The sequence below is a fragment of the Schistocerca americana genome, chromosome 6 (assembly GCF_021461395.2).
Source record: "Schistocerca americana isolate TAMUIC-IGC-003095 chromosome 6, iqSchAmer2.1, whole genome shotgun sequence".
In the NCBI taxonomy this organism is placed as follows: Eukaryota; Metazoa; Arthropoda; class Insecta; order Orthoptera; family Acrididae; genus Schistocerca; species Schistocerca americana.
This window is the reverse complement of record NC_060124.1, coordinates 388,537,059-388,609,147: the sequence shown is the minus strand read 5'-3', so window position 1 is coordinate 388,609,147 and position 72,089 is coordinate 388,537,059. Positions and strand designations below refer to the sequence as shown.

At 39.2% G+C, this 72,089-nt stretch overlaps 1 protein-coding gene across 1 annotated transcript; it reads left to right on the top strand.

Moving 5' to 3' along the window:
* Window positions 1-40,463: 40,463 nt before the first annotated feature.
* Window positions 40,464-66,210, top strand: LOC124619755 (succinate dehydrogenase [ubiquinone] iron-sulfur subunit, mitochondrial). The gene is made up of 7 exons (XM_047146334.1): window positions 40,464-40,617; window positions 41,666-41,832; window positions 43,262-43,405; window positions 54,885-55,080; window positions 58,937-59,038; window positions 64,889-65,011; window positions 65,437-66,210. The coding sequence occupies exons 1-7, from the start codon at window positions 40,567-40,569 to the stop codon at window positions 65,536-65,538; spliced, it is 885 nt and encodes a 294-aa protein (XP_047002290.1). The 5' UTR covers window positions 40,464-40,566; the 3' UTR covers window positions 65,539-66,210.
* Window positions 66,211-72,089: the final 5,879 nt, after the last annotated feature.

The window sequence follows — 72,089 nt, the reverse complement described above, 5'->3', positions numbered from 1 at the left end:
AATGGTACCCAAGACTGGTGTGGTTTCTAGATTTGATTATGTCTATTATGTCATAGTCTGCTAAATAAAACGAAATAGGCCTTTCTAATATTGTAGTAATTGTAAGAGATGCCAAATAAGCGAGACTGTGTTGGCACAAATGGTCATTTTTGTGTACCTCATTTACATAAATAACACGATGGAACACAGTTCACGAAATGCCAATATCAAACGCCTATTAGGCCTACTACAAGTAAAATGTTTTATGTTAGGAAATAGTTTCACATTTCATTCATATGCTCCAGTTTCTAAAGCGTGAGATGGAAAAGTAGTAGTACAAAAATTTTTACATAAATTTGGAACCGTCGTGTTCTTCCACATAATTTGTGTGATGTCACCGTTTCTTCTCCTTCCTCGTTTTAACAACCAATCTTGTCGTCACTAATTCTGTAACTCTTCCTGCCATTGTCAAAACTTATTCTCTGGCTAACTTCACTAACCCTGCCAGAATCACAGGCTCAGTTATCCCGCGTTTATTCTCTGGTTAGCGCTATTACGTGTTCGTACGACGCCTTTTCCGCGCTGATCATGGACTAGAATTTAAAGCCGCTGCTAACTGGGCACTGTACAACCGGTGGTGTAGCGATCTGACAAGAATTTTCTGACAAAAATTCATTTTCTTGGATACATTGAGAAGATAACAAGTAATCTTTCTTACCTGTTTATTTCCACTCTGGTAATCTGAATCTATAGATTCCGCAATTAATTATAATAACATTGATCATTCGCTCACCCAATCAACCCCAAAAACAAACAGGAATTCGCATTCACTCGTTCGGGTTAATCTGGCTCAGCTCGTATGCCACCGACCCCTTTTGTCTGCGGGAAAGTTTTTTATATCTAGATGCGACGAAGATTCCCCTGGCAGAGACATCTCGTATGCTATGCTTGCATCCAAAAATCAACTTATGGCTGGTTCAGAAATCGACTTAGAATTTGCTCAAAATTATTCAAAAACCAACTGGGATGTGTGTCAAAATCATATGAATAATCGTTAGAGCAACGAGCACTGGATGACAGGCACTTTGTGAAACAAGGTTTTTGTCTTCAAGAATATGTGCAGATGCCCCGGTTTGCCGCCTGCCCCCCCCCCCCAGATCCGGGCCTGTTGTTTAGTTTTCACTAGTCTTTGAGAGTAATGGAGAGAGAACTGTCACAACGCGTCAGATGTTGAACTCCCATCATGTAAGATGGAATGAAGTATTATTTTATGAACTGATTACTGTGAACAGTGTGTCTAACAAAAATATCAGTTTTTATAATTCGCGAACGATGAAAAGAAATGCAACATTATCAATTAAGAAATAAGTGATTCTTTAAAAGTGACTCTCTGTAACAAGATATATTTGACTGTACATGAGAAGTGAATTGTTGGATAAATTGACCTTGGTAATAAACCATGGTCCTTTATCATCTAAAAATTAATATCTTCTCTGAAACATTCAAAATGTGGGCCTCATGAAGAAACATACCCCATAATAACTGTCGGGTCATCACGAGGGAGCAATCTCTCTGATGATCGTCGTTGTGAAGGGGATCTTTGGTTGTAAAAGACAGTTTGCTCTTTGGCTGTCCAGTTGTATGACATATGTGCATCATGAAAGAAATAAACTGCATTATCACTTGCACAGTGTCGTATTCAACTGTCACATTTATCTCATTCTGGGGGAGAATTCTACATTACTGAAACCATCTGCACGGGACACAAATTAATTTGCGAAATACTGGTGTGTCATGTTATTGATCATTAACAATGGACACAAAATTTACTATGTTCGCTGTTTCTCGCAGCTCTACTGCTCCAAATTCATCGACTTCGATGACAATGCAGTGTTCCCATTGCTTTCATTAGCAAACACTGTTGAATGCAGAGTATCGGCTCGCACCTCCAAGGCATAGTGACTGTGATTCATGAACGGCCGCCATCAGGGTCTCTATTAGTGAACTTACATGCTGACCAAACGCCGATCAATTTGTATTCTGTTTTCGTGTGAACAGATGTAATGCCAAGAGTGCTTGCTGCATCTTCCATGTCACTATCGCCGACGTTTAGTAAAATCGTTTCACATGCACAATCACCGCCAATCAATTTGTATTCTGTTTTCGTGTGACGAGATGTGATGCCTGCATCTCCCATGTCACGATCACTGATATTTGGTACAATCGTTTCACATGCACAACCACTGTGTGACATTGTCGGCATGTTTCCAGCTCCACCCGCACTACGAACAATGGTTTCAGCACTGGTCATCCCTTACTATTTGACTCAGGTGGTACATTCGTTATTAGGCTTCAAAAGAGAGTGTAGAGCTACACCACATCCTAGACTCCCACTTTCCTGACCCAATGTAATGTCATTACCGTTCACAACAGATGAGCGTGTATTTGCTTCACTATGCATCGTACAAGACAGCTCAAATTTTGTGATGTTTATGTGTCACATCACAGAACACATTTAATTAATCAGCGACATTATCCCATCCCCTCTGGCACACTATAAGTATGACACAGCAAAACTGCATTGATACAACAGCTTGCACACACCCCTGAGCAATAGGTGTGACAGGTGATTTACAAATAACAGCTTGCCGAGGGATGTTCTTCAAATTACAGCACCGTTTAGATTCACTCGACGACCCCACATTAACGCCAGATCTAACTCTATGGACATTATGGATCATCAAACTTCCACTTGAGCTCGCAATGATGATGCACAAGGTGGGACTTGCAGATAAAAAAACTTGCCCTGATGGACAGATTACAATCAGTTGTACAGCAAAGGCAGCTCATCAATTTGATCATCACTCATTCCACCACCCAATCACCCAGCAAGCAAGTTTTGACACTGTCCGACCTCACGGGTAGCTGACATCGTGGGTCTCTCTCCAAGTTATGAGTCACAGATTACACATGGCACAAAATCACTGGCAGAAAACGCTGCACCAGCTGACAATGCCCCAACTCAACTGCAACATTACTTGTATCGTGCAGTACAGTGCAGCTGCTCGCAACTGCCGTCAGCCCTGCTTGTACCCAAACGACAACTGCATGTCGTGACAGGTGCACTGACTCACGCCATAACACCAATCGCCTCTCTTCTACCATATGCCGTGGGGGTGCATAGACTGAGATTGTCTCGTGGGTACTCATTGGTGTCCGCATGGTTTGGAAGGACGATCTACACGTCTTGCTAGTGGAAATACTTTATGACAAGACAGAAACATTTTCAGCAGATTTTGTGTTATCAATCTCCACACCAGACCCATGGAGCTCCCTGTTATAGTGCAGTGAGTTAAAGATCACATCTGCAATTTATTGGTGCATTCTCTCTGCACACTCGGCCCCAAAGCCATTCATACATAGAGTACTCACTTACTGTGCATATGTAATGCTCCATGATGATGCCATATGGCCAGCCTTACAGCTTCCTGCAGTGGACCTTTGTGAGTGTTACATTACTGCAGCCACATATTAGATATTGACATCAATGGCAACCCTATGATGGTCTCAGTCAACAGATGAAACCACATCCGACACTCTTCACTGGAAAGAATTCGAAGGACTTTCAGGATGACTACACTCCATCCATGTTTCATGTGACTGACTGCTACCTCTCGAGCCAGTGATGCACATTATAGACGTCTGTGACTTCCAACCGGAAGACGTTGCAATCAAACTCGTAGACACCGACTTGTTGGTGGGAGCCATTCGCATAGTTCCACACCGTGTAACTGAACAGCCCACTACCAGACCCTTACAAACGTATCATCTACCAACAACAGTGGATTTCGTGCTGATGTCCTCCTGAATCTTCTTGGAAGGTGAGCTCATGATCAGCCTGCCGAATAGTCCTCCAAGTAATTGGCTCACCACAACCATGCTGTCAAACATACGGCCACTCACAGACGAACCAGCACTGTCAACAGAAAAACCAGAATCAACTGAGGCCCTCACAGCTTCTCACCATAGATAGCCACATCATCTCCTGCTATGACTCACGCTGTGCCACCTGTGTGTGGCATAGACTGACAGCCCTCACTACTCATCAACACTACATTACACAGCACCCTCCAGTGCTCCACTCTCCATGGGGTGGTCTCTGTGGGACACTGCAGTGTAGCAACCTCTTTGACAGTCAACTGGATCCCCAGGAAGGGGATCGTCAGTTGTAGAAGACAGTTCACTCTCTGGCTACCAAGATGTGTGATGCATTTTGTATGTGCTTCACAAGAGTAATAAATTACGTTGCTACTTGCACAGTGTTGTACTCAATTGTCATCTTTATGTCATTCCAAGATGGAATTCCACATATATTTTAACGATGAGTTGAGCCACAAATTACTTCGATTAATCAAGATAATTATTATTACTGTTACTTGGTTTATGCAACAAACATCAGTGGAGCTGCTATTCTACAATACTGTTTCCCTTCATATATTCTTATACACTTACATGCCTAATAGTTCAGATGAAGAAATGTTATTGTTTAAATAATATCATTACAGTAATTTTTAGCTGACTAATCTATGTGAATGGGACTGTTAACTCACGACAGATGCTGCCTGACGTCCTGGCAGCTTTTACCAAGAATTGTGCCTTCAGGCAATGGCAGCTGACGAAACAATGAAGAGACTGATAACCTGCCTTCATCATGAAATATAGACAGCTGTGGAAGTGCACAGACACAGAGAGCGAGTTTATGAAGTCGCTTGTCTCCAACTTCCAAATCAGTCTGCAGGAAGACAACAGAAATGTTCCTGCAGTGCACCCAACGAAAACAACCACTCTAGCATGACCACCATGTTATTTGCAGTCCCAATAAGAAGGCTAGCATCCCAGCAGACTGGTCTTATGGACCACAGAACCATCACCACAATAGATGAACAGGTGCCTATATATGTTGCAGCCACTAATGAGTGCAACAACGTTTCACCTGTTTCAACTGAAGAGGTTGTAACTTAGGTCCGCAAACACAAAGAAGGTGGTAGGACCAGATGGCATTGCTAACACTGTCCTGAAGTAGCGACCACTTATTGCCATTGCCCAGCCGGGGGATATTATTACTGAAATTTTCAGGTCTGGTTGCTATCCCGCAGTATGGAAGCACGCTGAAACAAAAGCCATACCCAAGGTTTCCAAGAATCTTTGGGTGGCAAACTGTTACAGACTTGTTAGGCATTATCGATAGAATAAAAAACATCTCAAGGGCCACGGCCATCTTGGCTGCATTTATTCTTATCTTGTCCTGGCTTAGTCCTTGCTTTGATGTTAGTATCCCACGTGATCTGACAATAAAGGTTCAGTTTATTTCTAAATGGCGATATGGAAGTTCCATTTTGGTGAAAATACATTTGATTACGTTGCCAACTTTTCACTCCAAAAGCACTGCCATTGGTAACTGCTTCTTCCATATTGAGAAGCTTGCTTTTAATTACATCTGTCGTAATAGGAATTCATGAATGTTCAGTAGCATGAACATTGGAGAGTATTTATCCTGTAATCCTGCTAACAGTAATAAAGAACTACATTCATCAGTAATCGCAAAAGCAGTTCCACATAGTTTTCGACCATTTTTTACTACCTGATTTACATATTTTGTCATTGAATAACATTTTTCTAGGTGTACTGATATAAATGTTCTCATCAAATTTATACTTCAAGCAAAACAAGAGTCATTAATGACTTCAGTTTCTTGGCACAAGTCCACTATCATGACGGCTTCTTTTACATGCACACACAAAGACCGGTCAGTAGTGAGAACTATTTTCGCCTTGGCATTTTCGGATACAACTACTTCTGACATAAATTTTGCCAATCCTTTGAGAATAAGCTCGTTCTGCATTGCGAAAGCCCAATCTCTATAGTTTTCGTTTTCTTTCGGCTTCATCATATCAACCAAGTAATTCGTCACAATCTTTGTTGAGTAAAACAATTCTTCTATTGAACAACAGTACCCTGGACTGGGTACATAATGTACTGAGATTTCTAACGCTTGTTGATATACATGTGGATACAACCAGTAAATTACTTCTGTAGTTTTGTGGACTTGCCTGATGCTTACGATACAGTGTGGAAAGGAGGGTTCTTACATAAGCTGATCAGTCATCCCCTACCAAACCACGTTGAGACTAATCAATAACGTGCTCTCAGACAGGCACTTATGAGTAGTACAGGGTAATGTCAGAAGCAAAGACCTCAGGGATCAGTATTATCCACTATACTTTTCATCCTTTATATTTGTTACATAGGTGACGATCTAACACTTGTGGTTCAGCACAAAGAGTTCAAAAGTGCTGAAAGCACTCTAACTGATTATCTCAACATAATACATAAATATTTCATCATGTAGAGACTCATACCCAATTTTTCAAAACATGAAGTCAGCAGTTTCCACTTAAATAACAAATCGGCAGATTATAAACTGGAGGTCATATGAATGACACAGTGCTTCCCTACTAGTCACCCAAATTGTCTTGAAATGACTTTTGATAGGACGCTATCTTTCAGGACGTAACTAGCAAAAGCTTCTTGGAAACTGAGCACATGAGACAACCTTATCCAGAAATTCTGCAGTACTAAATGTGGAACATTAGCAGAATCACTTCGATCTACAGCTACACTTCAAGCTTCGTCACTCTGTTTAGTGTGCTACAGTGTGTTTGAACAGTCCTCAGATGAATAAGATACTCATAGACACTCAGCTCAACACACAAACATAAGCATCATTTCTGGATGCATAAAAACGACTTCCTTAAGCTGCCTTCCAACATTTAGACACATAGCTCGTCCTTTGTTAAGAAGATAAGAAGCCCTGCTGAACGACAATGAATGATCTTCAACTTCCCATCAATGAGGATATTTATGTGTTGAGAACAAACCGATTTCATTCCAGAAATCCGTCCCTGCGACTGGCCCAGCAGATTGCTGGTAGTGACTTCGCCATTGACAGAAAATGGCACGAAATCGGACCATGAATACTCCACCTGGAGCGTGATATCTTATTGACCCTCTATAGAGACCCAAGGGCTTTGAACCCCACAGCATGAGTGAAGAAATATAAATCGCATCCGAACAGGAGACGGAGTGTGTGCTTACAGCCTGTACAGCAGTGTAAAAAATACGCCCCAAGCTCTGAAGTACCGAACCAGACCATCCAGCACATTGTTAACGAGTGTAAACTGCGAGCTTATCTGGGTGACCCAAACGACCTTCATGACCACAGCATCAAGCACTGACGGGATAAGGAAACTGGACGTTAGAATATAGCACCTGCTTTGATTTATTATCTGTATTTATATTTATTTATGGACTTTTATTTGTTCTTAACTGTATTTAATGTGTAATGCCATATGCTAAATAAATAAATAAATAAATCATTTATTTTGAGAACACTTATGCTCGTAATCTAAGCAGATTCAGAAGGATGTCGGTTGCAGTAAGTACGGGGAGATGAAGAAGCTTGCACAGGATAGAGTAGCATGGAGAGCTGCATCAAACCAGTCTCAGGACTGAAGACTACAACAACAACAACAACAACAACAACAACAACATGGTCGTAATACTATATACTTTATTATACCACTTCAGATTAAAACAAACTCGCATGTTATACTGTTCTGACATGAGAGCTATATGACATAGTGCATGAGAAACATAACGTGATACATGACAAGACACAACAAAAGATACTGGCAAGTAGACAGACAGTCAAGTAGGCATTTACAGAGACGAAAGCCGCTGGCACAGGGGACACGGCAGCTGACGTTGATGTGCATGCAGACGGGATATCCCATGTGACGAGACACAGCGCCGTCAGCACATGGCACAAGCAGGTTGAGGTGATTTTGCGCTCTTAGCGCACTCCAGCGACGGTTGTTGGATTTATTTCGCTCGCAAACCATACAGTTTGTTCACAAAAATGGACCCTTGTAGAATTCCTGCATTACCTCTATTAACACGAACATTTCCTTTCCAGACCATGTGCTAGTCATGTTCTCTCTATGGTGTACATAATTAAAACTTTAATGTCTGTGAACGTGTAGTACAACATAAATGGGAGGTATAGTCCACTCAGGAAAGACATCTGCTTATAAAACTTCACCAAATCGAACTCACTCGCTCCTGACAGAGAGCGCGTTCATATTTACACAACATCAAATATTACAGAAATTATTTCCACTAATTTCTCATGAAACGCCCACAACCTTCTAGAAAACGCGAAGGAGGAAAAAATTGTTTTACCAGGATGCAAACCCCCATCCAATCTAAATCCAATTCTTTGGTGCAGTGCCTCAACCAACTACACTATTGATGACCCTCATTTCCGTTACTTGAGCTTCTGAAATGTCGTTGACATTAAATTATATAATAAATTATAATAATAACGACATGTTTTCATGAATTTTGAAAGGGTCGTTGCTTTAAAACGGCGTAGTCTCGTTGCATGCGAGTAATAACGCGAAAATAAATAAATACGAAAATTCTTTAACTACCAATATGACTTTTCTCCGTCGTTTTGTTAAAACAACTCGTACCAGTAACGATTTGTTCTCGAGATAGTCAACGTGGTGGTACTTAGATACAGCAAATATTCATAATGTGTAACATATAACATAAAACCCATCGAATATGGGCTTCTGCTGAACACGACAAATACTGTATGGTGTCTTGCTTTCTGCTTGTGACGTAGGGAGAGTTCTTGCTTCCTATGGGCTCTACTTCACATGGCACATTGTCGAAATATCGTAGTACTTATCATGTGTTTCACGTGACGAAATGGGTTTTCAACGAGAAATAGCTGGTAAGTGGCGTCACGAAACTCGCACTGCGCCATGTAAACGTTATCTAACTCGTCCCATGTGGCGACGGCAAAAGCAAAGTCACCGATTCATAAAAACAAAGACATACAACGATTATGACTCAGTGAAATCGCATTGCCAAGTGACAGTTTTTGCCAATATTACTGATGATGTGGGGTCGCTTCAATATATTGATCGTTTGCCAAACAACAGAGTCCGCCAGAAAAATGTATACACACTTTAAGGAACGAAAAGTATTACTTATGTGTTTGTTTCACATTTAATAATTGATCACACATGTTGTATAACCTGGCGCCCCATCTTGTTGGTGAGGACCTCTTCATCAGCTCCATGAAGTACACCACATATACCTGGCAAAATTGATGTGCGTAACATTTCCAGGTACACTTCTCCAGTGACAGTAGCATTACAGGAAGAGGGTCCTACTAAGCCCTTAGCTGATAGTCAACACCACATATAAACCCCTCGTAGATTGAGCACTTTATCCACATAAACATGCGGATTTTCCAGTGCCCAGTTATGCCTGTTATGCTGATTCATGGCTCCATTAATCTGAAATTGTGTCTCATCATCAGTTACCATTTGCTGCTACCATTTGCGAAATAACATTCAGCGATAAGGATCGTCATCATTAATCGTGTGCAGTTATCATGAAATGTAAACTTTCCACTTTGCAGCTATCAGAATTCTTCGTACAATTGTACTGCTAACCCCCACTTCAGATGCACTTTGTGTAGCAGACTTCTATGGAGAATTAACACACATTTCCAACACGAGAGCCAACGAAGCAGGACTTGTATCTGTACACTGTCTTCCTCATCTTCCTTCGTGGGTATCACAAATCGTTCCATGCAATTCAAACTTGTCAAAGATGCGTTTAATTGTTAGGCAGGTTGGTGGTTCTGTTTCAAACTCCCGCCTTCTCTGACGTAGCAATTCAACGGCATTATCAAAGTTGAAAGACCACTTCAGAATATAATTTCGTTGCTCGAATGTCAAGCGTGCTCCGGCCATCTCTTTTTCCAACACCACCTAGGTGGCGTTGCTTTTTCTCAATACCGCAATGAAAGTACTAACATCTGTGGAGCCAAAGAACGTACTAAAACACACTCATAGCTCAAATCGATCGACAGAGAGTGTATACATTTTTCTGGTGGACTCTGTAGTATTGTTAATACATACGGAACATGTGCAGACCCATTTAGATGCACTCCAGTCACTGAGCCGCCCGAACTCGAGAGGCGAGGTACAAACGTACAACTGACCTAACCGTGCTGTCCTCTAGGTGGGTGAATAGTGAACTAATACTCAGTATGTTTTTGGTAGCCTTCGTGATCGTGTGTGTTGTGAGTATTCTCCGATTTTTGTGGTAATTTGAGAAGATTCGATATGTCATGTATTTGCACTGGACAATTATTCCCTCCCCTGTAAATTGACGATTGGCTTCTTGTACTGCCATTCTACACATTTCTCGTCTTTATTTCATTGAGACATGATCAGTTGTGATGTGGGTTGTTGCATCTAGATGGTGAAAAACAGGTGGAAGAGACATTAGCTGGTTCGCTAGACCTGAGAAACACATACGATTATTTGTATTAAAACCTTAGATGACTTTGTAAAGTATAAGAATGGTCTGGAATCTATTATATCATTGACATCGGTATTCGTTAAAAAATATGTGTGGAACTACCAGTTTCCTCTATTTTCGAATTTTCACATAAAGATCTTAGACGAGAAATGTTTCTAGTTACTCAGTGGTTTGTAGCACGTCTCATATAATGATCTCGCTAATGTTTTGGGTTTCTAGAGATATGATTTAAACTCTCCATCTTTGGAATTATACTATGCAAGCGATCGGACGCATATTGCTATACGGCTAAAACCGAGAACAGCTGCGTAAATGGTACGATATTCTGGCAAACCATGTGAAAATACATGAAATTCCGGAAATTTTCATATGCTTCTCGATCATTTCAGCATGAAAGTGTCACAAGTACATTTTTTGGCGTGTAAAATCGGATATTGCAACTGATGTCGGTTAAGAGATCGATAAATTAATTCGTGATCGACGAAGCATTTCTCATCGACAGAGCTCCGAAAGTCAAATCTCTTCTAATCCCAGAATCTGGAGATGATCTCAGCTCGTCGCAGAAACAACGGCAGCAAGCACTCAGGGTCGGAAACAGTACCATTAGCAGGCGTCTTTGTGCCAGAGGAATGAGCCCAGTCTCTGCACATGACTGCTGTCCACAGAGGGCATCAGGCCAGCGTGTATGGGGGCAGTTGCCTCATGACCATTGGCCCTGGTGGATGGCCGACCGATCTCGCGAGAAATATCTGCTGCTGCGACTATATACACTACATGTGCTTATGGTTTTTCGGATCTGTCTGTTTTTGCAGTATATGTATGAGTGTCGGACGGTCGATAGTTATAAGCAGGATGCAGAAGTGATGATTTTGTGTGGTGCAAGATATGAATTGTGTTTACTTCATCGATGTGGTATGATGGTACAATCGTTTGCGGTAAAACAGCGTGACTGGAGATCGGTTTCACGCCGAAAAACTCAAGCTTCCCTCGACATTAGCAGAGCAGTGTAACTGAGAAACTGTCTTTGGCTATAGTCTCTGTATTTCTTAATCTGTAGACCACTTTTGCAGTGTTTAACTGCTGTATATTTTTCGATCTGTACAAAATAGTTTGCCCCTGAAATTCTAGTGATTTGTCTGCCAGCAGAAAATGGTGGACAGAACTCCCACCCAGCAGCAGCAATTTGGCTGGAAAATTCAGTAAGAACTAATCAGAAAGCAGCATTCATAGTAAGTTCCATGATGCCTGAGAGTCACAAGACTTTCTGCAGGATGTAGGAGCCTCTACAGACTGGCTCCAACAATATAGGGGCAAGGTATCAATGGAAAGTTTCATGATGTCTCAGAGCCGCATGATGTCTACTTTGTTCGAGTGTTCAGAGATGAGTCCAAGCAGATCAGCCTTCTCTGGTTCGGTCAGGTGGGATGCTGTTCCCCACCTGCCACTGTGACTTTAGAACATCTCTTGACCAGCAGTTGAAGGACATCGAAAATTCACCGAAAATTCCACTGTAGGACAGTGCTTCGAATTATGTTTCTGTGTTTCTTTTATGATCTCCTGTGGTTTTCGTAATATGTCATGAACTTTAAATATGTAATTTTTCTGCTTTTCCCATCTGTGCTTAGATACTAGTGTGCTTCTAAAAGTGATGAAAATAAAAATAAGAGCCTTAACATCCCTCACTCCAGCAACAAATATAAACTAAGCCCACTGAACGTTTCAGGCAAGTGATGAATGCCACAGCAGCTGTAAACCCAGAAATTTTTCTCTCGCTGGCAGTGCCTTCAAACAACCAGTTAAAACTCGAAAAGAGATGGACATCCTACTTAGAGTTACAGAGATATTTATTTCGACTTCCAGCTATTGGGGTTTAAAATCGTATATTGCAGTTTATATCGGTTTCGAGATCGGTGAATTAATTCTTAACTGACTAATCATTTCTCACTGATATGCATAGAAAGTAAATATTCATGTAATTCCAGAGTCTGGAGATGGTCGCAACTCCAACTACAGGTCTCGCAGTGTTTTGTGTGCAAGCACGTTTCGAGTAGTAGTTTTGTGAATATTCAATTTTTGAAGGGAATTAATTAATATTTCCTATTGCACAGCTTCTGAGGCAGTAGCATTTGCAGAGTTTTGTGATATCTTCAAGACACATACGTAACAATATTCCGCACTTTGCTTGGACACCAGATTTAATAACTCCTGAAGCAGTTTACATTCAACAACAAGGGGGATCTGTGTGCCACAAAGAAAGTGTGCAGGGAGGAGGAGGAAGGTTGGCGTAATTCCCATGCAACAGGAAGTGCTTAGCAAGGCCCTGTGGCTACCATGTGTTTGACCCTGGCCACTGCTGCGATCCCGGCACATGACTCCTTCCAGAGGGCAGGACTCTGGTGCATGGAATGTGCGAGAGAAAGTTTTTCAAATGTATTTAGCGCGATTTGTGACAGTGTAATTACGTGGTTCCTTTCGCTATTGGAAAAAAAGTACCGCAGTTGTTTAACATCATATAAATTGTTTAAATGCCAGTGTCAGTTTCGAGGTGTATTGCGATTTCAGAAATAAATAAACAATATTCTTTAAGCAGTGCCTTATGCACGTTATGTTAGCCTACTGTTGTGAGGTCCACCCAGTCCAGCAGTTTGACAAACAGTGAGTGAATTTCCCGCCATCTTGGGTTATGTCATGAGAGGGCTGGTGGAGTGGAGGGAAGGGGAAGGTGAGGGGAGGGGGCTGGGAGTTCCCAGAGAGGTACCCACATGCTGGGTGGGGAAAGCCCATGAATTCATCAGGGGTGGGGGTAATTAATTAATCAATTAAATAATTTGCACAGCTTCTGAGGCAGTAGCATTTGCAGAGTTTTGTGATATCTTCAAGACACATACGTAACAATATTCCGCACTTTGCTTGGACACCAGATTTAATAACTCCTGAAGCAGTTTACATTCAACAACAAGGGGGATCTGTGTGCCACAAAGAAAGTGTGCAGGGAGGAGGAGGAAGGTTGGCGTAATTCCCATGCAACAGGAAGTGCTTAGCAAGGCCCTGTGGCTACCATGTGTTTGACCCTGGCCACTGCTGCGATCCCGGCACATGACTCCTTCCAGAGGGCAGGACTCTGGTGCATGGAATGTGCGAGAGAAAGTTTTTCAAATGTATTTAGCGCGATTTGTGACAGTGTAATTACGTGGTTCCTTTCGCTATTGGAAAAAAAGTACCGCAGTTGTTTAACATCATATAAATTGTTTAAATGCCAGTGTCAGTTTCGAGGTGTATTGCGATTTCAGAAATAAATAAACAATATTCTTTAAGCAGTGCCTTATGCACGTTATGTTAGCCTACTGTTGTGAGGTCCACCCAGTCCAGCAGTTTGACAAACAGTGAGTGAATTTCCCGCCATCTTGGGTTATGTCATGAGAGGGCTGGTGGAGTGGAGGGAAGGGGAAGGTGAGGGGAGGGGGCTGGGAGTTCCCAGAGAGGTACCCACATGCTGGGTGGGGAAAGCCCATGAATTCATAAGGGGTGGGGGTAATTAATTAATCAATTAAATAATTTGTATAACTAATCTGATATCAATTTGTTGTTTGGCTTGGAGCCCCATTCCCCCACTACAAAAATGCGACAACGTACAGTACATTAAAAAACCACAGTAATTAACATACAGTTTTGAATATTGCAGAATGAATCAAATTACTCTGTGTCCAAGGTTAATAAGAAGAAGATGGAGCCTGAAGCGGAACAGACTGTGACTGGCTGGCGCAGTGACGCCACTATAAGAGGCAAAGCAAGACAGTGGTTGGCACAGCGAGCAGATCTTAGGCACAAATAACTACTTACAATGGCTATAAGTTCTCATTAAGTTACTTAAAGCAGTTGATTTACATGTTTAAATGTTGCTAGTGGATGAAGACGGCTACAGCTAGTATTTTCGCTTTTGTGCTGTTGCCGCTTTTTGCATCTTTAGCTTCGTATTGAGGAGGCGCATAGGAACGAAAAGTCTTGTTTTCACATATAGTTTGATTATTTGTGATGTAAAATCAACATATTTAGTTTGGAGGGCATCGCAGACTATTTCTACTTTACTTATTTTCCTTGAAAATAATTTCTAAATCTTTAAATTCATTAAAATGAGTTCAAACTGTGACACTTCATGTAGACAATCATCTGTCAGAAGTGTAAGCCCATCGCGAGATAGAACCTCAGTCCACCCAAAATATTCGACATCTGTAGCAGAAGGACTTAAAATGTCACTACATGGTGTTCCCAGTGTATCGTCATAATTCTTTGCATGATACGCGATGTAGCCGGCCAGGAATCAGAATCCTTCTGCAGAGTAGTCAGATCCCTCTCCGACGGCCGGTTATTCTCATGCAGGTTGAAGAGGAAAGTAAATATCTATCAGTTCATTTTCACCATTTACTAGTTACAGTGCTTCGCTCATGTAGGACAAAATTTCTCTGAACGACTGTGACATCAAAAGTTGATCACTGCCATCTGCCTCTACTGAAGTTTCGCCCTAAGAGTAGTAGCCGTTATCGATGTTTCACTGTTGTTGGAGAAGGATTCAAATGGAAATGACCAAGTCCTCTTATCTGTGAGAAAATTTTGCAGTGAGTCGCCGGCCTTGGTGGCCGAGCGGTTCTAGGCGCTACAGTGTGGAACCGCTAGACCGCTACGGTCGCAGGTTCGAATCCTGCCTCGGGTATGGATGTGTGTAATGTCCTTAGGTTAGTTCGGTTTAGGTAGTTCTAAGTTATAAGGGACTGATGACCTCAGAAGTTAAGTCCCATAGTGCTCAGAGCCATTTGAACCATTTTTTTGTGTGTGTGTCAACTTCTTTGACGACGATAGTGAAACTCTTGGTTCAATCGGGCAGTTAGAATATATTTCATTTGCGGTGTCTGAAGGGCTGAAAACAGTACAAATAACGAGCGAACAGTTGTCATCATGCCTTTCTGGAATGGGAGCAAACGATTTCTACGGATTAACGCATTTTTTCGGCACGCTTTAATCTTCTTTCCAGAAAATCCGTGTGCACCATATAATACAGGATATTCTTGTCGTTGAAACTTCGGCATTCAGGATGTCAAACACGTCGTCTGCAGGCGGAAAAAAGTTTGCTCCTACCTCTCCTTCGTGCAACAGGTACCTTATGGCTTTAGCTGTGGTACTCAAAACATGTTGCATTGCTAAATAAATCCTTTAACGTTCTCTGCCCATGATACTGAGGTAAATTTGTGGCTGTTTAGGACGCAACTTTATTTCACTCCTATTTAATGTGGGCAGTCTTTTTACAACAGATTTATTAACTGTTTTCCCACCTGGAAGTCTTATTCCATCGTCCAGAAAGTGGCTCCTCATTAATTTAAGTAAATTTGGCAGTTTGAAAACAACCAGATTCGTTTATTTTCATACCGCGGATCAGCTGTTATCTGCGTGGCAAAATCATAGTAGACTGGTTGCTTCCATTCTGAAACAAACTATGCACCATAACAAATCTATCTATGTAACACTGTATTGTCAGAAACGTATAGTGCTACTCTTTTATGACGATAAGAGCTGGAACACTTTTCTCATGAGAAACTACTTGCAGTTTGGAGAGAACTTACGTATGTTTTACTTGTAGAATATATTTTCGAGAAATTTTTTGGGAAGTCCTTCAGAACTGTAAACTGTAGCTCATAAAAATTGCATAAGCGGCCCCTGCACTTCGACACATTGCGGTGTGAAGAATGTGATAACGTACATGAGGTTAAAAACCTCAGTAATTAACGTACAGTTTTCGTGCGGAATTCATCAAACGGCTCCTTGTCCTACAGGCGAATGGAAGCTTTCACTGTGTGCCACCAGGAAGTGCTACGAGCTGCACACCTGGGACTAGCAGATCACAACCAATCGGCTCACCCGATCGGCATCGATTGCTCGCTACTTGCTGAGCGTCAGTCGAGCGGTGCTCGCCATATTCGTCGCTTATCCGTGTTTCGACACACATGAAAGGAATCGAACAGTCACTAACCAGTGCTTTGGTTTTGCATGCAAACCTTTATGCTGTTAGGATTTGGAAGTGCTTGATGGCAAACAGTTACGTATCTATCAGCATTACAGTATTATGATCATTATTGTTCTGGCGTGTGTGACTGAATATATTAAATTGATGTAGATGATTTGTTAAATAAGATAATTTTGTGTCTAGAATAAAACGGTTTCTCTTGCATATCCCTGTTCCATTTCGATGATTGCACTGTAAATCTCCATTTCTTTCTTTGTGGAAAATCTCTTGTAATAAGGCCCCAGTATGCAAATGGAATTTGCAAAATTTCAATTCAATTAATAACACTGATGCTTTAAACGCCTTTTGAAACTTAGTTTTTTCCCTGCTTACCTGCTCTACTATTAGAGATGCAGCTTATTTGGATTGATGGTGCTGAAACACATGTGATACTTGGCTGGTGGTGAGTTTGAGAGGGAGAGGAGGGAATTTGTCAAGAATCTAGCAGCAATAGTTTTCTATTGCAAACATAACATATTAAAAGAGCGGTAACTGCAGAAACTTCTACACTTTTCAGTACTAAAATGAAAGTAGTTATAACTAATTAGTCCATTTATTTGCGAACTTTTGAAATTATTGATGTGTAAAAACATTTTATTCAGCACACAAGTTGCATTTTAGTAACGTAACAAATCTATTTTTACTATAGGTCCGTTATTTTTAATACATATCTAAGCATAATTGTCTAGAAACAACTGGATATGGCGGATTCTATCTCATTCTTCCCCTTCATTTCGAATATTTTTCACTTCATGGCCAGCATTCATTGGGGAAGGATAGTTAAGTTCATTCCATTCCATTTTTTTAAAAAGCTGGTTTTTCAGAAAACTGTCCCATTGCTGAGTCTGCCTTGGTACCATAAGTCAGCAAACAGGAAACTCCACTAAGACTATTGAAACTATCACTCTTTGTCCTATTTAGCATGTTTGGATTGATGGAAGTAGCATGTTTTGAATCAATGTACAGAAGTATGTGTGGTGTGTTTGGATGGTGGATGTGGGATCAGTTTCAGGAAAGATGGGAGAGGATCAGCTTAGAAAAACAGTGATACTTTTACAGTGAAAAATGGTTCCAACAGACAAGAGATGTAACTTCAAGAACGGCTAAACAGTTGACTGCAAAAAGGAAAGCAAGTTAATTGCTTGTATCTATATGTCCATTCATTTATGACAATCTTTAGAACTTTAATTATGAAAATCTTGTAATGATGAGTAAATGTATGTTACCTATGATACATCCTGATGAACATCTATAGCTGGCCGCTGTGGCTCAGCGGCTCTACGCGCTTCAGTTTCGAACCGCGTAACTGCTACGGTCCCAGCTTTGAATCCTGCTTCAGGCATGGATGTGTGTGATGTCCTTAGGTTAGTTAGGCTTAAGTAGTTCTAAGTTCTAGGGGACTGATTACCTCAGATGTTAAGTCCAATAGTGCTCAGGGCCATTTGAACCATTTTGAACATCTATAGTTTTGAATGTGAATCAGACTATAATTTCAGTATATTTTTGTTATATATAAAAGTATGCAGTAGTGCTGTTGTATAACAAAGCAAAATACCACTATAGATCTGAGGACTGTAAATTTTTTCTGTATGTGAGTTACTCCATATCTCAGGTGACTTGCTTACAAATTGGAATCAATGTAACAAGATTAAATTATAGAAGCAATTGGGATACCACTGATTCATTTTCAGTTTTATCATTTGTTACAAACTACCACAAAACTATATGAACAATAGAAAAAGGTACAACAGACACCAATGGGACAGGGATCACACAAGAATAGCAATACAGAATTTATTATTTTGACCAATTTTTGTTTGGGTAATGACATGATACGGACCAAATATTGTATGGTGTGTCTACATTAGCTGTAATTGCTTTGCCATGGCTTTTTTTTTAAAGGGCTGCAGTAGAGACCGAGGAGCACCAGACCTCATTTGGAAAATGTGAAAACACGTCAATGACAATCAACCAAAACATATTCAGAAAGGGGCTCCCAAAATCCACAGTGATGGATTCCCAGGACTGGGTTGCTCGCGGGCATGCGAGAAAGGAAGCCTTGGGAACTGCCTGTTGGCTAGTGTACTGGGAACATGCAGCAACCGAATGCTCAAGCTCCTGGTCAGTGCTGGGCCAGTAGATATGTTCTGCAAGCCAAGGTTTGGTACAGGCAACAGCTGTAAGAACGCCCTCCACAAACTCCCACGAATGACCATCCTGGGAGTTGCATCATCCATGGGAGGAGGGCCCCATCTAAGACCAAGAGATGACAGCACATGACAAAGTAGTTATGAAGCAGATCAGAACCATGGCCCTGAGGACGACATGACTAACCCTGCTAAACAAGGATGATGAGCTGCTGGAGAACTGGGTCAGATGCTGTGGCCTTGGCGATCTTGGTACTAATGATCAGAATGTCGTTGATTGCTTGGCGAGAGGCACATCCAAATAAAAACACATGAGCTACCGCAATCAAACTCGGAGTGTGGATTGACTGGCAGCTTGGATAAGGCTCTACTTTGGCAGAGTGCCCAGTGGGGAAAAAACGGATGTCATAGTGGTATTAGGAAATAAAGAAGGCCAATCACTGCAACAGTGGGCCACTTTATCTGTGATCCAGACTAATGGACTAAATAATGAAGCCAACAACTTTTGATCTGAGAGGAGTTGGAATTTGGTACCATACAAGAACACATCACGTTTGGTGACCACATACAGAGCCTTCTTCTCTACCTGAGAGTAGTTACAAACGCCAATGGCTGCACTGAGCTGTCTGCATTCCGATTGATGAGGGCTGCAATGTGCTGTACTGCAGGGCGTCCATAGCAAAAACCAGTGCCTTGTTAGGGTCAAAGATAATTGGACATGTTTTCCACTTGAGGTGGTCCTTCAGTGTGGAAAATGCCTGATTAGAGACCAGACAAAGGAAGCACCCTTGTGGAGTAGAAGGTAGAGAGGGTTCGCAGTCATGGATGCCTCGGGAATTAACTGACGATAATAGGCAATTTTACCCAAGAAAACCTACAGTTTTTGGAACGATGTGGGATGTAGCAATTCCATAACGACATTGACCAAATTTGGCAGGGGTTGGTCATCATGCCATGACATGGTGTGGCTCAGTTTCTCAAGAGAGGCTTAAAAAATTAGACTTCTGTATATTGCAACGCAGACTCTGGGCCTGAAGTTATTCAAAAAGAGCCTGGCGATTGTGCAGATGGTCACCCGTAGTATGCCACGTAACGACAATGTCATCCAGGTAGTTGAAACAATGCAGAATAGTGGATGCAACCTGTTCCAGACAGTGTTGAAAATTTATGGGTGCCATTACACCTCAAACATTAATTGTTGGTGTTGATACAGTTCAAAATTCATATTAAGAACCATGATAAGCTTGACTCCTCATCCAAGGGTAACTGGGGATGTGCTCTGGAAAGAATGAGCGTGAAGAAGAACCAGCCCCCTCTAAGCATGTGAGTAGTTCTTCCAGGTGTGGCAACTGCTGTGTGTCAACCATGTACTGTGAATTCATGGTGACCTAAATCACCGCAAAGTCGAAGTTTACCAGAGGGTTTCATCACTATGACAAGAGGTGTGGCACATTCCCTAGATGAAATGGGAATTACAACGCTGAGAGATGTGAGCTGGTCCAGCTCTGCCTTCACTTGGAAGCAGAGGGCCATCAGAACCTTATGAGTACAAAAAAAAAAAAAATCTATGAGGAGCCAACCGCTTCAAGGTTATGTGGGTTTTAAAGTCTGTGACGCACTCTAGGCCTTATGCAAAAATATCCTGAAATTCGGAAACAGAGATACCAACGATTGATAGGGCACTTCAGCACACAACAACAATACGGAGTCTGTTACTGAAAATCCAAGGCCTGAAAGGCATCAAACCCAAAATGGTTTGCTGAACCAGCATTGTGAACGACAATAAAGATAATAGGGCGAGCTAGGATCTATAATTAATGTCAGCAGTCAATTGACCAAACAAGGGGATATACTGTTTATCATATCCCTGGAGGTGCCTGTTTACTGGCCACAGAGGAGGAGAGCCGAGGTCGGACTATGTTTGGGCATTAAGCAGGGAAACTACTGTGGCAGTGTCCACCTGCATGAGCAACTGCCACGACAGATCCAAAGCCTCAATAAAAAAAAATTGTTGGACACTTCTCTGGGGACTGGCCCTGGCAATGACACTCCCTGGATATCCATATCAATGGTCTCCAATACTGCATTCTGTGCAACTTAGTGGTAGACTACCACAAACTGGCCTTCCCTTCTAGACTTACGAAAGGTGGCTCAACGATGGGAACTCTCTGATCTCTCATGTTTTGAGTAGCAAGATGCACAAGACAGCAACAGTGATCAGCAGGTGGAACACTCTTTACAAGCTATGTGGACGCTGCCAGATCACCCCAGACGCAGTGGATGCAGCCGGACCTCACTGCACCGCTGCGAAATCGCACCATGCTTCCAGCTGCCGACCAGCAGCGTGTGAGACCTCATACAACTGGGCACTGGGAAACACCTCATCGAGGAAAGGGTTTTCTAATTGGAGGGCCCATCGCCAGACTTTCTTATCAGGGGCGAAGCAGGCTGTGACATCGCGAATCGTGTTGTCCGCATACGACTCTTTCGACTTGCACATGAGAAAACAGCACTTGCAATTAAGGCCGTGGAGAGTCGTGGCCCAGGAACGATAAGACTGATGGGGCTGTTTCTTGCATTGGTTGAATTCAACCCTAGCGGCAACGACGTGCGTGCGACATTGATAACAGGAAGACAACAACGAGCACAAATCGTCAAACAACAACGAAGAAGGTTCCTGCAATGCGGCCAACTGCCGCAACACCGGACAAGGCGCGAGAAATCCGTGATAAAAACAGTGCACGATATACCTTCACATTCATAACGTGAAAGGCTTAGAAATGTTGCCTCTAGGGCGTCGTCAAACGGCGGGAACGGAAGTGGAAACATGGCCGGAGAGGACTACGCCAGCAGAGATTGTCGCATGACCATCAGAAGTTATATCTGTTGTTGCACCAACGTTTGATACAGAGCTTACATGTCACAAGAAGAAAAACATCAAAACTATATGCGAAAAGCAACCGCACAACAAAACATGTGAAAAACGACCGTTTTAGTCATCAGTGTGTTCTGATTACAAGAACACACAGATAATAACAACTACAACGCTTTATCACTTCAAGAAGACTAATACAGGAAACCTCTTGCCACGAAGTGGTTACACCAGTAGTCTGAGACACATAGGCTGAATTTCAACGTATGGCTGACAGTGAGGTGGGCCAGTTCTGACTCTATAAGCTGTTAGCTGGCCAGTAGAGAGCGCCATGGAGAGACTGCGTCTGCATCTGTTGGCACTGCCAACACTATCGTCTTGCAACTTCTATGGCACGCTGTACACTTGTGCATCCAGATCATGGTAGTGGGATCTTATGCAGGCCACTACATTTACAGCTGAAATACTCGATGAATAAATTGCTTGCTATTGATGGTTATTTTTATTTTGAGGATCCCGCCCACATTCAAAACTAAGTATTTACTTCACTTGCTTATAATAAAAACTATTACTTCACCAAAGTCAGAGTTGTCTACACGTTCTTCCTTTCTAAGGCAGGTAAAACGACTGCTGCCACACCAGAAGAGTCCACATACTTTCACATTGCATTATTGATCTTCCATCCTAAAGGCTGCAGGGGGTCCATCAATTTTTGCCATGCTTCATATCGTCCACCAGGTTCTTTGCAATGAGCCCATTCTTAAGTTAGACGAGAGCATCCTCCCGCCTATCCCTGTGTGGCTGTTGAATGGCTCTTGTGTCCACATCTCGGGTGCACGATGCGGTCCAGCCAGCTTTCTACTATTACACCGACAGTGTGAGTAAGTGAAGGTGGTCTCCAGCAGAGGTACCACAGTCTGCAACATCGGTGCTGAGGAGGGTCCATGGTAGCAGGTCGTCAAACCCAGATTGATTTCGATGGTGGTTGAGTTGTACACACTGATTCGCCATCATTGAAAATTGGGTCCCTAAATGACAACACCAAGAGAGGAGAAAATTTCAAGCAACTGTTGAACTGAGAGATGAAGGAGGAGTGAAGTGACAGCCTGTGAAACAGTGCAGAAGCAGGAAGACGTGCAGTCTCTTCCATCCATCACCAACATCTGCCTGCCAACACTGTGATATCACATCTATGGCGAAGCTACACACAATGCATAGACAACGTGTAGATTTTACCTGGGCCTCGTCACAAAGCTCAAGTTGCTGAGGAGAGCAGTTGACTCGCACCATTCGCTCCAAGGCAATGCATCGTACCGATGCAGTGCCTGCCACTGACAGCACTACCGGTTAATGATCACGAATAATGGTGTGATGATTCGTCCCTCTCTCCTTCCCCTTAATAACTGACCTGTGTCCACGCCCAGTCAAGTCAGCCCTGAGATTTGCAATTTTGTTTTGGTTTGTGTAAATAATACTGAAAGAAATATATTTCTTCCATGTTTTAGTCATCTAAGCAATCTGTTCCAGTCATACATCAACCCCTTAATCTCATAATCTTTTGTGCTTGATTTAACTTACTTACTGATGCCATTTAATTATTGACTTCCAACATGGGGCAACCTCATTAGTCATCTACATGTAATTTCACGTCAGACAATAGAGAATAATTCTCGATTCACTACATTTTTGGCGCACAGTGTGGGATGATCACATTAGTAATTTGCATATTGTGTGATATCACAAACAGTTCCATACTTGGTGCAGACATCTCACGACACTACCAGCTGCTACCAATACTTGCTTGTGGTATTCTACTTCAGCAAGATGGCGGTGAACTCATCGTTGACATTGTCAGCGACAAACTTCCCAGCTGAGGATCTGTGTCAATCTTTGCTAACCCTGTCGCCATTGACCTTCATGGACACTTTGCCCAGTGTCTCACCATTCTCGACGAGATTCAGTCACTCTAGACTCAATATTTTAACATACCCCTCTTCAACATTCGTATGTGTCACGAAAACGGCGACCTTTACCAGCGTATCGTTATAGCCACCACTGCACTACAAGTCGCATTGCATGTTCTTGTCAATTTACATTGGCGTCACTCGTCCCAGGCTATGTCAAACTCATTCTACGAGACATCAATGGCCTCTCTCTCCTGACAGAGCCGCGGTGCACTTCGCAGACCGACTCAACCAGCTCACTAGATTTCATACACAACGTTAGTGAAGTTCCGCTATCAGATACTGTGCATGAATCCGCCGACGCACCCGGCATGCCGCCCTTCCATAACTCCCTATGCCCCTTATGCACAGTGCTACATGTAATGGAATTGTACATTGGATCGACGACGCCGCAGGTCCTGTTTGCTGTCGAGCATGCTGCCTACCTCCATACAAATACACACAGCAAAAGCTGCCTAGATGAACTATTAAAAGCAGGGATCGTCCACATCCCCCCACCTCCCCCAATAGCGCTTTGGCGTCGCCCATTAAACTTATTCTAAAGAAAGATCGCATTTGGTGTTTATGAAGTGATCACAGATATTTTAACTCATGCACCATAACTGACAGCTACGATTCCTAACATGCAAGACATAGACTCTATCGTAAAAGAAAGAGGACCCAATCAGATTGTTACCACCACTCATGGGCTGTCGCGAATTACACCATTTTTTTTTTTTTAGTGATGATCAACTTCTATCAACGCAGCCTCCCTAACATTGCCACCACTATTCTACCTTTATGATAGTTACTTGAGGCAAAAATAAAACAGGCAAGTGTTTGCTTAAACTAGACCCTGGCAAATTGAGAAAGTATCTCTCTTAACTATTATTGGGCAAGCATAAATAAATACATTTTAATATTATGAACTTCTCTTCCTACATTTAATACTGGAAATTGCACTTCAAATATGTATACTTCATGTAAAGTAAAAATACCATTATGTTACGAATTATTATTCTGATATCATAGATACATTTCACTACTGGGAAAAATTGTCTTTTGTATGGATATTGAATATTTTTCTTTCTGAATCGAAATATATTAAAAATTCTTTTAATTCTGAGGTGTTACTTTGACGGGCTCAAGCCAAAGTTAAGCAGACAGTCACACCAGAGGAATTACCAAAAACTGCACTACCAGTATAGTCCGAAAGCTACAGATTTCATAAAACCAGAGGCTTGTATGCAAGAAATCGTAAAAAATTACACGCCTATAAACGAAAATGGCACAACACACAATCAATACGTTGTAATCCTCGGAGGTGCAAATGATGTTTATAGAAATGAATTAAAAGAAGTATCTCGCAGTTTGAGTCTTATTCTAAATAAAATACAAAATCAATCTGTTGTTGTTGTTATATGCATTCCATGAAGGCACGACCAAATTGGTTCATTCTATGTAAACAAAGAAATTCAGAAAGCAAACTGGCTATACAAAAAAATTTGCAAGTCTATTACAAAATGCTTTATTTCTCGCCACAGATGAGTTAGAAAGAGCACATTTCACAAAATGCGGGATGCATCTAAACAAAAAGCGCAAAATATATTTGGGCCAAAAAAATCAAGGATTTTCTTAAAACTGCATCAAGTAGTGGGACAATGGGTCCCATTCCTCTACTGCCAGAAGGATTAACTGCAGCAGCAGAAACTGCTTTACAAACAGAAGCACAAATAGCAGCAGCAGTTATCCCTGACATGGAAGCAACATCGGAACCAGCATAAGCCACAGCAACAGAAGGGTCAACTCGGACAGCAGCTACAATAGCAGCAGCAGGAGGAGAAACAAAAAAAGTGGCAGAGAAAATGATAACAGTAGCAGTACCTTCACCAACTTCATCAGGAACACAGGCTCAACAACAGTAGCAGCATCTGCAGAAATAGCAACATCGCAAAAGCATACCAGCCCACCACAGGCCAACACAGTGGTGACCACAGGTTCAGACAACGACAAGACAAGGAAGAAAATATCACAAAACTGCAGACCTGCAGCTCCAGCCAGGTTTTTTTGTGGGGACACAAAATAAAAGCTCACAGGTAAAATACAAAAATACGAATTCGGTTCTTTTTATCAAAATGTGGAATCACAAAATAGTAAAATAGCTGAAATCCATATCCTCTTCCCAAACGAATTAAAAAATGCCTCGTTATTGTGTCTCATGGGACATTAGCTTCATGAGGACAAGTTAGTATTGCATCCCTACCTGAGTTTGTGCTAGGTGGATCTTTCTGTAGAAAAATTATTAGACATGGTGGCAGTTGCATATTCATAAGGAATATTATATGCTATATAAAAGTAACATTTCCTGTTGAAATAAAGAAGGAAAAAGATGTAGAGCTATCAGGAGTTGAGATAGAGAACACTAAACAAGCAATTATTTGTTTATACAGAGCCCCAACTGGTGCCATAAATATTTTCCTAAACAGTTTGGAATATTCACTTAACAGACTAACACAAAGAAAGAGAAGAGTCATAGTATATGGTGATTTTAATTTTGACTTTGCAAAGGACAACAAAGAAAAGAATGAATTACTGAATTTCTTGCAAACATTAACATGAAATCTATCGTGACTCTGAAGGCTTTCTTGGCATAGTAATTGATAATATTCTTCTCGGGTGTGCAGCCAGAGCATAACGTCATCTTGACACAATATTTCAGCGGTCCAGCTGGCCGCCACCTTCAGGTGAGTGCTGGTACACGATCTCGCCGGAACTGACTTCTCAGCGCAAGTGGCGGCCCCTATAAAGGCCGCAGAAGGTCCACAACGCGTGCGCGAGAAGGTGCCGTAACTGCCCTCTAGTGCAAGTAAACATACAACACCCCAGTGCTGGAAACAGGTGAAATCGAGATATCGATATTTGTGCTCCCCTCCAATGGAAGAAAAATACACAAGGAAAACGAAAAAACAAATGGTTCACTTCTGGGATTCTGGTATCCTCAAACAAAAAAGACTACTAAACTGATTGTCCAAACAACTCACATCACCAGAATGTGATGTTTCAAACAAGCAAAATAATGGCAAATGATACATACACAACAAATTCCACCAGTAATATGAAAACCATATGGAATATTGTAAGAAAGGAAACTGTAGCAGAGCAGACAGATTTCCATAATATCAATTGCCTAATGGCGAAATCAACTGTTATAACTGAACCTAAAAAAAATGCAAATAGATTTAACTACTACTTTAGGCAGGTACTGAACGTCTTATAAATCAAAATTTACAGTTTACTCCCAGAAATCAATGCAGTTTACTATAAATTATAAATATAGTTCTCTATACCCCACCAATGAAAAATATATACTTGCTGTAATCAAAAACCTGAAGCCAAAATTCTCTGATGGTACTGACAATATCCCTGACTACATCTTGAAGAAATGTGCTCCCTCATAGCCAGGCCAATTGTTGACATCTGTAACTGGTCCCTATCAGAAGAGGTGTTCTCAGAAAAATTGAAGGTAGCAGAAGTAAAACCCTCTTTCTTTCAAAGGGATAAAAACTGAACTATCAAACTATAGGCCTATTTCACTACTATATGTTTTTCCAAAGTAACTGAAAAAAGTCTGTTATAAAACACTAACCAATGTCATACAAAAATAATTGCTACTCAAATACACAACACGGATTCCGAAAATCTAAATCTACTGAGACTGCTACTTTTGCGTTTATAAATGACGCCTTAAACGCAACAGACAACCATATTTCTGGACCTCTATGAAGCATTCGATGTCATCAGTCACAACATCTTGATTAAGAAACTTGAATCTGTAGGTACTGGGGGCATGGCCTATGAATGGTTAAAACCAAATCTCCAAAACAGAGAGCAACTAGTTGGGCTTGCAATCCAAAAAAGGAACATTATAAAGTCCTACCACTCAGAAAAGCAGAGCATTAACTACAGTGTATCTCAAGGCTCCTTTCTAGGACCAATACTGTTTTTTCTCTTTGTCAATGACTTTGAACCGACCAGTCAACACCCTAATTACATAAAATTCGCAGATGACATACATGTGATAATAAAGGGAAGGACCAGGGAAGAATTACTGCATGAGTTTAAAAAGTGAGCCATACACATTACAGACTGTTTTGTGGAAACAATTTACTAATAAACATAGGAAAACAGTTACAATGCACTTACACTGTGTGAAAAATACATTTCCACTAACAACAGACATAGAGCTGTTTACCAGTTCACTTGAAAATCCAAGATCCAAGAAGATCTACAATAGATCCATAAAAATACAATAAATTACAAATAAATTGAATACTGTTTGTTATACTATCAAAAGTCTTTCTGTTTGCACTTCAAAAGAGACACTAAAAAATTTATACTTCACCCAGACAGAATCCTTACAGTGACATGGCATAAGTTTTTTGGCGAAACGCATCTGATAGCAAAAGTCGTTTTATATGCCAAAAGAGAATTGTAAGAGCCATAGAAAATGCTTCCTCAAGAAGCTAATGGAAGCCCTTATTTAAGAAACTTCACATTCTTCTACTACCATGTCTATATATTTTACAAGTAATAATGTTTGTTAAGAAAATCGTAGAAAGTAGCAATAATCTTGCATCAACTAACCAGGGCATCCAGCTGTATAACACAAGGGGAAAGCAAGATATACATGTTCTGTATGCATACACAACCCTAAAACAATATGGACAACTGCAAACAAGAAGCAGACTATACAATAAGCTACCTAATAACATTAAAACAATAAAATATATTTCCAAATTAAAAAGTGCTGTCCATAAATATTTACTGCAGAAGTGGTCTTATAGTATAGACTAATGTCTTGAAACATAAAACTTGGTTGCCAAATACTAAAAAAAGAATGAATGAAATGTTAATCAAAAGTTTTATGAAAAAAAGACTGAATGAATTACTTGTGTTAAATATCATGTATGAAAGCTGAATTTTCAGTTGTGATAATACTAAGCCTAAATCAATATAATATTTTTGTATGATCTAAAAATATGAATTGTAAATCACAATGACTTGTCCAATATAATGATGTATATCTTTTACTACATATGACTGACAGTCTCAATAAAAAATGAAATGAAATGAATAGCATACCAAGCCATGAGTGCAAGACAAGGGCTAAGCAACAAGTTCAAAAAGATAAGTGATAGCACAAAGATAACATGGCGTCTTTCCTTTATATAGTAGTTCACGTAATCTTTGTATGTCAACATGAAATCTGAAGTTACAATACACTATTTGTAATAAATATTCTTTGTTAAGCATGTATCACTGCAATTAGAAGTGTCACAGGCTCGAGTGGATTCCACATAAGCAACAAGCACTCAACAACATCGAAGATGACCTTGCTGAGGTTACTACTAGAGCCCACCCTTCTCCTAATGCCTACATTTCAATCACAACAGATGCAAATGACTACGCTATCGGGGCCATTCTACAACAGGAACTTGGGGGTGATACCCAACCCCTGAAATTCTTTTCACAGAAACTTAATAATTACCAGTGAAAGTAGTCTGCCGCCAACTGTGAACTGCTTGCTGTGTACAAAGAACTATATTACTTTCAGGATGATGTCGAAGCCTGACCTTTCACAATCCTCACAGATCTTTACCCCTTGCAGACGCCATCAAAATTCCAGCAGCTGATTCCATCCCCTGGTACTTCCACTACATGGGCTATATTGCCCAATTTATTACCAGTGTCAAAAAACTTAAGCATGCAGAAAATATCATCTCTGACTACCTGTCTAGAATATCCATGACCACATCATACATGGACTATGACTAATCCACCAATGTGCAATACAATGACCAGCAGATCATTGACCTATTTCATGACTGAAACACCGAACTACACTTTGAACTTTATTACTCTCTAGGCTATTGTAAATATTTGCTTGTGACGTTTACAAGAAAAGACTCCATCCAGGCATACCTTATCATTTCTACAAAACCATGTTCGACCACCTGCACAATTTTTCACATTTCGGATTGCGGCCATTGTTCAGATTTGCAACTGAACACTTCATCTGGCTGAATGTAAAAAGGACTGTAAGACCTAGGGTCGCGCCTGTGAGGTTTGCCAAAGAAGTAAATCTGGTAGCCACTGCAATCCCTACTAGAAATATCTGAGATTGCTCACAGCCGTTTCCAACATGTCCACATAGACCTTTTTGCGCACTCCTGGAGTCAAAGAGGTTCGATTGCATCCTCTCATTCATAGAAAGAGTTAAGTGATGGGTGGAAGCCACACCCATCAAAGACATCACGGCAGAAACAGTTGCCAAAGTGTTCATCGATATCTGAATCTTCTATTTTGGTTGCCTGACCAGGAATGTCAATTCGAATCTGCCTCATACAAAGAACTGTGAAACCTATATGCCACGTGCAGATGCCACAACACAGCATACCACTCGCAGGGCACAGGTTGGTTGTGCGCTGGTACTGGAACCTCAGGGCCATTCTGATGTGCCATGACGAATCGTGGACTGAGGCCCTGCTGTGGGTGTTGCTGAGGTATGCACAGCCTACAAAGAGCCCCTTCCCCCTTCATGCCTCCCTTGCACAGCTCCTCTACAGTGAACGTTTATCCCTCCCTGCTGAGTTTGTCACTCGAGATTCCTCCCCCGATGAGTGCGACCTCCCAACACTAGTCAGATGCATGTGCCAGCCCTCCCACTTCAACTCCACACCTCATGTGTTCATTCACAAGGCATTAGAATCGTTTTCCCACATCATGCTCCATATCAACACCACTGGGCCAATTCTACACCCCCTACCCCCTTATTCAAACCTGTATAGAGTGGCCTGACATTGCACAATAACCACAGTTCTTTTTAATCCATTTTGTCACTAGAAAAGATGTTGTCTTATGCTGGCTTCACACATACACAACAAAAGAGTCGCCACAGCTAGTAGCATACTGCACCTGCAATGCAGTAACATATGTGAACTCCTAGTTTCCATTGGCTAACTTAAGAGCTGCAGCTTTTGTCATACTACAGATAATTCAACTTAGATGTACTTTGCAACACCACTTCCCTGTTACAACTGCTCCTTGGTGGCTGTATTTCATAACACATTCGTTGTGTCACAGTTATCATGGAGCAATGGCTGCTGTACTCATTTTAAGTTCAGTGTGTTCTGATTTTATTACTAAAAAAGTAAAAACAGTGGTCGGCAGGTACACTTTTGCAGCTTCTGAAACTGCAAGAATGATAACCTATGTTAAATTTTCTGTAGCAGTATGTGTGTGTGTGTGTGTGTGTGTGTGTGTGTGTGTGTGTGTGTGTGTGTGTAATATTTGTACACCAATCTCGAAAGATTTTTAAGTAAACTAACTTAATATATAACCAAAATTGCGAGTCGTATAAACTTGTTGATTTGTGAGGCCAAGTACAGTATAAATTATGTATTATATGTGGAAAATAGACCCCGAGTGTTAAGTGGCAGCTGTTAAACTAAAGATCAGTTATTCAAAATGCTTATGTCAATGCATACAATAATCTTGGAAGAGTGGCATGTTTGCAGATACAGTAGAGTCTCGATTATCCGATCTTCGGTTATCCGACCTTCTGTGTTATCCGACCCTTTCACTGCGCTGGCCATGCGCCAGCCGACGACAGGTCAGTGACTAACGTGTTGATTGTTGATACTCAGTTCATTGTCGCCGTCTGCTACTCCTCACTCCTAAGTGTTAACATAGATCTGTAGTGGAGTGGCCATGTTGCACTGTGTTTATTGTAAAAATTTGTGGTGAGGGCTTCAAAAAGGAAAAAGGTGGTCGTTTTAATTGAAGAAAAACGTAAAGCTTTAAAAAGAATAGACAATGGTGAAACTTTATTAAAAGTGGCGAAAGATTATAATATCGGGAAAACAACAGTTGGAGACTGGAAAAGGAACCGCAATGAAATTGAGAAGTAGTGTTCTCAGCGAGCAACCTTGGCTGTTTTGGAAGATCGGAAAACCATGAAAATATGTGATTATGAAAAAGTAAGTGAAGTTTTGTTCCTATGGTTTACTCAACATAGAGATAAAGGTGTACCCATGTCGGGTCCTATTTTGCAGGAAAAAGCCTTAAAGTTTCGTAACGAACTAAACGGAGGTGAACCTGATTTCACAGCTGGTGTAGGCTGGCTCGATAGATGGAAGAAAAGATACGGAATTCGGCAATTTAATGTCTGTGGTGAAAAGCTTTTAGCAAAGTTTGAAACTGTTCAATTGTTTAGGAATAAACTTCACAAACTATTAGACAAGGAAAACTTAACAGGCGATCAAATTTTTAACTGCGATGAGACTGGTCTCAATTACAAAATGTTACCGTAAAAAACATTAGCATCAAAGGCCGAAAAGGCAACGCCAGGCTACAAATGTAGCAAAGAAAGAGTGACAATTCTTGCATGCAGTAACACCACAGCAAATTTTAAAATGAATCTGTCTATGATAGGTAAGCCAAAAAAACCGAGAGCATTTAAAAGTGTATCTAAAAATGCTTTACCAGTGAAATAATACAACCACCTAAATGCTTGGATGAGCTCAGACATTTTTAAAGTATGGTTTTTTAACGAGTTCGTGCCACAAACTGAAAAGTTTTTGAAAGCCAACACCTTGCCCCGCAAAGCACTGTTGCTTCTAGACAATGCCACTTGTCATCCTAATGAAGATGAACTTCAAGATCAAGATATAAAGGCCATGTTTTTGCCTCCAAATGTCACATCCTTATGTCAGCCTATGGACCGAGGGACCTTAGAGACACTGAAGAGAAACTACTGCAGAAACTTGCTTTCCTCTTTAATTAATACTATGGACAAGGGAGAAGACATGCTAGAGCAGTTAAGCCATATTAATTTGAAAGACATAGCTTATGACGTGGCCCAATCTTGGGAAAGTCTTGGAGCAAATACAATTGCAAAATCCTGGAAAAATTTGCTAGAGGAAAAACAAGAAAATTCTCCAGACAATGAAAATCTACAGCAGCAGACCGAACCAGAAAATACTACCCTGCTTTCATTGTTAGAAAAGTTTCGGGATATGCTGACGTCACAGAAGATGACATAAATGAAAGGATTGTCCAAGATGAAGAACTTGAAGTGACAGTTGAAGAAATAGTCAACATGGTAAACGAAAAAGAAGAAGGCGAAGAAGCGGTTGTAGTGGAGGAAAGTGCGCCCAAGATTTCTCACAACGAAGGACACAAGGTCTTAGAAACTGCTTTAAAATTTGTAGAGCAACTGGAGGAAACATCGTCTACCAAGGTTTTACTTCTTAAGAGACTACGTGATTTAGCGGCAAAAAAACGGAAAACAGAAGGCAAACAAAAGACAATTACTAACTTCTTCACACAGTAAATATCTATTCAGTCTAATTTGATTTGTATTGTATTAAATGTTTAACTCATTTGGCCTACTTTAATTTAATTTTTGTGTTTTTTTTAAATTATTTTCCGTGTTATCCGACCTTCCCGCTTATCCGACCTTGCCGAGCCCGGCTTAGGTCGGATAATCGAGACTCTACTGTAATATTTATATGCCAAGTGTTGGTTAGTGTGTTTTCGTCTTCGAGTGTTGTTTCTTTTATAAATGTGTTTGTGGCTCCTGATTTAGTATCCTGCGCGAAATGTAGTTTCAGATTCAACATTTTCGTTTCTTCTTCCTTATATTTAACTCTTGTCACAGCTCCAATGCTGTAACCTGCACTATAACATTAATACCCACCCACATGATTTCAGTTGATGTACTTTTAAAAACTGTTCAACTAAGTGGATTTTGTGTCGCCCTGTATTAATGGTAGCTCATAGTGCCACTACAGAAAACCGCAAGCCATGGCTTCATATCAGTTGCATGTGTGAATCTATCTTTACTCTATTACAAATAAGTAATTATGAGGAATTGTTGAATGCTAGAAAGATGTTCTGATCCCACTGTGTAAGGACAGTTTTCCACTTTTATGAAGAACTGCTGACTGCTAGAAAGACGTTCCTAGCATACTGTTTGAGAACAATTTGCCACTTTATAAACTATTTATTTATTTAGTTGAAGACTGAGCCTATCATTCTGGCATGATGCTAACAGTTCACGTAAATAAATACACCATTCTAGATCCACGCTTGCAAATGAATCAGACCCGAATGAGAGCAGATTCAAATATTGGGAATTGCTGAAGCTCTTAGCCGATGGTGGGGGAAGCGACATCGTGCAAGAAAGTAGAACATCCATCAATTTTCGTAACTTATGCGGAAGCTGACATAACAGTGTTGAAGTTGAGTGTTTCCACATGTAAGTTGAGAGGATTGGTGAGGAGGGGAGGGGGGAGGGGGGAAGGCGGGAGGTGTAAGAAATTCATGCCTGTGGAAACCTTGCTCACTTCCTCCAGCATAATAACCACATATCTCGAGGCATAAATCACGCCGCTCACCCAGAATTTCAAGCCTTTAGTATTGCTCTCTTAGATATCTCAATAGTTTTTTTAGTGCTGATGTGTCATTAACAGGCCTTTAATTGTAACAAATCGTGTCAAGAGTGACATTTGTAAGAAATCTTCAGCGTGCCATTGCCTTGAAACGGCATACCGTTACAACACGCAAGTTGTAATGACAAATGCGCCAGTGGCGCTGCCTCTCGTGATGTCGGCCTTCCCATCCAAATCCACATGAAAGTTAGCTGCCTTGTCCCATGTGACAAAGGCTTTAGCCCAATACCAAACAGTGAAACTGAAATTATGAGTTACCGCTATCCATTACACAAAAAGTTGGAGTACATTGTTGGAACTGAGAACCTAAAATAATAAAGTTCATTCATGACCACAGCTAATTTTGTAATGTATGGTCTTGAACAGTTTTGTGTGGCAAAGTGCTGCACAGTGAAACAACATTTCAAAACATCGACATTTATTTTCTGGCGGAAATTTAGCCATACAAACACATCAAACAATATTTATCAGGAAATAAGTGGAGGCTGTTTACTATAGCCATTATAAACATCTCGTGATATTGCATTTCTTCTTATGTCCATGGATGCTATGAAAATAGGACGAGGAATTCCGACTTATGAAAGAATCCTTTTTAGTTTCGCTTTACCCAGACATGTTTCAGCACTTTTTGTGCTATGTTCAGTGGGTTATTTAACATTTAGAGAAATTTTTGGTGCAAAATATTTACAATTGCGAATGAATAATTGTTGTAAAATATTGTTCATCATTTGTTTACACTTCACAGTTGTGATATTTATTAACGACCTTATGCACTGTTTGTTGTTTATTACATTATGTCTAAAGTTCTAGTTGTAGCCTAATTGACAAAAAAGTGAATGTATGCATTAGTTTACATACCTTAGATGAAGCTATTGGGTATTTATACTCGTAGCTAGTCTGGTACTCAATCTACAGCTTGTCATCTGCAAACAGCAAACCGTAATTTTTATTTTACTGTTTATTATGCATTTACCAACGGAAATGAGTATATATCACGTTTTTTGTGTGTAACTTAAGGCTTTGATATTGCAGTGTTTCCTCATATGTTTTGGTGAGGTTAATAAGCTGATTTCTATGACTTATGGTCGTTAGACGACGTACTCTCTACGAATTTTCAAACATGGGCGGAGATTTCACCACCATTACATGTTTTCGTAGCTGTGTAGTATTCATTCGTTTCGTGGCGTTTTTGTATGGGTCAGGAGCGCAAGTCTGAAGTGTATTTGGCGTCTGTGGTGTTTGGTTTATGTGTGTGTGTGTGTGTGTGTGTGTGTGTGTGTGTGTGTGTGTATTCAGGACTGGAGGACAGGCAGAGAGAGAGAGAGAGAGAGAGAGAATGGGTGTTTTTTTTTTTTCATGAGTAGATTTGGTGTGGGTGTTGTTTGTATAGTTCTCCAATCGTAGCAAAGAGGGTTTTATTGCACGGTGATGTGTGTTCATTTAGTACTTTCTTTTCTTATGTTATTGATTTTTGGATGTGATACTTCTCTTCTATAGTTACCTTTTGGTGTAAGCTACTACTAGTTTTAAGGATCTGTAATTCAGTTTCAATGTATGTTGGGTGGTGATTGTGTTCTAACAGATTATCTGCGAATGTTGAGTGTGAACTATTGCTTTTCAGTGCTCTGAGATGCTCTGTATACCTGGTTCTGAAATGCCTGCATGTTTGATCCACATATACAGACTGACAGCAATTGCAAGTGAGTTGGTATATACCAGACTGGCTGTATTTGTCAGTGTTGGTGGTATTTCTTCCAAGTCAGCGTTGTATTGTGTTGGTGGTTCTGTGTACTATGTTGAGTCCTTGGTTCTTTAGTGTATTACCCACCTTGTGTGTGACTTTGTCTTTGTAAGTCATTATGTGCCATTTGTTGCTAACTGTCTGCTGATTTGTTGTGTGTTGTGTTGTGTTTGAGTGCATGCTTCATGGTTATGTGTCGCTTGCTTTTGTATTTTGTGGTTTATTTTATCCACTCTCTGCTGCGCAATTTGTTTTATTGTGTTCAGTTTTTTTGTGTTTGTTCATGGATGTTTTGTTCAGTCCGTGTAGTAAATACCTGAAGCTAGATTCTTTGTGAGATATGGGGTGATTTGACTGGCTAAGAATAATGGTGCTGGTGATTGTGGGTTTCCTGTAGATTGTGAATTCATGTTTGTTGTTTCTCTTGTTTATGCTGAGATCTAAGAAATCTAGGACTTTAGACATAATGTAATAGACAACATAAAGTGCACCAAGCTGTTAATTCATATCTTAACTGTGAACTGTAAACAAATGATGTATAATATTTTACAACAATTATTCATTCACAATTGTAAATATTTTGTGCCAGAAGTTTCTCTAAACGTTAATAAGTAACAAAAATTTTACAATAATAAAATATAATAACCCACTGCAAATAGCACAAAAAGTTCTGAAACATGTCTGAGTAAAATGGCACTGGAAAGGTGTCTTGCATAAGGCAGAATTCCTAGTCCTATGTATCCATTATGTTTTTTTTATTACGTACTGGTACCACTGTCAAAACTTTCTTCCCGAGAAACCTTGACGTGGCTTGACAATCCACTGCTGGCCTGTGTCAATGCCACTGTTTAAAATGCATTGTGTAAAGTGATGTAATAGTCAGTGTGAAATGACCTGTATTCATCGTTAGTTAGTTGGTCGCGTGTTCCATTGATCAATCACATGGTATGGTAGCTGTTATGATGTGGAACATGTCAAGTGCACAAGAAATGCATAAATGAAACAAGATTTTTTAATATATTTGTATTACAATAGAGAGTTAAGGATTAATATTTCTCTTATTTACCCCATTCCCTTGAATGGCACAAAATGCATAAACTATATTTATAGATTTATTTAGTCCTATTCAAGAATTCATTTATGGTATAGAAAGAGTTGTCAAGGAGATATGATTTCAATTTATTTTTGAAGCTATTATTGATGTCTGTCAGACATTTTATTTCATCTGGTAATTTGTCAATTATTTTTACAGCAGCGTATTTTACCCCTTTCTGTGCCAAAGATAGGTTGAGTAAAGGATAGTATAAGTCTTTCTTTTTTCTGGTATTATAATCATGAATGTCAGTGTTGTTTTTAAACTGGTCCATGTTGTTGAGAACAAATTTCATTAGTGAGTAAATTTACCCTAAGGCTGTTGTAAGAATCCCCAATCTTTTAAAAGCATACCTACAAGATGTGCGACTATGAACCCCACACATTATTCTAATCACTTTCTTTTGAGCAGTGAATACTTTTTGTCTAAATGTTGAGTTACCCCAAAATATTATTCCGTATGACATCAGAGAGTGAAAGTATGCAAAGCATGTTAGCTTACTAATTTCTATATCCTCAAAATTGGCAATTATTCTGATTGCAAAAGATGCTGAACCTAGTCGCTTTAGAAGATCCAAAATATGAATTCCCCAATTAAGAATCTCATCTATGTGTACACCCAAAAACGTAGTATGCTCTACCCTGTCTACTGAATTCTGTTGATTTGTTATGTTTATTGAAGAAACTGTACTTTTTGCAGCAGAAAATTGGATGTACTGTGTTTTTTCAAAGTTTAGAGCAAGCCCATTTGCAGAAAACCAATTAACGACTTTTCCAAAGACTTTATTTGTATCATTTTCAATTGGAGTTTCTTTTACCAGATTAATAATGATGCTTGTATCATTAGCAAACAGTGTCAGTTCAGATTCCTGTTTCAGACAGAATGAGAAGTTTTCACATATATCAAGAACAGAAGGGGAGCCATGATTGAACCCTGTGGCACAACTAATGTAATTTTACCCTATTTAGATGAAGTGGTAAACTTATTTAAATCACTTGACCCAAATAAGGAATCTTTTTGCTTCCTATTCTGTAGGTACAACTTAAACCACTCGTATGCTATTCCATTTATACCATAGAACTGTAATTTTTGTAACATAATGTCATGGTTCGCACAACAAATGCTTTGGACAAGTCACAGAAAATTATTATTGGTGAAATTTTACTATTTAAAGACTCTATTATGTGGACAGTGAAATTATATATTGCTGTCTCAGTGGAACAGCATTTTTGAAATTCGAACTGTGATTTACTAATTATCCTATTACTGTTGAGATGGCTAACCACTCTTGAGTACATTACTTTCTCGAAGATTTTTGAAAATACTGTAGACGAGGATACTGGCCAATAATTATTTATATTTGTGGTGTCCCCATTTTTGTAGAGTGGCCTGACAGTGGCATAATTCAACCTGTCTGGGAAAATACCTTGAGTTAGTGATGCATTACATATATATCTCAGAACATCAGCTGTAATTGCTCCACATTGTTTTAGTATCTTATTAGAGATGTCATCTACTCCAACAGACCATTTATTTTCCAAAAATTTAATAATTTTACTTACTTAACAAGAGGTTGTTAGGTGAAACTTAATCTGACTATTTTTTTTCAAAACAGACTCTTCCATGTACTGCCTTTCTTTATCTTTTGAGCTGTTCTCAGCATTTTTTTCTCTACACTTAAGAAATGGTTGTTATATACAATAGTTACTTGTGTACTGTTGGTTAGGATGGTCTCGTTCTCCTTAATAGTAATACTGCCTACCCCAGTAGTTACTTTCCTTGTCTCCCTTCTAACAACATTCCATATTGATTTTATTTTATTGCCAGAGTTGTTAATTTCTTCTCTAACATCCATATTTCTTGATTTCCTGACAGCTTTTCTCAGTATGTTACAATAATTTTTATAGTGTAAAACTACTTCTGGGTTTTTACTAGCTCTTGCTGTCTCATAAAGTTTTCTTTTACTTTCTGAAGACACTTTAATACTTGTTGTAATCCAAGGTTTCTTTGAAAAGTGTGTGGGGTTACATTTAGTAATTACCTTTGGGTAACAATGTTCAAAAGTGGATATAAATTTATCAAGAAATATGTATGCATTTAGCGTTAGGATTTGGCTCATTATTATATCTTCCCAATTAACATTTCTTAAGCTTTCTTTGAAGTGCTCTATAGATACCGGGTTGAGTAACTTTTCACTTTTACTTAATAGTTTCCAAACTGTACACCCTGTTAGGTTTTGTAAGTTAATCAGTTGTTCATCATGGTCTGACAATCCATTTATCACAGGGAAAGTATGCGTTTATTTTACATCCCTTTTCTGTACGAATACATTATCTATTAGCGTCCTACTGTCTTGAGCTGTACGTGTAGGGAAATTGATCACTAATTCTAAGTAATATGTTGTTAATGACACTTCTAGTTCACTTTTCCTCCCAGAATTACTTAGAAAGTTTACATTGAAATCACCACAGATTAATAACTTCTTGTTTTTGTGTGATAGACAGCATAATAGGGAGTCAAACTTTCTTATGAATAGCTCCCAGTCTCCTAATGGGGACCTGTACACTGTTGGTAATATCAATATTACATTATCTACGTCAAGTTCACATGCACAAACCTCAAAGTGCTGATCAACACAAAATTTGCTTACTTCTACAGTTTTGCATTTGTACTCTTGTTTTATGAAAATGGCAACTCCTCCTTTATCCATCCTAGATCTACAAGTGTAAGATGCTAAATTATACCCATTTATACTCACTTATCCATGCCCACAGTTACATGGTGTTCAGACAGACAGAGTATATCAATCTCATTCTTATTTTAGATATCATCTGAACACACTAATAGCTCACCTGTTATTTTTTCCCCCCTGATATTTTGATGAAGTAAGTTAATACGACCCTTTGTTTTATCCCTATTTACTGTACATGAAGTTTCTCTTATTCTATTTATCTTGATTGCCATCTGTCTGGTCTTTGGCTTTAACCTAAAAAACCTGTCTACCTGGACCCATTAACCACGGGGGTCACCCCTTGTGTGACTGTGGACCCCCTTAGAGTTTCTACTAATAGAGAACATGACTTCCTTTTCCCTATCCTATTCAGGTGCAGGGCATGTGTAGTGTATCCCCACCTATCAATAGCATTTACTGGAACAACACTTATTTGAGATTTCGCCGGTGTCTGGAGCATCCTGTTCAGCTCAGTGTTAGCACGCCTTATGGCAGTGTTTACCAAGGGCTGATCATGGTGCTGAAAGACCTCCACAAATCCCACATTTGTGTGTTCAGTTTCTGCTCCTATTTTATCCAGGTCACTCCTAATACTGTATCTTGCATTCGTTGATACATGTCTAAAATTTTATGTCGTCAATATATTGCTTCCGGTGCTTCAAAATTCTGCACAATCATGCGAACACAACTATCAGTACCTGTAGTTCGTTATTTTCAATTCAAAAGAATTAATTTTTTTTTCGAAAAGCCCTAGTATGGCTATTGGGCCCGTGACAGCGCCGGGGCCGTAGTATAACTGTGAGCATCTGCTGCTTGGATATACCGTCTTTGCTTATGAGTTCTGTCTGAGTAGCTCAGTCGTGTTGTCCGCTAAAAGAGAATGGCCAGTTTCTAGTTTAACCTGGTTTGAGTTCCTGCTATTTTTATTTTTTTCTGAACTGTGAAACGTTGAGTTGGCAATAGTGTGCCGAAAGACTTCGTTCACGTCAAAGTATTATCTCTGGAAGTAATAGCTGCGCGATTCGGAATGGCAGGTGAAGCGACGATTATGCGGCTATGCAGAGGAACTTTTGGGAATGTAAGTTGACCTGTCATAATTCTGATTATATGGCGTCACTCCGAGAATCGGCCTGACTAAATGACGTTAAAGACTACGCTTCTAATGCATGACTTTTTATAACAGTTACGCGATAGTATTATGTAACCCACTACTTTCTTAAGGTGATTTGGTATTTAAATGGCAAACACTGAGAAATGCATTGTTAGCAGGCACTTGATTTGGCATTAGATTCATATTATCAGAAATAATTAGTAGGCTTATGATTTGGCATTAGATTCATCTTATTTTAAATAACAATTACGCATAAGCAGTAACAGTTCTTCGTATTTTTGACAGAGAGAGAGAGAGAGAGAGAGAGAGAGAGAGAAAAATACTCTTTGGTTTACTATATATATATATATATCTCTCGATATGCTGTAGCTCTAAGGTCATCCATCACTAGTTTGCGTGCTTGATTCGAAAGACAGATGTTGGTAATAACGGGTCAAGAGGAATAGGCAATACGAGTCGTCGGAGTTGATCAGCGGTGTATTGTTAATGGCTTACCTGTGTATATTCACAGTATTACTGTCAGCCAGCGAAGCCAACGATTGTGGGAAGAAAAAAAAATCTTGTTGTGGTGACAGATAGCTCTGTTGGCCTCTGATCTAGGTTAGGTTGGAAGGTGACAGCACTTGTCGGTTGCGAGTTGGCGGAAAAAATAATGATAATAATAATCATGGTTATGGTGACAGACATAGTATTGCCTGAGGTTTGCATCAGGTTAGTAGAACACAGTTATCTCCAGAGCTAACCTGTTTGAAAAAATAGTCACCGATATCATGTTACAGTCTCCATGTTTTTTACACCATTTGTTCCTTGTGTCCTATGTCATTGGTCAGAGCCGACGAGACGTATTGAATATTTCTGTTTATTCAGAATTACCTCTTGTATAGTGTGTAGGGTGATATCAGCTCAGTCATTAAAGAGCTCAATGTTGTTAGTTCCTAATCTGGGTGTTGGCACTTAAGTTACGTAAGTAATGAACTTCGATAGATGATGTCATAAGCCCTTTGATCTGTTGTAGGTACGGAGGCTTCATAGTGCCACAAAGCAGCAAGCAGCGGCGGCAGCTGCTGTTGCTGCAGAGACTAAGGCGCAACCAAGGATCAAAAAATTTTTAGTGTATCGATGGAATCCTGATAAGCCCACAGAAAAACCTACAATGCAAGAATATGATGTGGATCTCAACACGTAAGAACAAATTCGGCATTACCCATTGCTCTTCATTTTGAGGCACAGTGAGTTATGGGGTGTATACAATTGACGTGTCCGGAAAAATGGGCTAACAGTCAAATACAAAAACTGAAGAGATAATTGCCATCTGTTGCTGGATGAGGGAACTATAAAAATTAGCATGGTCTCGTGACTAAATATCACTTAGGGGTGAGACTGTCAATTTTAGTAGTTCCTGTACCTAGAAACTGATTGCAACACTTATATCTAAGGTTTTACATTTGAGGGTTAGCCCATTTTTCCATCCATGTCTTCAGTTGGTTGTTTATAATTGGCAAGTTCAGGGACTAGAGAATTAATATATAATTTTAAATAGTAGTAATAAATAACACACAGGATAACAGAAAATGTTATTTGATCCCCATAATGTAATTACAGCAAATATGGTGGACCTATATTTCACTTGGCATTGGATGATGTAATGCTCCGAAAGCAGAAGTTCTATTTTTTTATTTTATTGTATGTCATGGTAGTGATGTTGAATCATAAAATAATAAATAAATAATAGCTGAGGAAACAATTGACCACATCTTGAGCTGCTGCAAAGTGATCACCAAGACTGACTATAAGCAGTGGCACGAAAGATCTACTGGAGCTTGCTTATGACAAAAGTATGATCTTCCGGTGGCAAAGAACTGGTGGGTCCATAATCTAGAAAACATTGCCAAAAACAAAAAGGTCAAATTACTCCGGGACTTTCGACGGGTCGGCTTTTGGTACACAATATACCAGGCATTACAATTATGGAGAACAAGAAAGTGTGGAGCATTGATATCACACGAGATAACAGAAATGATGAGAAAAGAGTTAAATAGCTTACAAAGATACAAGAACTTCAAAATTGAACTGTAGCTACTGTGGTGTAAACCAGTGTAAGTGCTCCCAGTGGCTGTCAGTGGTCAGGGCCAAAAGAGCTTAGTAACCACTTGAAAATCATTGGCATTCACAGTCAACTGCATTATAAAAAGTCACTTTACTGGGATCTCCACATGTTGCCCACCAATACACCATGCGATCCTAGACCTTTGGGAGGTGTCAGCCTAATAAAAAAAAATAGCAGGTCCAGCATAGTTACCTCTTTTTATTGTTCTCATAATAATAACTCAAAGTAACACATTGTTTCGTAACTTGTCATGTTTTGTGTTTATTTCACATATGCTCTGGGGAATATTAGCAATCCTTTGAAGTAAACTGAGTTGTCTAGAGATAATGAGACGACAGAAGGAAATACTGACCCAGTGAATGTTTAAAGCACATGCTCACAAAAATTGTAAAGCAAAATAAGAATACAAATAAATAAAAGAATCCATATTTAACATTCTATTTACTAGTTCTATCGCTAAGTCATGTTTTTCATACTATGCCCTTTTTGGAATTTTAATTTCAGGTGTGGTCCGATGGTGCTGGATGGTCTAATAAAAATAAAAAATGACATTGACCCAACATTGACATTCAGGAGATCATGCCGGGAAGGCATATGTGGATCCTGTGCAATGAACATTGGAGGTGTCAACACACTGGCATGTATCAGGTGCCTAAATTGAAAATGATTTTTCTGCTTATTTGTGGTCACCATGGATCAAGGCTTTTGCAACTAGTCATCAGGAGGACGAAATTTTGTATAAATGTGGCGTGAAGTTTCATTACAAAAGGAATTTCTAGATTGACTTATTCTACACATGATACTATTGCCTATGGCATAGTCCATATTAATTCAGGCAGGCTAGGAAAAAAAAAATTACCTTCATAGTCTCAGATGTTATGGAATTTAGCATATGTTACATTAAAGGACTAAGTAAGGAACACACTTTTTTTCCAAAAAAAATTCTGCTCCAAGATAAAGCCCTCCAAAGATGACACTGCACATGCCATTTTGAAAATGCATATTTTGGAAAAAATTTTAAAATGTTGTTTCTCTTGTTTCTCTGACACAGTTCTAGTTTTTTTTTTGGGGGGGGGGGACTTCTTTTATTCGAAAGGTAATTGCTTTATGATTACAAAGAAATCCTCCTTTTGGACTTACCTGTCAAAGTTCTTTTACTATAGCATTCTGAATGTTTTACAATTTATGGAAAACTTCTTTTTTCAAAAATGCCAATCCATAAATTTTTTTCTGTTGATTAGTTTCATATAGTTCTACATTCCCTGAAAAGGAGAGCTTCCACTTTTCTAAGCTGAACATAAAGCAATTGAACTTTTTGCCATGCATAAAACCAGTTTTATCATCACACAACAGGTTCATAAAAATCAAAGCCTAGCCTTGTTTAACATAGCTTTAGTTTTGAAAGATGAGGAAGACTCTCATTTTTCAAGCATTTAAAATGGTTCCAAATGTATGGGCAAGGTCCAAAGACTTAAAGGTTTCAATTTATACAACTTTTGTGCACTCTGTTTAGCCAGTCAATTAACTAAAAATATATTCCATTGCTTCAGCATCCTCCTTTGATATAAAGTGATGCCTTCGTGTTGAACCAATAGGAACTGGAGCACTTAAAATCTTCAAACCATTGTGAACAGGAAGTGAGCACTGATGGCATTGCTGCTGTCCTTCAACTGAAAACCTATATCTAGCAGTTGGTCCATATGGTAGATGAAGTTCACTACAATATCATTTAAGTCATAACTAGTGTCTATAATCTCTGCAATCCACCAGTCATACACACACACATGCCACAAACATCTCTCTTCTCAGGTTGTGAATCTGAATATTATCCTGCTGTCTCTGAGATGTTGACTGAACTAACAAAATTTCTTCTTTCTTCCTCTTTAAAGTGCATGCAATATGAGTTCTCCCATTACGTTGAGTCCAAAAATTTGTCTTCTGAATTTCATTCACAGGAGTAGTTTGTTTGGACCGTTCTTCTTTCTTCCGCTCACGGAATTCTTCGATTTCCTCTTTGGACAAAAGAATGAGGGCTCTGGATGTGTAAGATTTTACGACTCTCATAAAATTCTCAGCATTCTCAATCGCAGCTGTATTTGGTCTAGAAAAATTATATTTTGTAGCATGATGTTTAATTAGGCTCCTACACCATCACAAGGCCTATTCCTGTGACCAGTATCACTGTATATCCAGTCATTTGGTGCAAGTGACTTACTCAATTCAGACAGCTGTTAAAGATTTTTAAAATGACTAGGAGTACCATCAGAAATAATGATCTTCTCTGCCCGTTTACAGTTGAAGAATTTTGCGCATTGCTAGTAAAGCATGTGCCGAGTCATGTCCTGTATGATCACTTATAACTACAACACTTGTGGTCTTGTTTGAAAATATGTCCCACCTGTAAAATTTGAAACCTGGTCATTACTTCAATGATATCCTTGTAATTCATGTGGGAGAATGCAAAATCACAGTGAAGCACTAAATATAGTTCTTCAGCTTGTACATACCCTTTCACTTCTGCAAAGTGTTGTTGTTGTTGTAATTTCTTCAGATGCTGGTGTGTTACTGCTTTCATTGACCATTTACAAAGTTCATCAATGAAACTGTCAAAGGCATCAGATTTCTTAATAGTTTATTTTCCTCCCATAGCTTGTATGTAATTTCTGCTGTTATCTGCTACGTCTTCCAGGCCAATTGTCTGTAAAGACAGTCCTCCCTTTCCAAGGAAGTCACCACATTCTTGAAACAAACGAGTCTCTCGGTTTATGCCATAGACTACTAATGACTTCACATGCCCAAGCAAGGTGTTATGTCACATGCTCCAGTAAGTTCTTTGAAGTTACCACTCAAAGTTCAAAATTCACACAATAAACACATAAACAGACATCTCGAGGTGGGTGTGCAACTACCCACTTAGGTCGTAGTGAATAAAATTTTGATATGCCAGTATGTGAAGTTGTATAGTTGCTCTTATAAATTGCAAAATTTTCTTTAATACTGCGAGTTATGTACCTATTCACTTTCACAACTTTTTGACCTTCGGCTGTTACAGTTATAAGGTCTTCTTTATTGGCACTCTGGCAAGAACTGTTCTATATATCTTCCAGATAAAATGACTGCGCTATTTGAACTTGAGTTGCTTCTACAGGATGACCATAATAGGGATCTGGTCTTCCAAAGACTCTTTTTACAGACCTCCCATTTCTTGATTTGTCCACCATGTACTTTGATACTGACAGAATGTGGTCCAAAATTGTTTTCTTGGAAAATATCTTTGGGATAATAGGTAAAACTTACAACTTTTCACTATAGGGTGCACAGTATTCAACAGCTGACTTGGTATTTGTGAAAAATTCCTCGCAATAGGTGCAAGAATGCTTTGGTTCATTTTCTTGTGAAGATGGAATCTCTTCTTTGAAGAGTGTGGTCCGTTTTGCTGTAGTGTATTCATCCAGAGCCTTAGTAATTTCTCTGCACTTTCTTGATGCTTAGACTTTAGGACTCAACTTCACTGACCACGGTTTCTTAACAGGACCAACACCTATCTCTGTAGTAGAGTGATTCAGGGTATTTAACTCTCCCTCTGTTGATGCAAAACCTACATCATCTGCAGCATGTGAGGCTTCACCTTGTACAGATACTATCATTGTTGTTATTCTGTCAATATTAAGAACACAAAAAATGATCACTGGAGACATCTTCACTTTGAAACAGGGTCTTCAAATGAGAACACTTACTCCGAATGTCAACAAAATATGTTTTTTTTTTGTTTATATTATGTATCACTCGTGTATGGGTATGCAAATAGTCAGCACACTACACTCTCCTGTGGCCCCAGTCAGAAGACATTTCAAACTATCTTTTTCACAAAACACACTGCAACTGTGTCAGCTGGCGAATTCCTCACTGGATGGTTTTAGATTTCTTAGAAGCCTCTTCAGTAAACAAATTAGCACTAAACAACTACAATACAGAAATCCGCAATGAACGACCATGACAAAGAAACAACAACAAAGTGTAATAAATATCTGCAACAATGAAATAGAAAAGAAATAACTGCAACAAAGACTATAGAAATAAACATTTTAACAAAGAAATTAGTAAGAAACAACTTCAGTGAAGACATACATTACCCTTGAAAGTTTTTAAAATAAAACCAGACCAACTTAAAAAGTGGAAGCTCTCCTTTACAGAGAATACAGTACTACATGGTACTAATCAACAGAAGAAAATCTAACTTCTATAGAGTGGCATTTCTGGAAAAAAAAAAAAATTCTGTAAATTATAAAAAAAATTCAAAAGGCGGCGGTAAAAGGATGCTGACAGATATGTCCAAATGGAGGATACCATTGTAATCATAAAGCAATTATCTTTCAAATAAAAAATACTAGAACAAAATATCTAGAACTGTTACAAAGATACAGCTGTTTTGAGTCATTCCTCGTTTAAGCAAGTTAATGCCCTTTATAGTAATTGCCAATAATTTTCATTCTTTCAAGAAAATTCCAAATATGGTATTTAATTTGGCTGTATCAGCACTCTGTTTAATGGTGGCTGACATGAGTGTAACTCCTAATAAAATGAGAATACAGTTAATTATTTGAATTTATGCTTGTCATGTATTTGTTGTTCCTTGTGTGATTTAAGAGGCTCAGCTGTGTTCCTTAATGGGTAATTCTTGATTATATTAAATCCTTCCCCCCCCCCCCCCCCCCTTTCCAAATTAACCCCTGTGTGATTTCCTTAATTACAGTTTCTGTAGATTCATTTTCATTTTAATCAAAGTGGTAAAGGGTACAGCAATCGGTTGCAAATAATGTGTATTGCTTATGCGAATTTTAGTCACTGTGTGACCAAGTTACAATAAGTTAACTTGCATCACCTTATTAAATATACACTTGGGTAAGCTTTAAATGTGAGCCAGTTGTAAAATAGGGTCATTTCATGCCAAAGAGACCAATATTAAAAAGTGTCCCCACTCTACCATCTCCAAATCTAATGAAGTTTTATGTGAAGGTTCTATATGGTGTTTGATGGTTATGTACCAATTCCAGTCAAGTATGTTCAGTGGTTGAATTTTTAGGGGCTCTTAAAGAGAGGCTACTTATTTTCGCATCATGTACGAAGGTGTGGATGTGCCAAGTTTGCTAGACTTTTTTTTTTAAAAGTTGTAGCACACATTTGGTCATTTGCTTTAACATACATTGACAGCTTTTTATGCAGAATCACACCACGGCAACAATTCGGGATTTAGCCACACCTACACATAGCTAAAAGCCTCTAAAGTGTCTAAAAAAGTCGCCGTGCTTTTCTGAGAGCTAAGGTTTGACAGACCACTGCTACTTTTCATATGAACCAACCGTACCAAAACTTCAGAGGGTTCTTCCTATCTATGATATTTGTATGTGGATCTTATTTAATTAACATTGGCTGCCTAGAAGAAAAGATAACCTATTTACTCGAATCTAAGCCACAGTTTTTTTCCGGTTTTTGTAATCCAAACAACTGCCTGCAGCTTATCTGAAAAATGTTGGTAGGTGCCGCCAGAAGTAACTTCTGTCGTCAAATATAAGTAGCGCTACACAGGCATGCTTTGCAGACACAAAGATAAATACTGGCGCCAAAACCTCTGCGTCAGTAAATAAATTTAAAAAAAAAAAGATCGAAGACGAGCTTTTTTTCTCTGCCCCGAGTTTCAACCACTGCATTTTCATACATTATCCAACGAAGTAAATACAAATTCCGTATATTGTTCATCTTCGAATATAGCAGCAATTCAATGTACTACGAAAATCCGACTGGGAAGACTGTTTGGGATGTTTATCAATATGGCCAATTCTACGTTCTGAATTTTTTCCTACCTGTGAGAAGAGATGGTTACTAATAGGAACTTTTATGAATTGTGAATCACATGCCGTATTCTCTTCACCATAAGAATAATACGAATACGAATATGAACATTTTGCCATGTATTCTTTCGTGTTTGCTGCTCTCTCATTTAAATCCTGTCTGCCCAATAAACTACGAAACTAGTGTGAGACAATAGCAAACACACAAGAATATACATATCATGTCATGTTTATATTCGTATTATCCTTATGCCTAATGGTGATAGTCAGAAATGGAGCAAGGCAATAGACTAGATCTTTTTAAATCTAAGATGACTCTAATTTCTGTGCAGAATGTAATGTACAAAAGAGACGTATGCAAAGATTTTCAAACGGAGAAAAATTTTAGCTAAACTCTCGTTCAGAACATCTTCTATCATTCGCAGTCTATTATTTGGTTCTTGTCTATCATTATCAAAGAAAGCAGCAGTGTAAGTAACAACAAATAGCAGTCTCTTGCCATTGTTTCGCTAATGAGATGCCGCGAGCGGCGACAGGTCGTAAACACACATTATCAGAATGTGACAAACAATGCACAACACAGTACAATAATGCATTTTAAGCTTAGTGACGTAAACACCTATAAAAGAAAAATAAGCAATCGATTCAAACCAGACGAAGCACGTGAAAAAGGAAGGGTACCCATATAAACACGGACGGAGCGCCTGACGCATAGCAATGGCTACCTGGTAAAGCTTAACTGCTAAGCTTACGACTCGAACCAAACTACAGTAGCTGTATCGCCATTCATTCGACCTAAATTGTGCCTCATATTACAATGGACCAACTTTGTTTTGATTTGGAGGTGCACCCTAAAACTTTTCTCTCCCCTTGAATTTCGAGTCTCAAATTTCAGGTGCGGTTTAGATTCGGGAATTTTTTTTCCCCCCCTTTGATTTAGAGTCTCATTTTTCAGGTGCGGCTTAGATTCGAGTAAATACGGTATGCATCTGCAAAGTTGACCAAAATTTTCTACATGCAAATTTTAGGGAATTTTTGGGGGGCAATATCTCAACTGTCTCTTGTTCAGTCCTCCTTTTATTACCAAAGCTGGAAAGAACATGCTTTAATTTCTGGACCTTGCATGTTGATGAGTAAGAATACCTATTGAAAAAGAGGGAGAATGGATTATCGGCGAATACGAAAAATTAATACAGTTTGAAGTTGTAGATAAAAAAATGTGTAATTTTAGTATCTTTTAGTAGTATAAGATTTACCTGCTGTTTAGGGAATATAACTACTAATAAGTGTTTTTACATTATTTTACAGTATAGAATATAGATATAATAAAACCTCAGAAAATGCTCTTGAGATCGTAAAATCTAGATGATCATAATGGAATGTTATGTTGTTTAGACTGTTTTAACCCTACAATGTGTGGTGGTGCATATATGCATTGTCACTCAGTTTCTATTGACATTATAAAGCAATAATATTTTTTTAAGGCTCTGTCCTCGCAGCAGTGATACATTGCTGAAATACCACTTTCAATTGTTGCTTTCATTGCCAACTTTTACTATGTCAGTCTTCTGTGACGCGTAATCTTTGGTGTTGACAGTTTTGATGGCCTAATTTGTATATTTTGTATTCAAACAAGACCGAATCTTCCATGCTATTTTGGTGGATCAGATGGAGCTGATTGTCTTAAGTCATCACTATTCTACGAGTATTATGAAAAAAGTAAACTACAATCAGTTAAGAAAATGTCACCAAGTAGGTCTGGGCTTGACTTTACTGAAGATGCCCAAATTTGTCCCTACCATAATGCCTTGTTGATGACAAAATTTCAGTTCCTGCAGAAGCCTTGCTGCAGTCCATATGGTAAAGAAAAACATGTAACTAAGAAGGCTTTAACAGCAGTGACCGTTCCAGTGGCTGATAGATTGAAGTTACTGACAAATGTTTTTAAACCTGGTCAGAAAATTTGTACCAAATGTAGACAAGAAGTGGCCAAAAAAGAATCATCCCACCAGGATAAGCAGGAATCACCACTGAAATCATGAATGTTGTTGATTCATTGATAATACTTCATTATCATCACCTGGAGAGTCACCATTAAAAGTTCAACGGATCGGCAAAAGGGATTCAATAGGATACATAAAGTGCAAAGTTTTGAACACCCATTACAAAGGTAATTGCCACAGCTGCTGGTGTGAGCCAAGTAGATATTGCTAAAATACAAACAGAAGAGTGCCAAAAATTTAAAGATATGGATATCTTAATTGAAGCACTTAAGCTGCAGGCTTCAAGAAATTGCAGTAAAAGTTCAAATTTTAACCTTGGCCCCCAAATAGTTGGACTATTGAAAAAAACTGCTAAAGAATTTGCTGCTTTGACTAAAATAGAGCAGAAGTCTAGGAAACTAAAGCTAGAAGATGGGATTTTGACAATACATGCAAACTGCAAAGGGAAAAGCTCAATGATGTAAAACAAAATGGCTTAACTTTTTTGGAGATGAGTTTTCTTGTTTATGCTCAGGCTAAAAGGATTGTGTTGCAGTAAAAATAAATAGGAAAAAGATTCACATGCATAAACATCTGCTCCTTTGAAACCTGAAAGAAATGTTCGTTGTTTATTGTAAGCAATATGGAAAACAACTGAGCTTCTCAAAATTTTGAGAGTTCAGGCTGAAGTGGCGTACTACAGTTGGTGCTTCTGGATCACATTCAATATGTGTATGTGCAATTCATCAAAATGTCAAATTAATATTAGCTTCAGAAACATCCATCCAAGATGACTATAAGGTTTTGAGAGAGAGAGAGAGAGAGAGAGAGAGAGAGAGAAAGGGGGGGGGGGAGGGGGGGAACTGCATTCAGTTTGGAATCGAAAGCTTGCATGCTGCAGTGTTGCGAGGAATGTTCAGGAAAAATATAACTAGAGACTTTTCTCAGAGACACTTGTAGAGACTATGACCCTGAAGAAACAGTGCAATACCAACAATGGGTCCTTACTGACAGACACATATGGGAGACATGTCAGAGAACTGCTGAAGATTTCGTGGGGACACTGATTCTGAAAATTACCACTTTAAAACGCAGTCACTTCGTGACAAATACTAAATTTCATACTGTAAGCAGCTGAAATGAAATCTTGCAGAAAATGAATTAATTTTGTTGATGTATTTTGCTGGGAATTATTCATTTGTTGTCGAAGATGCTGTGCAAGGATTTCATTGGGAGAATATTCAGGCCAATTACATCCATTTGTTATCTATTTTGGTGGCAAAGAATCTCAGAGTATTAGCATTTGTATGATCAGTGACTCTCCGTCATCATACCATTGCTGTCCATGCCTTTCGAATAAAGTTAATAGCGTATTTCACATGAACAAGATGATGTACTCATGCACGCACATGGTTCTGTTCGTTCTCTCCACAGGCCAGCTACTAAAGACACCTGCTGGATTCATGAACAACATATTTTCGTGACTTTGAAGCACAGTCACCATCATCATCTGGAAGACACAGTTTTCTTCAATCTGTCCTTGATAAAATTGTAGAACTAGTTAACCAAAAATGGAACTCTTTAGTGTTTTTGTTTTGCAAATTTGCTGTGTTGGGTATTATGTTTGTTTTATAGCAATGTTAATGTTTGGAACTAATTTGTATACAAAAAAAAAAAAAAAAATAATTGTGGGACTTAATGATCAAAATGTTTTACTTTTCAGTCTTCTTGAAGTGCTAAAATAATAGCATTTGAAATGGATTCTTACCCATCAGTATGCTAGATCCATAAATTAAACAGTATGGCTTTGGAAGCTTAAGGCATGTTCTTTCAAGCTGTGGCAAGAAAAAGAGGATTGAAAAAGACACAGTTGAGATATTGTCCCCCAAAAATACCCCAAAGTTTGCACGTAGAAAATTTTGGCCTACTTTGTAGAGGCATATTGTTTCTTCTAGGCATCCAATGTTACTTAAATTTGATTCATAAATAGACATCATAGGTAGGAATAACCCTCTGAAATTTCATATGAAAAGTAGCAGTGGCCAGTCAAGTAGCACAATGAATTTTTTAGCCACCTTAGAAGCTTTTAGCTATATTTAGGTGTGGCTAAATCCCAAATTTTTGCCATGATGTGGTTAAACATAATAAGTTGTCTGTGTATATTAAAACAAGTGACCAAATGTGTGCTACAACTTTTAAAAAAGCCTAGTAAACTTGGCACCTTGGCACCTTTGCACCTTTGTATGTGATGTGAAGATGAGTAGCCTTTCTTTAAAAGCCCCTAAAAATTCAACAATTGAAGATACTGAACACAAATTTGGTATATAAGCTTCAAAGACCTTATAGGACGTTCACACCAAATTTCATTAGATGTGGAGATGGTTGAGTGAGGACCCCTGGTCCCCTTGACATGGAATGACCCAGTACATACCAGTAAATGTAAGTGAAAACATTAAAACCACATATATGCACATAGTTCCAACTGGAGTAATCATATTGGAGGTTGAGTGTACTGTGTGGTCACTGTTTACAGTACAACACAAATCTAGTATGCCTTCTTTAGATGTGTAATGCATTATCAGCATGTATTAACTGTATTTTACAATTTACATTTTTTATTATATTATACTTTATGGATGTAAAACAGTGACTAATACTTTAGATACACATGTTACTTTCGTAAAGTACCCAGTGGCATCTCTTACTCACTTTAAAATTGAACATAGTTTAAAAAATAGAAACAATCTTGTTCAAAATACGAATTTTTTATTGAAATCTTGTTACATACTAAGCACAGTTGAAAGAATTGGAACATATAAGAGTGATGTTACAAGTTGTTATTCCAGCTGTGGCATGTCAAAAGAACCAGGAATCTTCCTGCTTTAACATGACCTCTCTCACAAGTTTCACATGAAAATACATTATAATAAACTTTCAGTTACATGATGCAATAATAAGGGATATACGTTATATTTGTCTTCAGTAACTATGTACTCATATGTGATCTAAGAGTGTGACCATAACTATATATTATTGTTAGATCAGTGTGTCTGTTGGGTCCAGCCCATATTAGCTGAATTCCAATGGTTTTTAAATAGTTTGCAAAATTGGAAGCGTCTCGTGACCTCCTGCTCATTAAGCAGTGCCCTACAAGACGATGCCTGATGGCAAAAAGATTGCAGACTCCTCCAACATTTCCATACATCTTCTCTTCTTGCATGGATGGAGCATCGTCATACGTGCGGACAAAAGTGTTGCACTGTGTCCACTTTCAAGGTGGACAGCGAACACAGGTGTGCTGATCAGACAATAATGACCTAGTTCGCATATCAGTGCAAAGTTTCTGGAGACAATTATAATGGATTAACCACATGAAAGTTTGTTAGTTTTAACACTGAACTGTGTATGTTATAAAGTATCTGTATGTGAAACTACTGAGACACATCATGTTAAAGTAGAAAGATTTCTTGTCTATATGTTTTGTCTGTTCCAGTTCCTTCAGCTGTGCTTAGTACGTAACACAGTTCTAGTAAAAATGTCATTAACTTAGCTATTTTGTAGAAGATATTTTAAGCTATGTTCAGTTGTAAATTGTGCAGCAGTAATAGATGCCACTGGTTAGTTCGCACAACTACCACGATGAGCAACTGTAAAACGTTAGTCACTGTTCTTAGTTACAATCACGTTTCGTGTCTATAAGTCTTAAAAAGCATAAAATAATAAAACATACTAACTATAAAATAGTTAATACATGTTGTCAACACATCATGTATGTAAAGAGCTCACTGTAGATGGTATGACGTACACTGAAGCCAGTTATGTTGCAACTGTAACTAGTGCCCTCTCTGTGAACTCAGCCTTCAATATGATTACTTCAGTTGTGACTAAATGCATACATGCAGTTTGAATGTTTCCACTTACATCTACTGGTATGTATTTGATGATTGACTCATATTTAATGCTTATACAATTATACACTTAATAAGGCATGTGTGTCACCTTATTGTAAATGGTTCTATATGTCTTTTAGCGCTGCAGATGACCACTGAGTTACCGAAATCTGGATATGTAATGATTATTTGAGACTAATTACTGTACCCTTTACCACATCAAATACATACAGTCTCTGGGCACAACTCCTTCCCAAAGGATTCAAACATGATTTCATTTTAATGTCTCTTGAAATCCTGGAAACTTCATGCTATTAGATGTATTTAGATTCTGTAACATTAGTCTACTAATGATCATACAGTTGCTGAAAAACAAATTTCACAGCATGTAAATGTCCTATTGCAGCAAAATTGACACCAATCTAAACAAGCCAGTTAAAATATATCCTCTGCCGCATATGTACGTAATAAAGGATCTAGTTCCCGATATGAATAACTTTTACAAGCAGTACCGTGAAATTCAGCCTTGGCTGCAGCGGAAAAATGAACCTCTTGCTGGGAGCCATTCTTACCTGCAGTCTGTGGAAGATAGACAGAAGCTGGTGAGTGTTACACAGTGTGGTTAAAATATACTGTTATATATATTTTGTATAATATTTATGTGCATGTATGCTTTGGAGTTCATTTAAGGGAGACCATGTTAGCTTTCTTAGTTCTCTTAAAATAATTTCAGTCACCTTTTAAAGTTTTCCATTGATCTGCTGAATGTTGTGATCTGTAACAGTAACACTTTTCCACACACCCAGCAGAATTTTCCTTCTATTTTTAATCTGGGTCAGTGAAAGGGTCCAATTCCACCCATCTGCTTTGACCTGTGACGTAACTGTGTTATTTTGTATGACGTCATTGAGGCATGACATGTTAACATCAATGATCAAACTTGTTTGACAAAATTGCCCTTATCTAGCCAAGAATTTGCCAAGCAAGCCTGTACATGTTCAAACATCATTTGTCAGTTTAACCTCACTTTGAAGCAGATGCCCCTTGTCTGAGGTTTGAGTCCTCCCTTGGGCATGGGCATGTGTGTTGTCCTTAGCGTAAGTTAGTGTAAGTTAGATTAAATGTTGTGTAAGCCTAGGGACCAATGAGCTCAGCAGTTTGGTCCCATAGAACTTAACATAAATTTCCAAATTTGAAGCAGATGCTGTCTGTCTCCGTAACTATTGTGATAGTAGTGACAATAGCCACAAATGCGGACAGACCAGTTCTGCCATTGACTTTATCACTGTGTTAGAAGAAGAAGAAGAAGGCGACTCTGGTCCAGGGAATGGCTTAAAATGAGATGTTTGCCCATGAATATCTGCTAAAGGGAATATTACCCTTAGAACCTGATGATTACATCAACTTTCTTCAAATGGACAATGAAATTTTTTAAAACTTGTGAAGAGTCTACTAAAGAAGTAAACTTGTCTGTTGAGTTCACTCTTATCTCACCATGGATGTGTCAGACATATCTGTACACATACCAAAATCGCTTGTAAATTTAAGCATGCTTTTGAAGCAGAAGCTTTGATACTAGTGAGAATGGCTACAAATGCGGGTAAAGCATTCGTAGTAGCATGGAGAGATGCATCAAACCACTTTTTGGACTGAAGACCACAAAAGCAACAACACTGACTCTGGCACTGTGTTTAGAGAAGAAGAAAACAAGACGCTGGTCCAGGGAATGGTTTAAAATGAGAGAGAAATATGCAACTGGAAACTTATTAAGGAAATGTTACATTCAAACCTGGTAACTACATCAACTTTCTGTGGGTGGACAGTGCAAGTTCAATAACTTGAACCAGAGAACTTCGATTTCATCTATTTTGTTTCAGTTCTGCTTTTTGTGACTATATACTTAAAATATTGATTTTTTTTTTCATGTGTAATATATGGCTGGGAAAGATGCTATACCTCTACCTTTTTGGTAATTGTCAGTGTTATTTCGTCTTTATACTTGACCACAGTTTCCATGGTTGTGAAGACTCATGATATAATAAGATAAATTGTAATTAAACAAATTTTCACTGAACAATGTTATGAAAAGGAAAATTGTTGGAAAATTGTTACTCACCATGTAGCAAGAGATGATGAATCATAGATACGCACAACAAAAGGACTGTCACAAATAAAGCTTTCAGTCATTAAGGCCTTCGTCAACAATAGATGTGTCTGTGTGAAACCACACTGTGAGCAGCAGCACCTGTGCATGATGGGAGTGGCGACTGGGTAAGGGCAAGGAGGAAGCTGGGTAGGGGGGGGGGGGGGGATAGTATAGTGGGGAGAGGTCGAGAGGGGAGGCAGGAGTAGCAATAAAGGAGAGCAGTAAAAAGACTGAGTGTGATGGTGGAATGACAGCTGTGTAGTGAAGTGCTGGAATGGGAACAGGGAAGGGGCTGGATGGGTGAGGACAGTGACTAATGAAGCTTGAGGCCAGGAGGGTTCAGGAATGTAGGATATAATACAGGGAGAGTTCCCACCTGCGCAATTCAGAAAAGCTGGTGTTGGTGGGAGTGATTTGTATGACACAGGCTGTGAAGCAGTTATTGAAATGAAGGATGTCCTGTTTGGCAGCATGTTCAGCAGCAGGGTGGTCGCCTTGTTTCTTGGCCACAGTTTGTCAGTGGCCATTCATGTGGGCAGACAGCTTTTTGGTTGTCATGCCCACATAGAATGCAGCACAATGGTTGCAGCTTAGCTTATAGATCACATGGCTGATTTCACAGTTAGCCCTGCCTTTAATGGGATAGGTGATGTTTGTGACCGTACTGGAGTAAGTGGTGGTGGGAGGATGTATGGGGGACAGGTCTTGCATCTAGGTCAATTACAGGGGTATGAGCCATGAGGTAAGGGGTTGGGAGCAGGTGTTGTGTAAGGATGTCCATCCTTATTGTGTAGGTTCGGTGGACGGCAGAATAACACTGTGGGAGGGCTGGGAAGGATAGTCGGCAAGATGTTTCTCATTTCATGGCTTGATGAAAGGTAGTCGAAATGCTGGCAGAGAATGTAATTCAGTTACTCAAGTACTGGGTGGTACTGAGTTATGAGGGGAATGCTCCTCTGTGGCCGGACTGTGGGACTTGGGAGGTGGTGGGAGACTGCGTCACAAATATCGTCACAGTTTCTGGCAAGCACGTAAAAGACGATCTGTGCTTGACAAATGTATCAAACAGCACTGTACACATCAAATATTTGTCAAGCATAGTTAAGTTTGACAAAATGTTTGATCGTTTACGGGGGCCTTCACAAATTGTGTTTGCAAAGAGCGTGTTAGAGTACCTGGTGGCACGCTCTAGTGTGTGATGCTTGTTTCTAAATTGTTAGTGTGATATTGGCCCAAGTGCTGCATGTTACGTGAGGTTGTTTTTTGTTGTCTTGGCACTATATTGTCAGTGTCATTAGTTATTGGCTACCAATTTATTTTAGGTTTTGAAACTGTTAGTTTGTTGTGTTGTTAATGGTTTGAAAGGTTGCACAAATGTTTTGTTGTTGAACTGCTTTGTGGACATTGGACAGTTTCGTAACACTCTTGCACAGAATGGATGGACGCCTGCTTTGGCCACAACTTAGTTTATTTGACCATAAAAGTAAAGCTATTATCAACCTGAAGATTGGGTTGAACATCATAGTGCTTAACTAGGCATGATACTATTGGTTGTGGTTTGCCATTAAGTTCCTACAACCTTTGCACTGACTTGTTTGGCCAGTTATAGGGAGATCTACAGTGAAACATGGATTCTGAACCACAGTGTAACTTGGTGTTTTTCAAATTAAGAAACATTACCAGAGGTTAAAGAAGTGAAAAGTGAGGTAAAAATCCTAGGATGGACTGAGAACCAAAACCAGTACTTTTAAATTCATAATTTTAGGTTATCTGTGGTGCCATTAAATCAACTCAGGCACTCTCTTGCTTCAGCATAGTGTATGAATGTCAGTGAAGTTTTGAATTGATCACAACATGTGTTAATACAAAATTTTTATCTCTGGTGTAGCTTGTCTGTACTTGGGTCGGAAACATTACCCCATATTCAAAGCATGTCATCCTGCTTTTTGATTGGTTCAGCCATTTCTAATTTCAGTAGGAAGCCATTCAATAGTCACGCCATATTTAACTCGCTTTTCTTTGTAAATATTACAGACTCAAAGATAAATTCAGGCACAGTTAGAAAATAGAGAAACCTTGGAGACTTTCATGTGAGTGACTTTTGTGGGAGTAATTTTCTTCTTTTCCAACACATGATTTGTTAACCTAACACCATTTGGATAAATCATTTTATCTTGTAACATTAATGTAGTGATAAAGTTAAAGCAGCCATTTTCATTCAGAGACAGTGTGTTGACATTACCTTGAACTTTGGATTTAATTGAATGTTGTTAACTTGCTGATGCTTATTGGAATGCTTTCTTTTGTTACAGGATGGTCTCTATGAATGCATTCTTTGTGCTTGCTGCAGCACATCATGCCCCTCATACTGGTGGAATGGTGATAAATACCTTGGTCCAGCTGTCCTAATGCAGGTATTGGAAACAGTAAATTTATTTAGCAGCAAAGTTTTTCCTGATAGATGAACCAGGGAATTTGAAATCACTATTCTTAAATTCAGCAAACACTTCCATTTCTTTCCTAGTATAGGTTTACACTTGCAGTAATACTGTTTAATACCTTGGTCCAGCTGTCCTAATGCAGGTATTGGAAACAGTAAATTTATTTAGCAGCAAAGTTTTTCCTGATAGATGAACCAGGGAATTTGAAATCACTATTCTTAAATTCAGCAAACACTTCCATTTCTTTCCTAGTATAGGTTTACACTTGCAGTAATACTGTTTGTAGTGATTTGACCATATTTGCCATCAAACATAAGAGTGAGTCACTACAGGTATTCAGATTATTACTATTCATAAATTTAATTTGTTCAGGCAAGATTCAACAATTGGTGGTTATATAACTGTTTGAAGGACCTCCAACATTGTACATTTTCCTTTATCACAGGGTGTAATGAGCTATCTACAGGCAATATTGGAGTAATAGAGAAATATTGTTTAAAAGTAGTTTTTAAGGTAAACATTCATCTTATGTGCGGAAGAGTTACAGCAGCACTGAGCACTGCAGTGAACTCTTATGATGCAGTAATGTCTTATGGTCATTAAAATGCTCTTTGGGTTAGTGTGCATTTTTGTGTGAAGTAAGACGCAGCATTCTGAACAAAAAATACAGTTGAAATACCACTTCTTATGAATAAACTGGGGCTAAGATTTTATAGGTCCAACCCACGGATGATGAGTCAGGACCAAGACATCTTGTCCTCATTCCTTTGCAACATCAAATCTTCTCTCCTATCTGCTTTTTCTGCTTCTCCTCAACCCAGCACACCACCTTCCTGGATGTAGACCTCCTCTCTGATGCTCCCTCCACACCTTCATCCACATTAAACCATCCAACCACCAACAGTACCTGTATTTTGACAGCTGTTGTCCCATCTACACAAAAATAGTTTCCATACAGCCTGGCCATCTGGAGATGGCATATCTGCAGTGACAGGAACTTTCTTTCCCAGTATGCCAAAGGCCTCAGCAAACACGCTGCCCCTCAGATGTAGTCTGCAAGCAGATTTCCCATACCATTTTTCAACATACCCTCAGTCCTCCCATCACTCCCCCCGGCCCCCAAGAACCAACTGCAAGGGAGTGCCCCCCTTCCATCACCCAATATCATCCTGGACTGGAACCAACTGAACCACATCCTTTGTCAGGGCTTTGATTACCTACCATCACACCCTGAAATGTGGGACATCCTAAGAAGATGCTTCTCATCCCTCCTAAAATGGTGTTCTGTTGTCCACCCAATCTCCACCATGTCGTAGTCCATCATATTGTCACTCGCAATCCCTTGCTACAGGGATCGTATACCTTTGGAAGACCCAGTTGCAAGACCTACCTAATCCAGCAACGCAGCACTTCCTATTTATTTTTTATTTATTGTTCCGTGGGACCAAATTAAGGAGAAGTCTCCATGGTCATGGAACGAGTCAGTACATGAAATTATAACACGATATTAGAAACAGATAAAATGAAATATAAAAAAACATATTCAGGTGACAAGTCGTAAGTTTAAATAAAGAAAACCAACAATGTAACACTGGAATTTGCTTAATTTTTTAGCCCTTCCAGGAGCTCCTCGACAGAATAGGAGTGAGCCATGAGGAAACTCTTCAGTTTAGACTTAAGAGTTTGGGCTACTGCTAAGATTTTTGAGTTCTTGTGGTAGCTTATTGAAAATGGGTGCAGCAGAATACTGCACTCCTTTCTGCACAAGAGTCAAGGAAGTGCATTCAACATGCAGATTGGATTTCTGCCTAGTATTAACTGAGTGAAAGCTGCTAACTCTTGGGAATAGGCTAATATTGCTAACAACAAACAACATTAAAGAAAATTTATACTGTGAGGGCAATGTCAGAATTGCCAGACTATTGAATAGGGGTCGACAAGAGGTTCTCGAACTTACGCCACATATAGCTCGAACAGCCAGTTTTTGAGCCAAAGATACCCTTTTTGAATCAGAAGAATTACCCCCAAAAATAATACCATACGACATAAGTGTATGAAAATATGCGAAGTAGACTACTTTTAGTGTTGAAGTGTCACTTATTTCAGATACTGTTCTAATGGTAAAAAAAGCAGCAATTAGTTTCTGAACAAGATCCTGGACATGGCTTTCCACAACAGCTTACTATCTATCTGAACGCCTAGGAACTTGAACTGTTCCGTCTCGCTTATAATATGCCCATTCTGTATGATCAAAATATCGGTTCTTGTTGAATTGTGAGTTACAAACTGTAAAAACTGAGTCTTACTGTGATTTAGCGTCAAATTATTTTCCACAAGCCACGAACTTATTTCATGAACCACATTATATGTTCCTGTTTCAATATTACACACAAGATCCTTCACTATCAAGCTGGTGTCATCAGCAAACAGAAATATTTTTGAATCACCTGTAATACTAGAAGGTATATCATTTATATAAATAAGAAACAGCAGTGGCCCCAGCACCGACCCTTGGGGAACGCCCCACTTAACAGTGCCCCATTGGGACTGAACATCACTACCACTCTCAATATTGCGGAGAATTATCTTATGCTTTCTGTTCTTAAAGTAAGAGGCTAACCAATTGTAAGCTACTCCCCTTACTCCATAATGGTCCAACTTCTGCAGTAATATTTTGTGGTCAACACAGTCAAAAGCCTTTGTTAAATCAAAGAAAACACCTAGCGTTCGCAACCTTTTATTTAAACTGTCCAAAACCTCACAGAGAAAAGAGAATATAGCATTTTCAGTTGTTAAACCATTTCTAAAACCAAACTGAACAATTGACAGCAAATTATGTGAATTTAAATGCTCCAGTAACCTTGTATATACGACCTTCTCGATAACTTTAGGAAACACCGATGGCATAGAAATAGGTCTATAATTGTCAATATTATCCCTGTCTCCCTTTTTATAAAGTGGCTTCACTACCGAGTACTTTAATCGGTCAGGAAACCGACCACTCCTAAAGGAAAAGTTACAGATACGGCCAAGTACTGGGCTAACATACATAGAACAATACTTCAGTATTCTGCTAGATACCCCGTCATATCCATGAGAGTTCTTGGTCTTTAGTGATTTAATTATTAACTCAATCTCCCTCTTGTCAGTATCATGGAGGAGAATTTCAGGTAACAGTCTCGGAACACTTTTTTCTAGGAGCACTATGTGATTTCCTGTTGGGACTAGGTTCCTATTTAGTTCACCTGCTATAGTCAGAAAGTGATTATTAAATACTGTACATATATGCGACTTATCAGTAACACGGACGTTCCTACTACGCACTGATTCTATATCCTCGACCTGTCTCCTGCAGACCAGCCACTTCCTTTACGACTGACCATGTGGTTTTAATTTTATCCTGAGACTTAGCTATTCTATCTGCATACCACATACTTTTTGTCTTCCTAATAACATTTTTAAGCACCTTACAATACTGTTTGTAATGGGCTGCTGCATTTAGATTCTGACTGTTTCTAATGTTTTGATATAATTGCCACTTTGTTCTACAAGATATTCTTATCCCTCTAGTCAGCCACCCAGGCTGCCTGTTTGTGCTAGTACCCTGTTTTGAACGTTCTAACGGAAAGCAACTTTCAAAGAGCACGAGAAAAGTCTTGAGAAAAGCATTATATTTATCGTCTACTGTATCAGCGCTATAAACATCTTGCCACTCTTGTTCCTTGATAAGGTTTACAAAGGTCACTACAGCAACTGGATCAGCTTTCCTAAACAGCTGATGACTATATTTAACACGTGTTGCAGCACAAAAATCTTTTAAAGTTAAAATTTGTGCATCATGATCTGAAAGGCCATTCACCTTTTTGCTAACAGAATGCCCTTCTAGTAATGGGGAATGAACAAAAATGTTGTCTATGGTTGTTATACTGTTCCCTTGCACTCTCGTTGGAAAGAATATGGTTTGCATAAGATTATATGAATTAAGGAGGTCTACCAGCATCCTCTTCCTTGCACAATCACTTATACAATTAATATTGAAGTCACCACATATAACTAACTTTTTGTATTTCCTATAAAGTGAACCAAGAACCTCCTCTAGCTTTAGCAAAAATGTTGTGAAATTGGAGTCTGGGGATCTATAAATAACAACAGTTAGAAGTTTAGCTCCATTAAATTTAACCACACCTGCACAACATTCAAACGCGTTTTCAGTGCAGTACTTTAAAACATCAATTGACTCAAATGGGATGCCGTTTTTCACATACATGGCTACTCCCCCACACCACAAAGAGCTCCTTGAAAAGCTGCCAGCCAACCTGTATCCTGGTAAAGGAAGCCTATTCCAGTCCTGTCACAGGTTTACCCTACCCCAACAGAGAGCAGGCCACATGTGAAAGCAGCCGTCATATACCAGCTTTTTGCAATCATTGCACAGCTTGTTATGTTGGTATTACTACCAGCAAGCTGTCCACCAGGATGAATGGACACTGCAAACATGTGGGCAAGAGCAGTGTAGACCATCCTTTGGCACAAAATGCAGGATCTGCCAGGCAGTGCTCTTCTCTCCCCCCATCTGTACCCTGCTATCACTCCTCTTCCCCCACCTACTCCAGTTTCTGCTTTCGTTCAGCTTGACAGTTGTGTTCCAGTTGGGGCAGTGGTCATGTGTGTAAGGCATGCCTGCTTGCGTAAATGTGTGTGTGTTCTTTTCTGAAGAAAGCTTTGGCCAAAAGCTAAATGTGTAACAGTTATTTTGCTGTGCCTGTCTGCAACTCAGTGTGCCATCTTTGCAGTGACAAGCAATCTATCCTTTCCCTAATGCTGTTGATATTCTGACCTGGCTTTTCCATTGTCTGAAAACACATGCGCACACGTTCACATAAGCAGAACTGACACATGCGTGGCCATTGTTTCAAGGCTTGGAGCTTGACTGCATCTGATGGAGAAGCTATCTGCGGGGATGGGGGGTGGGAGTGGGGGAAGGTGATGCTAGTGCTGCCTTTGGGAGTGGGCAGGGACTTGGTGGGGACAAGATAGTGTTGTTAGGGGCAGCATCGGGAGGATGTACTGGGGGATTGGGATTGGGGGGGGGGGGGGGGGGGAATGGTGAAAAGGAAAGGACTTGGGGGGTACATTAATGTGATAGAAATCATAGTACCGGAGCAGGAGTAAGGAAGGGGTTTTTTTTTTTTTTTTTGAAGGTTTGGATGAGGGGGTAACAGTGTGTGTTCCCATCTGTGAAATTCATTAAAACTATGTGATTACTTTTTCATGTTACTGTATTACATTCTGTTTGTTTCTTGTGATTAGTGTCCTAAGAAGACTTCCAGGGTGTTGATTATTCTGTAGATTGGGTTGATGCTGGAATACCTATTTGGGAGAGATGGGAAATATTGTGAGAAGCATGTTTCTCATTTCAGGGAACAGTGAAAAGTAACTGAAGAGTTGTGGAAAATGTAATGTAACATGGAAATGGAGAGATTTCAGACCCATGTCCATATGACTTATTTGCCTGTGCTTTGTACTATGACTTATCCTTAAAGTTTTGCCTTACCTTTGTAACACCCTGTATAATGTGAAGTTTTCCAAGCTTGCCCTACCCTCTTTGTTAATTGGATCTTGAGTTGACATTTTATTGTGTGAGCCCTCCATTCTTTAAGCACGAGCGTTCAAATTATAAAATATTGTCTTGTTTTATTTTTTCTTGTAATTCACTGTTTGATTAGTGGATATATCTAGGGGATTATGTTTGATTCCAGCATTGTGTTGTTTGAAGAATGTGTATGATTAATTAGTTTTAAATGTGAAATATGTTCCTTGCAGGCATATCGGTGGATAATTGATTCTCGTGATGAAGCTACAGAACAACGTCTGAGTAGGTTGCGAGATCCCTACTCTGTTTATCGTTGCCATACAATTATGAACTGCACGAAGACATGTCCTAAGGTATGTGTGTGTTAGTGAACTCATTTCATAGACATGGATATTTTGGCTACTTTATTGAAAAGGTTTCACAGTGTGCGGTTACTCCTAAAAGATGCAGCCTTGCCGCTTTGCCTCTCATGACGTGGGGCTCGTTTCTTCTATTGTGCCCACTCCCCACTCCCCCCCCCCCCCCCCTCCCTCCCCCACATACACTCACTCACCCACACCTAAACACATTACTACTGGTGCCTGTCACTCCAATGGGACCCATCCCCTATCACACGCTGAACCCTCCATCACCTCTAATCCTGTGTTATCTGCTCACATGGATCCAACCATTCTCTGTCACTTTTTCTCCCTTTTTTTCTTAATTTATTGAAACGTGTCTTAAATAATTGCAATTTTTGTAGTAGAATTTCCATAATCATATTTGATTTTTGTTGCAGGGTCTGAACCCAGGTAAGGCAATTGCGGAGATTAAAAAATTGCTGTCTGGGTTCAGCAAGAAAGAGGAACCTGGTTTGGAAACAGCTGCACTACAGAAGTAATGCTAGGACTTTAAAAATATATTGAGTTATTTATTTCCTGCCACAACTGAACTTAATTCAGTTGGCTTATCGTTCTCTGAAGACACTGTCTCATTTGCATTGGCAGCAATTTACTGTCAGTTGTAAATATTATAAGAATTGTTGCACAATGATCAGCCACAATTGTGTTTTTGATTTGCAGTATTATAAATATTTATTACGTGGTAACTTATTGTGATTATGCAGACCACTTTGAAGTATATAAACACAGTTCTAATTTACTTCATTCATTCAGGTTACATTTATTATTGCTGATAGTTGCAAAGAATGTCAGTCCACCTACCTTTTTATAGGAAATTGTGTTTTCTTTAAGCAGCTTTAATATTAATCACAGGTTGTGTCTATTTTGTTTACAAAGTATTTTCATTTTATTCTCACCTGTAATTTGTGATCAGTGTTCTAGTTTTCATAGAACATTTGCGCGATAGAGCAGTTATTGGTAAAGTTGCTTTGTTAAGTGATTGGTGCTTCATAAAATATTAACAAAATACTGATAATTTTGACACACACATATGATCCTCGAGTTCATTTATAGGAGTAACAAGCTTTTATGCAAGTGAAGCAATATGTATGTAATTTATAAAGTGTTTCTGTACAGTTTTGGAACAAACTCTATTAAAATCTGCCAAGATATGGATTGTATAGCTTATTTAAGCAAATTTGGAATGTTGTACTATTTATGCAAAAATTCCGCATCAGTGTTTCTTTGTGAAGTTACTGATCAATGTGGTAATCATGAGTCACAGCAAATGCGAGCACAGCAAATATATTTCACAAAGCTGATGTATTGACTTCTGCATCACTTACAGACATTATGTAATAAAGTAAGGGATACGGGTACCATCTCCTTCCTTAGCATTACATCTCTCACCCCATGCAACAAAGACTCTAGTGACTTATCTGACCACTGCATTGCAAGAATAATTTAGCTTCCAATTTTGATTTTGGAATGGAAAAATGCGTTACAATACAGTGTAGCAACTTTCCTCTGTGCACACACTGACAAAATGATTGTAATTGTGGAAGAAAAATTGACATCAGACCACAGTTATCTTAATAGAGAAAAACTGATGCTATCAGTGAGTTGAGTTGTCACTGTATAGAAATTATTACTTGGATAACCATTAAGTGAAACAGTATTCTTCACTAAAAGTAATTAAAGAAAACAAACAAAAAGTTCGTCGCCCACAGGAGACGACATGCTAATACCATGTAATACCACTTCTAACCTTGGTAACAGCTTCGGTTCAGTGAAGATGAGTGCCCACAAGTTTCTTTCATTTGAAATGAGGCAAAAATCATGTTTCACCATATTATGCTATGCAGTTTCACTGATTTACTGTCAGTTTCTGTGTTCTTTGTGCTTCTGACGTTTTGTGATGCATTGGACTCCAAATGTTGATTGCATACACTTTCTATTTACAGTGCTTGGAAACTAGTTAAGATGGACCTTCTTATGACCACTGTTCTTATTCTGTGTTGCATGCATGTGTGTGGTATCTATTATGGAAAAATACACATTGCCCAAAGCCTTGCTGAAAAAGAAAAGCTAAATGAAGCGAAAGTAAGGAAGGATGTATACCAAAAGTGTTTGTCTTAACAGTTTAAAGTATGATGGTGCTCAGATGACAATGACAGAAAAGGTAAAGGCTTTATAGAGAGACAGTCTCAGTTGCAAAGCTTTTTATTTATTTTTAATAAAAATTAACTTTCAGGCGACACTGTCACTTTACATAATATGTGGGAACTGGTTACTGTACCAATAAGACTATCATGGAATTGAATAATCTGATAAAGGATAAAATATTCTAACATGGCTAGATGTTAATTAGTTGGTTCTCATGGTAGATAGCAAATTCCCTCCTTTAAGATAAAAAGAAAATGAAAATTACGTTTCAACTCTGACCTTGTCTCGGTTAGTGAAATGGTGGTGCGGACATTTATGTCTGTGAATCTGTTCCAGAGATAAGACACTTGATGACCTCGTTTCCATTGCATTAAATACACTGTCCATTCTGTAGAGCCTTAGTGAACAGGTCCTTGGAGGATGAGGAACCTTGTCATGAGAAACACATTACAAACATTTACAGAACAACTGAAATGATAATTTCCCTAAAGTCTATTCACCGAGAGCTGGGATGAAACATAAACAGTGTCATGTGACCGACTACGCTCGTTTCCAGAGAAAGCATTCGGTGTTCACGTGATACGTAGGGGTATGAAAAATCCTTGGCGCACGCTTTGCAGATATTGAAATGAATCTTTAACCAAATAATTATGTGACACAAATTTAAATACTGTGGAATTTTTAATGAAGTGAGAATTGATTTTTATCTTAAAGACTGAATTACGTCTAATTTCTGTTTTAGATATACTGTACAAGATCTATCCGAAATATTCTGAGACAGTCATAATTTTGTGCCAATGGTGTGTTGGAGCAAAATGCAGTTGGCATCCCTGCACATGCTTGCTTTAATTTGTAATTGCCGAAAGTTTCATTTGTTGTGTATGCCTGTTAGTTATTGTTCAGAGCTGTATTTAGTAGAATGTTGTGTCACACAGTTGCAAATTTCGAGGTGGCAGAGTTAGAGGAGCAACAAGCCTGCATTACACTTTGTGTGAAACTCAAGAAAACCTTTACAGAAACACACCAAATGATGCAGGAAGCATACAGTGATATGTGCTTAAGCCATACTCATTGTTACAAGTGGTTCACATGATTTAAAAGTGGCCAGACTTAAGTTGAAGGTGTCACTCGTTCAGGATGTCCTTTGATGCCTACTGATGGTGCTGCTGTCTGGGACACCAATGAAATTGTCCATGCCAATCAAAAACTGACTGTCCAAGAGATTGCAGAAGAATGTAACATTGCAGTTGCAACATGTCATGGCACCCTTACAAAGCATCTTGCAATGCATCATGTTGCCACCAAGTTTGTCCCACAACTCATGAGTCAAGACAAGAAAGACTTTTGCCTCGCAATCTGTGAAGAGCAAATGAGAATGAGATGTTCCTTAAAAGAATCATAAATAATGATGTGACTTGGATCTGTGGTTATAATTTTGAGACCAAGGTTCAGTATTCGCAGTGGGTTGGAAAAGGTTCGCGGAGACCAAAAAAACTCCTTTGGTCAGGTCAAATGTCAAAGCCATGCTGATAGTTTTCTTTGACTATAAAGGATTAATCAGTCATGAATTCATGCCATGGGGACAAACCGATAAACTGTTAATTGATCGTACTATCTGGATGTGTTGTGATGCCTGCAAGAAAATGTGAGAAGGAAACAGTTTGAAATGTGGCGAGACAATTCATGGCTCTTGCTTCACAATATTGCACCCTCACATTCGTCCCTGTAGGTGTGTGACTATTGAACAAAAAATGAAATCACTGTGCTTCCTCATCCTCCATACTCTCCAGATCTGGCCCCTGTGAACATTTTTTATTTCCAAAGTTGAGAACCCCATTTGAAAGATGAATACTTGCAAAGAAAGATGAGATAAAAGAAAATTCGAAGACGGCGCTTCACACAATCCAGTAAGAGATGTACCAAGACTGCTCCGGAAGTGGAAACAGCACTGGAAGTAGTGTATTGACTGTGGGGGAGACTATTTCAAAGGAGACCCTGGACAATAAGTAAAAGGTAAGTGTAGAACAATTTTGTGGACAAAGTTCCAATTTTCTGAACTAACCTTGTAATTTCACAATATTCAAAATAAAAGGTCAACAAAATTTTATTATTTTAATTATTAACTTGTTAAAAGAATAAAACAAAATATTTACAATTTTCTTGTTTTGTATATTTAAAAATGTTTTTTAAAAGTCAGTTCTTCCTCCTAATAATCTAAGAACATACTCCAGTTTAAAACATTTAATCCAATGTTGAATCCAGGTAGGAATATCAACAATGTATGAAAAGACAGATTGCTACTCACCATAAAGAAGACATGTCATGTTGCAGACAGGCACAATTAAAAGACACGTACATAAAGCCTTTGGCCGCAGCCTTCATCAGTAAAAGAGAGACACACACCATTCGCACACAGAAGCAAGCACACCTTACTCACACACGATTGCCAATTCCAGCAGCATCTCAGGCTGGACTGCAACTATCATATGGGATGCAAGATGCAATCTGGAGGGGGTGGGGAAGGGGAAGGGTTAGTAGTGGACAGGTGGGCAGAGAAGCAAGTGCTCTCTGCTGGGAGTGTGCAGAGACTAGACTGCCGACATTCACAGTGTCAGGAGGTTGTGGGGCAGGGAGTTGGGAAAAAAAAGGAGCTGAAAAGGAGAGGAACGGGGAAAGACTGGTAGATGCATTGACACAGGGCTGCAAATAAACAGAGTGGGAGATGAGAATGAGGAGGTGATAGGACTGAGGGGGCGAAAACTGTTGCATGGAAGGGGTGTGAACAGTAAGCTGTCCACCAGAATGAATGGTCACTGCCAAACTGTCGCCAAGAGCAAAGTAGATCACCCTGTCCTACAACATGCAGCTTGACATAACACACTTGATTTCAATAGCTACTTCACTATCCAAGCCATCTGGATCCTTCCCTACACCACAAGCTTTACTGAACTGCACAGATGGGAGTTATTCTTACAAAACATTCTCCGCTCCCATAATCATCCTGGCCTCAACCTACAGTAACTTACTGTCCACACACCCTCCACGAAACAGTTTCCACCCTCTCAGTCCCATCACCTCCTCCTCATTTTCATCTTCCATCCTGTTTATTTGCAGCCCTCTGCCAATGCATCTGCTAGTCTTTCCCCACTACTCTCCTTTTTTGCTCCTTTTTTTCCCCCCAATTTCCTGCTCCACAACCTCCTGACACTGTGCATGTTGGCAGTCTAATCCCTGCACACTCCAGCAGACAGCATTTGCCTCTCTTCCCACCTGTCCACTACTAACCCTTCTTCTTGCCCACCCCCTCCAGATTGCATCTTGCATCCCACATGATAGTTGCATTTCAGCCTGAGGTGCTGCTGGAATTGGCAATCGTGTGTGTGAGGCGTGCTTGCTTGTGTGTGTGAGTGGTGTGTGCCTGTCTTTTTACTGATGAAGGCTGTGGCCAAAAGCTTTAATCAAGTGTCTTTTAATTGTGTCTCTCTGCAACATGACGTATGGTAAGCAGTAATCTGTCTTTTTTCTACATTGTTAATGCAGTGTTGAATAATCTGGTTTCCTCTGTCATTCTTTCAATAGCTTCATCAGGTTTAGTGACACATTGCCTGTTGACTTGTAGAAGCCCTCTTTGTGTTGTCCCCGCTCTTGATGCCTAGTCTGCTTTTGGTTTTTAATGTGCTTGTTACTCCATCATTAACACACATTATGGCACCCACCATACCAATCCAAAAAGCTGACATACATACAAAAACAGTTTTTGGCAAGCACTTTCAAATGCAAGTATTGAAAATTTCATTTGGATTTTGCATTTTTAATGTAAAAATTTTCCTCTGCTTGCTGTACAGTGAATACATTCTTCAAGCATATTACAAAAATAAGTTTATATGGAAATATTGGTGCCAAAATAACAATAATTAAAAAGAAAATCATTTTAGCAAAAGTTTTGTGTTTCCCAGTATTGCGACAGCTGGGTATTTATAATGGAAGCACTACAGCTGCTTTAAAAACGCATTTAGATATGAAAATGATGAGGCAATATACAAGAAGTATATATTTTTAGAATAAGGAAGAATCACAGAATATTATTCAATTAAAAATTCCACTTTTTGAGTGCTCTTGGAATCCAGGTCCCCTTAAGTAATGAGTTCTTTTTTTTTTTTTTGTGCATCTACTGGACCATCTATCCCAAATCAACACTTTCGTGGAAACCAATGCATGGACAAAAAAGTAAAGGAAGACCTCATAACACCTGGTAACAAACTTTTGTAAAGTGTCTTCAGTACATGCACATAAACTGGGAGGAGGCTCAAAACCTGGCACCTGATTGAGTTTGCTGTAAGAAACTTGTTACCAGATATGCTACTTAGCATTTGACGAACTAAGTCTGGACCATCTTATTCAAAAATATCACATATGGAGCACTGTCATGTATTTTAATCTGGTCAGGCCAGTTCTATGCTGAGATGTTTGAGCCCTTGCCTAAGATAATGTGATGACTTCTCATGATGTGGCAAAGTTATTCTAATGTATTTCAAACGATATACACCAGAACAAATTACTGCTATTGCTTGCCTACCACTGGAGGAAATTTTAATACATGTGGGCAATAAGGCTTTTTGTGATTCACGCAAAATTTTACCATTTAGAAATAGGTGTGACTCCTGCTAATGTTTTATGTCAAGGCTGAAGGACTTCTCTATCTTGGTTTTATAAGAGGACCTACTTTATTGTACTGTTGGCTCAGTTAAAAAATGAATTAACTAATATTTTTCTCATCTCTGGACATTTTCTTAGCATGCTACAAGTACTACTTAAAATATACTGAGCTACAGGAGAAGTATGAGTAACGTGCTGCTATTTACTAGGGGCCAAAAGAAACTGGGAA

Coding starts and splice junctions, on each gene's coding strand:
- LOC124619755 (XM_047146334.1), top strand. CDS start 40,567: ATGGCAGGTGAAGCGACGATTATGCGGCTATGCAGAGGAACTTTTGGG. Junction 41,833..43,261: donor TATGATGTGGATCTCAACAC/GTAAGAACAAAT, acceptor TTTTAATTTCAG/GTGTGGTCCGATGGTGCTGG. Junction 43,406..54,884: donor AACACACTGGCATGTATCAG/GTGCCTAAATTG, acceptor GTCCTATTGCAG/CAAAATTGACACCAATCTAA.